Source organism: Hemicordylus capensis, chromosome 4 (genome assembly GCF_027244095.1).
Source record: "Hemicordylus capensis ecotype Gifberg chromosome 4, rHemCap1.1.pri, whole genome shotgun sequence".
Lineage (NCBI taxonomy): Eukaryota > Metazoa > Chordata > Lepidosauria > Squamata > Cordylidae > Hemicordylus > Hemicordylus capensis.
In genome coordinates this window covers 281,253,093-281,325,181 of record NC_069660.1, presented here as the reverse complement: position 1 = coordinate 281,325,181, position 72,089 = coordinate 281,253,093, and the positions used below count along the sequence as shown (strand labels likewise).

General features: G+C 42.5%; 2 long non-coding RNA genes across 2 annotated transcripts; one reads left to right on the top strand and one right to left on the bottom strand.

Moving 5' to 3' along the window:
* The first annotated feature begins 18,739 nt into the window (after positions 1-18,739).
* LOC128325321 (uncharacterized) lies at positions 18,740-35,783 on the top strand. The gene is made up of 4 exons (XR_008307377.1): positions 18,740-18,894; positions 26,504-26,610; positions 29,373-29,425; positions 35,009-35,783. It is a non-coding gene; the product is annotated as an uncharacterized LOC128325321 (long non-coding RNA).
* On the bottom strand, positions 24,518-33,682 carry LOC128325322 (uncharacterized). Its single transcript, XR_008307378.1, has 3 exons — positions 33,552-33,682; positions 31,291-31,381; positions 24,518-25,050 (listed from the first exon to the last, which is right to left on the bottom strand). It is a non-coding gene; the product is annotated as an uncharacterized LOC128325322 (long non-coding RNA).
* Positions 35,784-72,089: the final 36,306 nt, after the last annotated feature.

Sequence of the window (72,089 nt, the reverse complement as noted above, 5' to 3'; positions counted from 1 at the left end):
CAAGGCTTTCCTCTGTTTTTTTCAGTTTAACCAGCATTATTCTAAGGCAGGTAACCACCTTAGCCATCTCCTTCCACAGGCAGTCAAGACCAAAGAGTTCTTCTTCCATCTATGCCTATGTGTCAATCACTACAACTGTACCAAATCTGGTTCAGATCAGTTAGACAGTCCACAAGTTAGTCCAATTGCACCTCAAATGTTTACACGGTGGACAACATTATCACAGACTATGCCACTGAGGTGTCCCTGTGTGTCCCTTCAGCTGTAGCAAATTTGGTTCGAATTGGTTAGGCAGTCCACAAGTTAGCCCACTTGCACCTCAAACGTTTATACATCTACAATCTTGGATTGGTGTAGATGTAGTTTGGCCCTTAGAATGGGAAACTGGTAGGAGGAGGGGCAAGTAACCTTCCCCCCACTCACTGTTTTGTCACTTATAGGAACATAGGACTCTGTCTTATAGCAAGTCAAACCATTGGTCCATCTAGCTCAGTATTGTCTATGCTATACCCCAGAGACCAATCTGGCTGTCGCATTTTGAACTAACTGAAGTTTCAAAACTATGTACAAAGGTAGCCCTACATAGAGCACATTGCAGTAGTCCAGCCTGGAGGTTACCAGCTCGTGTACCACTGTTTTCCAGTCATTCTCCTCAACAAACAGGCAGAGTTGTTTAATCAATCACAGTTGGCAAAAAGTGCTCCTGGCCACAGCCTCAGCCTGAGGCACCAGGGTGAGACCCGGGTCCAAGAGCACTACCAAGCAAAGATCCTGTTCTTTCTGGGGGAGTGTAACCTACTCCAGAAAAGAAGGTATTATCCTGTCTTGCAGATTACAACTCCCCAACAATGAGTACCTCCATCTTGCTTGGATTCAGCTTCAGTTTATTATCCTTCATCCAGCCCATTACTGCCTGTAGGCAGGCATTTAAAGGGCTAATGTCATTTCCTGATATTTATGACAAGGAGAAATAGATTTGGGTGTCATCAGCATATTGATAACACCCAGCACCAAATCCTCACCCAGAGGTTTCATATAGATGTTAAAAAGCATTGGTAACAGAATGGAGCCCTGTGGGACTCCATATAGTAGCTCCTAGGGGTATGCACAGAACCGGCTAGCCCGGTTCAGTTTGGGTGCAAACTGCACCTGAACCTGACTGGGTCCAGCACCCCCTGAGGTCCAGCACCCCCTGACACCCCCCACGGTCCATTTTTATTTACCTGTTGCCCCTTCGGGGGGCTTCTAACAAGGCCACGGGGGCTCCGTAAAGGTTCCCCTCTCCCGCCACCTCTTAAATCACCGCCACGGCCTGTTTTAATAATCCTTTGTGGCCCATGGTGACCATTTTGGAGGCCGCCACCATGAATGCTCAAATGGCTCTTGCAAGGCCTGGCATGGCCTAGGGCCTCACAGGGACCATTTGCGCATGCGCGGCTGCCATTTTTTCCGGTGGCCATGACCAATCCTCCTGTATGTATTAGAAGCACAGGGCCATAAAGTATGTGTTGCTGAGTGGCACGTACACAGACGGCAGCCCCTCTAGTCACATCTATCATAAAGATGGCCGCTCACTGCCAAGAACTGCTAGAAACAACAAATGCACCCAGACAATCAACATTCCTTGGTAGGACAGCTCCTCTGTTCATTTTACCTTAGTAAAGACCAACATAGAAAATTTGGGCTACCCACGTTTGAGCAAGCTGTGTTGGAAGGATTCCTGTAGATCCACATGAGCATAAACAGCTGGCTTTACTGCCTTCTTCTACCTCCTTATTGATGGTCTTGTGAAGGGGCTAGTGTTTAGTTAGGTCCTTGGTTGTATTTAAATGTGCCACCCACTTCAAAATCTTTTATCTTTGGGCAGAAAATTCTGTGCAAATATTTCATTTTCAAAGACTTAACATGAGTTGCAAAGGGATTTTGTGTGCATCGTCATGAATACAGTGCATTTCTGGAGCTGAAATGCAGTTTGAGTTCCATGTGCTCATAAATTTTACATGGTATTTCTAAGCTGTGATCTTTGCTGCCCTGACTTATGTTAATCAGTGTGTTTGTTACCACACATCTTGAATATTGCATTTCTCTGGTGGCTGGCTTATCATCTTCTATAATTATTCTAAATCCCAATTAGTTCTGAACTCTTCTGCAGAGTTATTTACTTGCTTGTAGCAATGAGAAGACACACTACTCTCTTTCTTCCGCATCTTCTAGTCGATAAAAAAAATCATTTTCATGCAATTCTTCTTACTAGACTTATTTTTAAAAAAATCTTTCTCAAGATCAAGGAATCTGGCTTCATCGTGCACAAGTTACCAGCGAATAAGAAACACATTTATATTGGGAAACAATTTTTCATCACTTTGTCCTCAAAGCCACAATCTGCTTGCATACTGAACTAAACCCAGACTCATACTTCCCATGCCTAAGTAGTAGAAGCAGTCTATCTTCTCCAAATGATCCAAAGGCACAATGTTGCATGGAACAAGGACATAATATTGCTATGGAGTTCTTCCATGCCACATCACCTCTTTCATTTCTGTGTCACATCATTCTCTTTCAAAATTAATCTATATTCTCATCAGTTCTGCACCTCTTGATATTTTAACATATATAGTTTGCCTCAAAACATTTCACCAACTCTGAAAATATTGACCACAACCTAATGGAAAAGAGGTAATCACCAGAGTGGCAAAACATCTAACATAACTTCAAGACTACATAACCCATGATGTGGTGTGATGCCAAGCAAAACATTTATGCATACTAAAGGTGCAATCTACACGACATATATGGGCAGAAATCTCTGGAAATTTTAACTGAAAGGAGCTATTGATGATTGCGAATGAAGGGAAGCTCAAACTGATCCAGCCAAAATTTGAATGTGTAGACAGATTTTCTACATATTAAAGTTATAGCTTAATTAATGCTTAGGATTCAGAAGATGACAGAGTGAAATACCTCCTGTAGATTTGACTCATCACAACTGTGCACTTATGTTAGTGTATTTTACTGTGGCAGGGTGAGCATAGCAAGCACCAACAGGATTACTCTGCCCCCAAGTCAACTTTGCGTCCTCTAGAACAAAGATTCTCAACGTTGGGTCCCCAGATGTTGTTGGACTTCAACTCCCAAAATCCCCAGCCCCAGTGGCCTTTGGTTGAGGTTTATGGGAGTTGAAATCCAAGAACATCTGGGGGCCCAACGTTGAGAATCCCTGCTCTAGAACAATCCAAAGGAGCTGCGTGGTCAATCATATAAATCACAGTATATAATATGCTAATTTTTCTGCAGTATTTTCACTGCTTTTTAAGATCATGGAGAGAGGTCTGTTTCTGGGTGCCACCAGTTTGTCTGATGGCAACTTGGAGTGAGGCCTTCTCAGCAGCTGCCCCTAGGTTGTGGAATGCACTCCCAGTGGAAATAAGGTCTATCATCCCTTGAGGCGCTCAAGAGAGTCATAACGACCTACTTCTTTAGTTTTGCTTTTAATAGTATTTAAGTGGTTTAATGGTTTTTAATGAGCTTCATATTAATATTTTAAATAGTTTTATTATTTTACTGTGAACCGCCTTGAGCCATTTTTGGATGGGTAGTTGGAGTAGTAGTAGTAGTAATAATAATAATAATAAGTATTATTATTATTATACATAATTATTATTTCCGTGGCATCATAGAGGCCACAGAAATCACCATCAGCCAATTACAAAAAGCAGCTTTACTGGGAACAGCCTATATTCTGCGATGATATCTATAATAATAACAGCAACAATATTGATAATAAAATTCAGCCATCCCAGGTCCTTGGGAAGGACTCGATGTCTGGAAAAAACAAACCAGTCAATAACACCTGTCTGACAATAATAATAATAATAATAATGGTAATTTCCCATAATCTCTGTTTTAGAGAGATTTTGCTAAGGCAAAAAATGTCAGTAGGCACATTCTTATCCTAAGTATGTTAGGAGGGCTGTTTGCTTCCTAACGGGCCACATCCTTCACCCTTACTCTAAAACCACATCAACAAATCATTTATACTACCAGTTTCTGGACCTGGAAAATCACTGGATTTGAGAAATCAAGAGAAATATTTTTTAAACAAATTAACTAATTGTAGCTTGGGAATAATAATATTATTTTCACTGGGTGCATTTTGAAATCAAGATGTGGGAACAGAGATAGGTCTGTGTGTACCAAGAAGATGCACAAATCTGAGTTTGGAAATGTTCCCAGGACTTCCTCTGATGCTCTGCATACATCTCAAACTAGTGTCTTACAATTCCTACATTGGTTACTGAAGGCCTTTTATTTCATCCTTTCTACGGCAGGTACAAAAGGCAAGGATGGCTTTGTTTTAGAAATCGCAGTCACTATGATCACTATGGAACCTAAATAAATACAAAGGAAGTTTCTGCTTCAGAGTGTTTACAATACAGGATCAAACTGTGATTTATAAATCTTTTGAACAGAAAATCCAATGGTAAAGTGGAATAAGAGGTTTTAAATGTTATCCCACTTCTTTCTTGAAAAGACAGTGATTTCATGCAAGCTGTAGAGGTACTTAAAAGCTCTAATGCTTTTCTCTTTGTTACAGTACATTATGTTTTATTGCGGTTGTAAACTTAACAAAATGATAAAATAAAGGTAACGAATACACTACCATAAACTGTGTCTCATTCAGTGTTAATCAATAGACTCCCAGCATTGATTGATTGTGCAAATCGATGAATACATATCATTTCCATTACCAATCAATATTCCACTGTGTTCTCTTCTAATAGAGCTTATTTACTAAATAAAATATTAATACACATTTGCCGGTGATTATAATAAACCAAAGCCAAAATAAATACAGCCTATTCTCTATTTGATAGAGAAGTTAGCAGACGTCAACTTTAGTTTTTCCGGTTAAAATGATAAAATAAAACTTAAAGGAGACTAAAATCAGTATCTATTTTCCATCTTTAGACAAAAGAACCACAAGTGGTGGTGAATGCTACTGCATTTCAGGATGTCCTGAGCTCAGTGTTAATGTTATTGTTCTTCCTATTTTGAATTTCATATGGATGTGGACATCTGTACCATCTGAGTTCCCCTTTACCATTTTATTCTTGCTCCTATGATCAAACAAGGATCTCCAGTTCAAGAGTTTGTTGCTCTATGCTGATCAACATGTTCATATAGAAAGAATCTGTAGTCAGCAAACACAGTTTTGCTACAGCTTATAATGCTTCCATGAAATGCTTAACCCAGTAGTTAGAAATACATCGATGCTGTTGTTTTCCTGCTGGTGTGCCACATTTCCCCCCAACATTTCTGAAAGGACAAAAATTCAGCAAAGCAAATCCCATCCCACTTTCCTTTAAGCAGTTCCTACAAAAGTCGAGTTGGCAGTGAACATGCCACACATTTAGATGACAGGGTCCTTCCTTCTTCACGTAGGTAACTGTCAGTCAGACAGTGTGTGGGGTATGATCATTCCATCTGCACTGCTCAGATTGTCAGCTGCATTGTTTTGCACAGTGTGAGGTGGATTGTGAAAAACAACCAAGAAGGATGATTTTAAGTAATTGCTCTGACTTAGACTGATTACTACAGTAACAACAGTCAGTTATAGTTAAAGGACCAGTCCTGGCATATGGTGCACATTTGTAATTGGGGGCGGAGGAGAGAAAGGTAGAAAAAGGAAACAAGGAAAAAAGCTTTTTTAAATTGTTTATACTGCTTTATGATTGATAATGTCGGTATTTTCTTTTCCTTGGCTTACTTAAGGTAGTAAATAGCAAATAACACAGAACACAGAAAACATGAAGAAGCAAAGCAAAAACAACAATGCATTTCAGCTTCATTTTAAAACCACATATGTTTTTGTAATAATAGCCCACATTTTGGGTAGCAATTGTTCTGAATCTGGCTTTCATTTGAGTTTGGGTTTTAGGGCATTCTGTCTATAAAGGCTGTCGAATCCAAATTCCCTTATAGTTAAAAGCAAATATTTGAAAGTCCTAAATGTCTGTATACCAAGAACCTTTCCACACCTAGGGTGAGAAACATAATATTCTTCTGCACAAATACAATTTGAGAGAGGTTGCTTTTGAAAACGGGTGTTGGAATGTCTATCATATACTTTATTGAAAGTGGCTTGGCATACAGTATTTGGGGTTGGTTTGCATCTGTTATTTACACTGAAACCACTTTGGCACTTTACTGAATATTTTGAAAGCCTGTGTATCTTGAGGTTAACTAGCAACTAGGTTTCATTTTTTGTTGTGTTAAAATAAAATATAGAGGACCATTTTTTAAAAAAAAACAACCCACTAAATACAATAAAATTTGTTTTAAATCAGATACTAAATCTGTTTCCACTGATGTACAAATATTTCACTAAAGCAAAAAATGAAGTGTTTTATTTTGGTTTTTGGTTTTTGTCCGTGCTCTTAACCAATACCTTGAAGGAACATTTTCCCCCTTTACATTATAATTTCCACATTTAGCTGACAGCCAGCATTCTTTCTAATAATATGCTTGCATTGTTAAAGTACAATAGGATTTCGTTGATGCTGCACAAAATAGGGAACTCAACAGTATTTTCAATAAGTGTGTGTAGTGTAACATTTTTTTAAATACTGCAGTTCTTTCTGTCCATCAGTGGAAAATGTCTGAGATTAAAAGTATAGGGCAGAAGTGTCAAAGCAAACATGGATACGGAAAACGTAAACATGCTACACAGGAAAGTATTGTTATATGAACTGTTAAGCACATCATTTGTTCAATTCACCAATCCTGTTTTTTCTCCCCTTTTACTCATTACTTGACACAAGCAGGAACTTTTAGATTGATGGTACTCTATTTTTATGAAATCAAATTTCAATGATTGACTTTGATGGTGTTGTTTAAGCTGTTTGCTTCATATTGTGTTCCAAAACGGTGTTCTCATTGGGATACAAAATAGATCAATCATAAAATAAAAGACAGTTTCCAACTGTGAATGGGCACCGTGAGAATATTATTCCTGACACAATATAGAATGTGTATAGTTTTATTTATACTGCATCTGCCAAGGATGGGAGGAAATTATAGGGCTGAAATGTGTGCATAGTTTCAAGAACCACTAATATCCAACAAAATCTCAAATGTTCTTCTTAGACTGCTGTGACTTACATTTGGGTTTCAAGATCAGCTGTAAATCACAAATGTATCTTTGTACTGAATATCAAGAAATTCAGGACATAGTGTCTGCAATTTTCCCCTCTCGGATCTGGTGCCAATTGCTCCAGCAGTTAATCAATCTTATCAGGAATTAGCCCTGGAACCTGTTTGCAGCACAAAATCTTAGCATGTGCAGAACAAATTTCCCTCAATGCTAAATGGTCACAAACAAGCCACACATACATCAGAGATTAGAGAGAAGCACCTCAAAGCAGCTAGAAGCTACATGAATGTGGAAGCAGTACATGTACAGTATATCCTACCTGGATAGGGAATCACACGTATAAACAGGTGCAGTTTACAGGATTCCCCAGTTTTCTCCAGCAGTTACGGCTGTATGTGTGTAGCCTTCCAGAAGAAGCTGGAATCATGCCAAGCAGGTGTTTGGGTGGATTCAGATCTGTCAACCCACTCTCCATTAAGAGAGAGAGAGAGAGATGATCTTTGCAACTGCAGTTTCTTCTACAGGCTGTGCATGTTCAGCCCCCAGGTCTGCACACATCCAATATTGGATTGGGGCCACAGGCTTTCAGGGCAGAGGGTCAGTCTAGGAGCAATGCTAGAGTCTTGGCATTTCTCTTGTCAGAAATTAAGAACTGAATAGCTTCAAAGTAACAATAAAATATTTTACAACTGCAAGGTTTTAGTTTAACTGTAAAGAATTAAAATAGTTTTTAAAGGCTTATACACACACACACAGCAGCAGCAGCACTTTTAGGCAAATATAGTGAGACAATATTCCTTTCCTTACAGGCATTATCTACCACCCCCATGTGTAATTTCCACATCCATTCACTTTTGCATCCTGTTCTTCTGAAGCATAAAACTCCCATTTATGAAAACTTCTTGTTTCAGGCATTATGAAGCTGTACTGCATATAAATTACTTTTTCAGTGTGGCTTTGAATGGCACTGCTCAACTCATATTTAGAAGATTTTTTGGGTGGCATAAAGAATGGCAGCAAACTCCTCGAGTGGCCTGTTAGGAAGATGTAGATTTCCATGAGAGATAGTGAATTTCAGCAAGGGGAGAAAGGCTGGCAGTACGACTCTAAGGCCTGTTGTGCTAATAAAGACTGATATATTTTTTAAAGTGGCTGACATCCCAAGTAAAATTGCATGCACACTCAGGAGCATAGGGAGCTTGGCAGGGGCCAGGGGACAAAGTCCAACAGGTGGCTCCCCCACCTCTGGGTATTCCTTTACACGCACAAAGCACACATGGGCCAAAGCCACACCCCTGTGTCTGGTGTCAGATGCGGTGGGGGGGCGGCAGGGCAGGGCCAGGCCTGAGAACAGGACTGTCACAGCCCCAGCAGAGTTTCATTTCCCCTGTTAGTGGAATCAATGAAAGGGAGCTTCCCAGGGAAAGAAGTGATTCCACCAACCACTGACAGGAGGAATGAAACTCTGCTGGGCCTGGGACAACCCCGTTCTCAGCATTGACCCCACCTCCCCTTGCATCTGACATTAGATACAGGGGAGGGGCCAATGGCCAGGGGGAGAATCCATTCCCTTCCCAGAAACATGTCATTGACATGCTGGCTGGAGAGGAGAGGGGTATGCCTCTTACTCCCAGTTGGTGAGCACTTTGCTCGCTGTCTGGGAGAGGGCAAGGGGGCACCCAGGCCAAGGGGGAGCTTGGGAGGGCCCAGACCCTTGGGGCCTGTGGGCAATTGTCCCACCTTGATCAATAGTCAGTAGTCACTATGCCCCTGTGCACACTACCAAGGAGGGGCAAAAAAAGGTGCAGTCCACAGGAACATATTTTTGAGAGGCACAGTGGGCTGTAGAAGAAAGGGGAGAGAAATGAAAATCATCCCTCCCCTGTTGTCCTCTCATAACATTATTCTGGATGTCAGGCAGTCTTATTTTAAAAGCATTTGTTACGTTGATTTATCAGAATGTTATTATTAGCACCAATCAGATAGTCACAGAAGGAATTTGGATGTTTAGAAATGTCTACCTAATGCATAAACCCACATAATTGTTCAATCTAGGGAATCATACAGCATGTACAACAAGGGGAATGGTGAGAAAGAATAATTACCTGGTATTTAAAAGAAGAAGGGGTGACTGCCATTCCTGTTCAGGCCTAAATGGCATCCGTGTGTTTCGAGAACATAAAGGCCAGATTCAGAACAAGTGGAGATCCCATATGTGTGCAGAATTTGTGTGATTTGCTCCTTCATTTTCACAGAAGAATTTGTTCAGAATTATTTTATTATTATTATTTAAAATCTTTATACCTCGCCTCCCCAGTACACTACTGCTCGGGGGGGCCTCACAACATCAACAAACAGATACAACTAATAGTCAAACAATTTAAAAGACCAGGCTAAAACCACATTTAAAATTACAATTAATAATTAATTAAAAGTAATTACTATTATTACTAAAAAGCTAAAAACTGATAACTATAAAAACCTATCAGATATAAGCAGCCGATAAAACATTTAAAAGCCTCTTTTAAAATAAGTGTTTTTAATTGGGTTTAAAAAAAAAAACCCTGAGGGAGGGAGCATGGCGAAGCTCTTTAGGGAGGGCTTTCCAAACCCGAGGGAACACCACCAAAAAGGTTCTGTCTCTAGTCCCCACCAACCAGATCTCTGTTAGTGGCGGGGCCATGAGCAAGGCCTCAGATGCTGAGCAGGGGGCGGGGGGGCCTGGCAGGTTCATATGGATGAATGTGGTCCAACAGGTACCCTGGCCCTAAGCCATGTGGAACTTGGAAGGTCAAGACCAGCACCTTGAATCTAGCCCGGAAACTGTAACCAATGAAGCTTACACAGGATGGGTGTGACACTCATGAAGCGACTTGTGCCCACAAGCATCTTTGCAGCAGCACTGTAGACCTGATGAAGCTTCCGAATCATCTTCAAGGGTCGCCCCAGGTAGGCCACATTGCAGTAATCCAATCTGGATGTTACGAAAGCATGACTGAGGTGAGGTCAGACTGGTAAAAAGCACCTAAAAAAAGCACGTAGCTGGTAAAAAGCACCTCTGCACACTGCCACCACCTGTGCTTCCAAGGACAGCATAATGTCTTAAGTTGTCCAGGGCTCCATAGCAGATCCAATCTATACACCTGATCAGAACAGTGCATCAACAAACAGCACTTGGAGAGCTTTATTAATTATTGATCATTACTTATTATTATTATTTCTCTTTGTAAACCGCCCTGAACCATTTTTGGAAGGGCGGTATAGAAATTGAATTATTTATTATTATTATTATTACTACAGTGTACTATTGTTACATGATGTTTCAGTGTTCTCCCAAAAACATATACAGATGTGTATCATTCTTTTGGCAACAATTTTTCATTCTCCGCCTCAACCCTTGAATTATCCCAGGATATGAATAAATCAGTCTAAAATATATGCGATTAAATAGACTGTGTGTATCTCTCTGTTAAATGAATTCCATTCTATGCAGGGATCATAACAATGGGGGAAACTCTGCATACAGTTGTTGCAAGTTAAATCCCTGGTAACTGGCGTACTTTACCATTTTTGTTCTGTTACCTATTTAATAATGCATCTATGCATATTGCACCCCTATTATTAATAGTAAATGTACATTTCAACCTGTCAAGTTTTCTTAGCCCCACTTTTGCAAGTTTTTTTTTTAATAAATAAAAAATAGCAAAGGCATTTCCTAGGGCACATGCTGCCAGACACCCAGCATTTATCTTATCTCAGTTGATGACTTTCCTTTTATCCTGAAATGATTTGACAATGACTCTATGATTTCCTGTACAAATTACCCTTTGAAAGTGGCAGTGGCGCTTGGCAGCGATCTTCACTTAATTACTGAGTGGATTATTAGCATACGGCTTTTTTTTTTCACCCCTTCATTTCTTTATATCTCCTAGATTGCGCTGACAGTTCCCTTTCATTGCATGCTTTAACTCACTGAATACTAAACACTCTGCAGATTGCAATGGAGAAGGACCCACTCTACTCCACCCCCCTCCTAGTCTCTACTTTCCAACCCTCCTTGATGAGGAGGTAATTTGTAGGTCAGAAATCAATAGTGTATCTGGGAAGTACATTTGTGAGCTTCCCATGTTATAGACTGCCTAGAAATGAATATTTTACTGGTATTCCTGCATGCACGTCTTAAAAGAAAGCAAAATCTGAATCCCTTACTTTTAACCCTATTCTCCTGAAATTGCCCAGCCTCCTGCTTTGCCTTTTACTCATTATGTTGTCTTTCTGTGAGGTAGAAATTGTTCCATCTTCAAACTGATGTTCCTTGGTTTTCTCTTGACGAAAGACTCAAAGTGTGCTGTTCTTAAGCTTCCATCATACATAAATTATTTGTTGTTAACCACCACATGATAAATGAGAATGATAAATCACTAAGTATATCATATACTTGGATCATTCTGATTAGGATATATATGGTAGGATTTTGTCAGGACCGCAGCAGCAGCAAAGTCGAACAGGGCTACAGCTGGGACTCGGAGAGAGGAAGCCAGTCAGGGCTGAGGGATCAAACTCGTAGTCAGGTCAGGAACATGTCAGAGGTGGAGTTGAGCAGACAGACAGGAAGCAGGGATCAAACTGATAGCTTGAGGTGGGGAACATTCCAGAGGTCAAGCCAAGCAGAAAGTCAGGAATCAGGGATAGAGCCAGAACTGGGAGAACCAGGCACCCATTTGGGGCTCAGGGATCAAACCGATAGCCAGAGATCAAGAACATGCCAGAGGTCAAGCTGAGCAGACAGACAGGAATCAGGAGTCAAGCTGGTAGCTGAACATCAGGAAGTTGCCAGAGGTCAAGCTAAGCAGACAGATAAATGAAGCAAGCTTGAGCAAACACACCAGAGCAAAGAGATATTCATACTGAAGCAAAGCCTCCTTCAGACAGGAAGCGTCTTCCTGCTGTACAGGGGGATCTTATGGGGTTGATTTTATCGATGATCTCATGGGGAAGGGCTTGACTAGAGCCTATATGCTTAGAAATCTGCTGCAGAGCAGCAGCATGTAGAGCCTCAAGCAAGGTGGAGCATGATAGATTTTGGCATTGTCACACTCTCCTTTCTAGGTGGCACATTGCACCACTTGTTCTGAAAGTGTGTTTGACTGTATATTCATCTTTTTTGCTTTGGTGTGTGCTTATCTGTCTATGAAGCCTTTGGCACACTAGTTTTGCCCTCTTAGTGTAACTAAGCTCAAACACATGCAACTGAAACAGTAGTATATTCTTCCCCTGCTTACCCCACCTCCATTTCCCTTCCCTTCCTTGTGTGGATATCTAGATTGCAAGAGCCTTGGAGCAGTGGCCTATCTTCTCATTCTTTGTTAAACGCCATATATATAGATGTCTCTCTTTTTCTCTCTCCCCCCAACCCCTCCCCCCCTCTCTATACACACACACACACACACACACACACACACACACGGTCATGGTTATATCCTTCCTACAAAGAGTTTTGAGTGGTTCTCAACAGTCTTCCATCCAAGCAATCTACCAGTCAGAGCTGCTTTCTTTCAGCAGTGAAACTGAATCGGACCATTCTCTGGAGCACGTTCTTGTGGTGTTTCCTTCCACTTGTGAAGCATCTTCCCATCTAGGTCAGAATGGAACTGCTCTTCTGAGCTTCACACCAATTATGCCTGGACTTGGTCATGTAACTGCTCCACTTAAAACCTATTGAGAAAGGGGATTAAGGCTTTACCATTTTTCTCTTCCAGCTTTCTGGTGCTTTCTGGGAGACTTTTACAGACATTGGCTAACATGATGTGCAGTGCTACAGCTCCATAACACTGTGTCCCAGGGCTGCTGCAGACTTCTAAAGCAGCACTGACTCTCTTCAGAAGCAGTGATTGTGGAAGCAGCATTTCCACAGGTTTCCCATTGTTGTGAATTGGAAAATTTGCAGAAACATTGCTTCTAAACAGCATCAGAAGTCCAAAGCAGCCCCACATCACAGCATTACAGAGTTGTGATGCTGTAAATCATGTTAACCATCATACATATTTGCCCAGCTTCTTTTGGAGAAATGGGTTATAGTCTTCATTATTAAATTCAGACTCCTCATGTGAATTTGATTAGCTGTTATGATGGGTTACTAACTTCCATGTTTCATTGTAAAATATTTGCTTCTATAGCAATATAGAATAATACAATTTAGAGCAGGAAGGGAACTTGGAAGTCTTTTAGTTCAGCCCCCTATTCAAGTCCAGAAACTTCTACTGCACCCCTGACCAATGCTGGTTTTATAGCTGCTTCCCTTGTAAACATGAAACAATCGTATATTTGTTTAACTAAGCTTTATTCAGAAACAATTCCATTTTTCTCCTTCTCCTTTCCCTCCTTTTTACTCACTCTACTCCACCCCCTTACAGGATCAAACTGCTAATTAACAAAAACATAAAAGATCGCTAGACAGACTACAATACATCACTCCCCTTATAACAAACAGAACTGAATTCATTTAAATTTGGTGACAAAATCTTGAAGTCTTTTAGGTGGTCTCCTGTCACGCACACTTCCTGGAGTCTCTGGCAGAGGAGCAGTTAGTGATTTGTTTTCTGGTACAAAGAATTGTCTATCACTTTCATCAGCCTCATCTGTGAGGTCAGAACTGGAGGCAATATCAAATTCCTCTCCAGTTCCTCTTCTGAGATCAGATTCCCTTCCCTCTTTTCTCATAGTATGCATGTTTGAAAGTCTCAAAGTGTTCTGTTCCCCGCCCCCCATAATCCAATATGACAGAATCTCCCCCGATTTCAATTATTTGTTTGGGTCCAGAATATCAGGAACATCCCTTTCTCACTTGATAAGGCTGCCGTACTCCAACAAAGTCCCCCATCTGAAATGTTCACTGTTTTGCACCCTATTTCTGATCCACATACAATTTATATTTTTGTTACCCGATCACAAATCTCTACATTCTCAGTGTGAGATGGCATGGAAAGCCCTATCAGTTGTTGCCATTGGGTAAGTTTGGTGGTAGCTTTAGAATACAAAACCATCCAGCCTCTGTTGGAAAGCTTCTAGAAAAGGAGAGCCTACCCTTGCTAAAGGTGAACCTTTTCACTGTCAAAGAGCTCTTGGGAAATTCTCTCTAATATATAGTTTAAATCTGCTTCCTTGTAAATTCAACCCATTGATTGTAGTCCTGCCCTGAGGACCAACAGAAAACAAGTTTGCTCTTTCTTTGATGAACTTCAGATATTTGAAGATGGCTATCATGTCTCCTCTGAACATTTCCTTTTTAGCAGCTGTATCCTGCTCCTAGTCCATGTTAAACTTCTGATCCACTTAGACAACTAGATTATTTTCACATGTTCTGTTTCCAAATGAGGCCTCCCCCATCCTATACTTGTGTATTTTATTTTTCTAACCTAAATGTAGGACTTTACATTTGTCTCCATTGAACTACTTCTTGTTGGTTTTGATTCAATAATTTGATTCAAGCCTGATCATATTGATGAAAGGAGGAAGAAAGGGGTCACTCACTGAGGACATAATCCTTATCAACAGGAAATAATTTCCTGAACTAATTTTGGAAGGGTGGTATAAAAATTGAATTAATTTAATTAATTAATTAATAATAATAAGAAATAATAATAATAATTTGTTGATGAAGTGAAAGTGTAGGGGACCCTGGAAGAAAGTGAATAGGTCATCTTGAAATTCATGATATCACAGGAATAAAAACTGAAGTTGGACATGTTCAACTTTCCCTTGCTTTCAGGAAAGCTGGTTTTTTAATGAACTGAGAGAAGAATTAGACAAGATTTATGGCTAGAAATCCTAAAGAAGAAACAAGCTGAAGAAGGAGAAAAAAATATTGAGAAGTGAGATACTGATACACAGAAAATTCCCATAAGGGGAAAACATGAAAAGAACATCTGAAGAAACCAGTGTGACAGCACAAAGTACTCTCTGAGCAGCTGAGAAACCAAAAAAAAAAAAAAAGGACATGTCACATAGCCAAGGAAGGGGTCCATATAGCCAAGCAAGAGTGACAAATAATGGCCTGAACTTTTAGGGATGGTGTCAAGTAAGTTAAGACTTAGAATGAGCTGAGACTGGTGAGGGATACCAAAAAACAAAATGGGTTTTGAGATTTGCCCAAAACAAGACAACAGTCAAGGAGGCAATTGGCCTGTTGCTTGAAAAAGATGATTAAGTCGTAACATGTGGCAGAGAGAAGGCAGAGCTGTTTAATTCCTATTTTGCATCTGTCTTCTTCCCCAAAGGAAATGTGGCCCAAACAGAAAGAGTTGCAATAGTGAAGAAAGGAGGGAATCATATCACAAGACAATTAAACAGGCAGTAGCAGAAAATCCAGGTACTTAACACTCTAAATTTCCAAGGCCAAATGAATTACAACCCAGGGTACTGAAGGAACTTGCAAAGGTGATCACAAACCTGTTATCTGTAATTTTAAAGAACTTCTGGAAAATTGGTGATATGCCAAGAGACTGGAGATGAGCAAATATTCTCCCAGTCATTAAAAGGCTGGGTGTGTGTGTGTGTGTGGAGAGCAGGTACAGAATAGGAACCAGGAAACAAACTGGTCAGCTTGACATCCAGCATTTGACAACCAACATCCAAGATCTTGGAATTATTCAGCAGTGAGCCTGTGCACAGTTAGAAAAGAATGTGGCAATTACTAGAAGATAGAATTGATTTGTCAAGAACAAGTCATGCCAGACTTATCTTTATCTCCTTGTGAGGGTTTGGCCACAGCTGGCCTTCAGTCTAACCTTCCGCTGCTACCAAAAAGACTATTAAACCAGTGTAGCTTCTTAGGCTTACAGTCACTAAGCCCTCTGTCATGGGGGAAAACAGCATATCTTAATAGTGTGGTAAAAAGGGCAGGTAGACACGAGATGGGGCTAATATAACTGACAGAAACACCAAAAAATATATTAAGAACAAGAACAGGTTTCTTCTTGGTGATAAAAAGGTTGCAAAGATACCAAAAATAAAGAAGAAAGAAAGAAAGAAACCACACACAGTACAGGAACAGTGGATGAAACATTTAAATTGGCAGGAGTACAAAAAAACCCAAAATGCAAACAAGTAAAGTTGCTAGCTTTCTGTCACAAGGCCTAGCAGGCTGAAGCCTGCTTACTGAAGACCAGCTCCCTCAGTGCAAACATCCCTCACAGTTTCAGCCAAATCTTATACAGCTAGCATTCTAGCCTTCTGGCTCATACACCACTCAGCAACAAACACTCTAACAAAACTCTTCTCCCCACACAGAGCTGTACTACTGGCCCCCTTTTATTTGGTTCTGAAGGGATGTCTTGGCCAATGAGAGAGCTTGTTACCTCAGACCGCTATAACCCTTTTTTTCCACCAGGAGACAACCATTGGCAACCATTAGCAACACTTTATAACTTTCCCTCCAAAACTCTCTGCAGCTGACAATATTTTTGCCTCAGACAAGGCTGTTGCTACATTTAACCCCTGCAGAGCCTGGAGTGGACAAATAACAGGGCAAAACACAAATCACAACCCATAAAATAAAGTGGGGAGGGGTCATTCCTTCACACACCTCTTTTGTCTTATCTCCTCTTTTTAAAGATCATGGGAATGACAAGCACATTGTGCATCTGAATTTCAGCAAAGCATTTAAAAGAAGCCTTATTCATGTTTTTGTGTGAATGACTGCATTTGCATTAATTTTAAAAGTAGACCTGGATTCAGGCCCCTCAAATGCATGCTATGAACTGTATGGTACTGCTGTGCCTGTGTTCAATATAAAGTGTGAATAACTGTACATGTATACAGATCTGTAACTATGTACACTGAACACACACATATGACTGTTCAACATAATGTCTGAATAGGGCTAAAGTCTGCCATGATTTCCTTGTTGAAAAGGTAGTAAACTGTGGATTAGATTATAGACTGAATCCAGATAAGACAGAGGTACTTATCGTGCAGGGTCGGAACTCAGGAGATGATTTTGATCTGCCTGTTCTGGATGGGGTCACACTTCCCCAGAAGGAACAGGTACACAGTCTGGGGGTGCTTCTGGACACAAAACTCTCCCTGGTGTCCCAGGTTGAGGCAGTGGCCAGAGGTGCCTTTTATCAGCTTCAGCTGATATGCCAGCTGCATATCAGCTTGAGTTAATATTCTTGAGTTAAATGACCTCAGAAGAGTAGTACATCTGCTGGTCACCTCCAGACTACTGCAATGCGCTCTATATGGGGCTGCCTTAGTACGTAGTCCGGAAACTGCAGTTAGTCCAGAATGCGGCAGCCAGATTGGTCTCTGGGTCTTCTCGGAGAGACCATATTACTCCCACCTTAAAACATCTACACTGGCTGCCGTTAAGTTTCTGGGTAGAGTGTTTTGGTTATCCTCTCTAATAAAACGCTTGGTGTCCGTCCATGGACGGACACCAAGCGTGCCTTCGTGCCTGGCCTGTTCTGGGCATGCGCACAGCGCATGCCCAGAACAGAGCAAGTGACAAACGAACGCCAGGACCCGGCGGACATCTTGGGCGGCCAGAAGCGGCCTCCCCGAAGAAGCCGGGTATGCAGCGGAGGGGAGCACTGGCCGAGGTGGCGGCGGAGCCATGGCCGCGGCCTGGCCACGCCGCCGAAGCCGGGCGGGGGAAGGAGGCGGCGGGGGAAGCCGGCCGAGGTGATGGTGAAGCCGCCGCCGAGGCCTGGCGCCGCCGCCGAAGCCGGGCGGCTTGGGGCCCTTGCCTGGCCGGGGAGACCGGCCGCGGCATAGAGGCTGGCGGCGGCAGGAGGGGGAATGGCGGCCAGGGGGCCTGGAGCACTCACTAGCGCCCGTTATTCAACGGGCCTGCATTTACTAGTAACCTATAAAGCCCTAAACAGCTTGGGCCCTGGGTATTTAGGAGAACATTTTCTTCGCTATGAACCACACAGCCCATTGAGATCATCTGGAGAGGTTCGTCTGCAGTTGCCACTGGCTCATCTGGTGGCTACTGAGGGACAGGCCTTCTCCATTGCTGCCCCAATGCTTTGGAACACACTTCCTGCTTAAATAAGAGCCTCCCCATCTCTGACAATCCCCATCTTTTCAAAGGGCAGTCAAGACACATTTGTTCACCCAGGCTTTTAATTAGATACTGTTTTAATTGTGTTTTAACTTTTAAATTTTAATTGTTGAAATGTTTTAATCATTTATTGGCTGTTTTTATTGTCCTGTAAACCACCCCGAGAACTTGTGTTTTGGGTGGTATATAAATGTATTAAATAAATAAATAAATTATTGCAGGGAAATGCTTGACTAACAACAGAAGGTTGCCTGTTCAAATCCCTGCTGGTAATATAGGGCAGCAGCGATATAGGAAGATGCCAGGCGCGTAACAACGATAGGGCAAGGGGAGACAGTTGTCTGGGGGCCCCACTGCCTGGAGGGGCCCCCCAGAGGCACCTCACGTGACTCCCCATTGCCCCCTGCCCAGCCCCAAGGCCCCTCAGCCACTTGCCCTGTTCGCCGTCTCTCCTGCTTGTTCTCCTGGCCGGCAATCCAGGCGGCAGACAAGCTGCAAAGAGCTCCTTTTCTCCCGCCTCTCAGCTGATCGGCGGGTGGGCGGGGCTTCCACGGTGGTCTGGTGTAGGCCTCTGTGAAGCCTGAACTCCAGTAGGGCCCAAGCCAGCCAGGAAGGAGGAGGCAGCCAGAGTGGCCACCACTGCTCTCTGCAGCAGAAGACCCCCTGCTGCCAGGTAGAGTGTGAACTCCTTTTTGTGGTTACCTTCCCCACCCCCCCACCCGGATATATAGGGATCTGCTTGCCATAGGGCTTTGATATGGGGGGGAGGGACTGAGAAGTCTCTGAATATTTATTTTTAAACAGCTTGGAAAATTTGCTGGCTTAAAAAAACTATCTAAAAAGTCCTATAAGTGGCTTGTTTCATGGCAGAAAATTACAAAAACTTCTGGAAGAAACAGTATTATATTTATTTTATTCATTCATTTATAAATGCACTTATGTTCAAGTTGTTTTGCAACCCAGAAGGTCTGAGTGAGAACTGTGAAGCATGTCTTCTGCTTTTATTTTATTTTATTTTTCTTGTGTGTGAACTGCTCCCCAATAACTTGCAGGGACTTCAGGGTAAATCTGGCCAACATGTGAATGCAGCACCTCTATTCCAGAGGAGATGTGTGTTAAAGGGCTTTAAAAGCCTCCTGTGAAAAACCTCCTGCAATCAAACTTGACTGAATTTGTTCAGAATTCTGAGAAAACAAACATAGGTTCACCCTGCATGGTTGAAAGTCTCCTTTGCTAATCTGCAGCGAGGGGCCCATTTTAATCATTCATCTTTCTAGTGTGTTCTAGGCATTAAAAGTAAAACAAATGTATAGTACTCAATGTATATCACTGTATATTGTAACGTGTGCGTGTGTGTATTCAGTGAAATGTATTTCCAGACAGCATACTTATTTTGGAATATCAGACTTAAATCCTTGGGGGCCTGGGGTGTGCGGAGGCCCTGGACTTTGAGTGGGGGGGCCCCATTTTAAAATCTTGTCTCTGGGCCCACTCCAACCTTGCTACGCCCCTGGAAGATGCTGAAAGGCATAATCTCATACTGCGTGGGAGGAGGCAATGGTAAACCCCTCCTATACTGTACCAAAAGAAAACCACAGGGCTCTGCGGACTCCAGGAGTCGAAATCAACTTGACGGCACACTTTACTTACTTTAGACTCTCAACTGGTCAAGCAGGCATACCCAGTTGGTGCTCACCTCATTTCATCCTGGATGGAGGTATTGAGGGGAGTGTCACAGGTCTCTGCTCTGGCCCCTATACATGATTTGGATGATAGAATAGATACTTATCTCTATGAGAGATGTGACTAACTCTGTCTGGATTGGGGCAAGTGTCTTCTTAATTCACCTTCCCATTCAAGAATTTCATTTTTTGGTTAAGTGTTGTGAACTCACTGTAAAAATAGTCGATGAGCCACACTCTAGCTTTGATGTTTGTTTGCTGTGGTCACCCAATAAAGTACACTTTTATTTTCCACTGTGGGAATAAGGTATCATTTTTTAAAGTATACAAATGCACAAGATCATAACTAATTCAAAATATTAAAACTTTATTCCTGAACTACCTAGTCCTTTCTCAAATAGTAGTCTCTAAAGACATAAAATCTGATGCTTTCTCATTTAAAATTCCATTTTTTATCTACTATTCATGCGACAACAAAAATATACTTGTTCTTTGTTAGGCTCATATAATTATCTCTGTGTCAAACCTTTGGCAAGGAGTTCAGGGAAGTCTTTCTAACTGAGTGTTTAATAAGCAGTATCTTATATAAAGTTGCCATTTGTGTTGTTGTGGTTCTTAAACACTACATTAATAACATTTGAGATGTACTCAAAAGGTTCTAGTTACTAGCTGAGGTAAAAAATGTCTACAAGGGCAAATTGATCACTAAAGACATTTTGATACACATCTCATAGAAGGGGGCCTAGATTATTCTGTAACTGAACAATCCACTTTTCACCCAAGATCTGTCTTGCCCTGTCTTCATTAAATTCGAATATCGTGAAACAGGCCCTACACAGCCACAAGCTGTGCTGAACTATAGGTTTGTAAAGATGCAGCAAAAAATACTATCATAGGTCAAATTCCTAACTAGGATTGCATACAATATTCTCCACTTCCTTTTCAGTTTGAAGATAACAGGCAGGTCAAAGTATTTCAGTACAAGTATTTTTACTGAATATTTACCTTTTTTTGACCCTGTATGCCACCATTGTGTCCCTTGGTGGCAGCAGCGGCTGCTACTAGTGCATTAATACCATTCCCTCCCTGGTTTTTCTCCTTCCTCCATCAGGGATTAGTCACATGGGTCACCCGAACCAATCAGAGGTAATCTTTTATTGTTTTTCCATTCATTAGTGTTGGTCACCCTGCAAATATGCTTACTGAAGTATCAGAGATAAACCTCAAAAATGAAATAAATACAAATGCAAATCAAATGATATTACAGTGCTACACAGCCAATCAGATTTAGCTGCACGATTACATCATCAAAGGTAAGTGAGGGCAGCTGAGAAAAATCAAGCATTTTCACAAATTGTGTGAAAAGAGTGCCACAAATTGTGGGCATTACATATATTATTAACTGGGGTGTGTGTATGTCCGTTCCCACCAATTAGCACAAATACAGAAACCATGACTAATGAAACCTTGAGTCAATGGGAACTGCGGGGTTAGGTTCCTTGCTCTGAAAAGAATGCTAAAAAACCAGGAAGGGGGAGAAAAATAAGGGTAGAAAAGAATAGTACCTTGTTCTCCAGATCTCCAAGAATGCCCCCGAAATCCTCTTATTTTTCATTTTAAATCTTCTTCTTCTTCTTCGCCTTCTTCTTCTTCTTCTTCTTCTAGAATTACAAAAAATAGCCACAAAATGGCTCTGTGTTTCAAAATGGCGGCCGGAAATGATACCAGAAGTCATTTCTGGCCACTCAGGAACCATGGATAGATTAAAACTGCCTATATTTCATGCTGCAGATAAATAAACTGGGTGTCTACGACCCATCCGTGGAAACATGGAACTGCAATTCATGAAACTGCAGATAACGAGGGTATCTTGTATGAGGTTCCAGTTACAAATAGCCTTGATTATAATTATTATTTTCCCCAAAGGGATGCATGTTCAGTGCAGGATCTGTATGCTAGAACTTTGAGTTATGAAAGGAAATCGTTAAATACAACTGAAAGAGCTAAAAGCATATTATACAATAGCTTTGAAAGCCTAGTCCCAAGCTGAAGCTTTCCACAGAAAAGCTGTCTGCATGTTAACATTTTGGCTGGCTTGGCTTGAGCAGTAGCCCATTTCCATGGTCAGTAGCCCATTTCAGTTAAAAGCTCCAAATGTTTCTACTTATAGATACAATGTAGGGGTGCGCACAAATTGATTTTTTCATTTTGATTTGTACCTGAATTGAAACACCCCTGATTTGTTTGGGGTGTGAATTTGACCCCCCCCAAATCACCCCAGATTTGATTTGCACCCAAATTTTCTGAATCCAGATCAATTTGGATAAAAAAGGGTCCCAGGGCCAAACGAGTGGGGTAAGTAGTAATGCCCAATGGGTGGAAGCTACCACCCAAATTTCAAAGAAATCGGGTGAAGGAGTGATTTTTAAAGAATTTTTGGTCTTTACGCTTTTCCCCATAGGGAATAATGGGGATTTCAGCAACCTTATAGCTCCATGTGGGGGGGGGGGGGCACCAGGGTGGCCCAGAGCAGAGTGTGGTGGTTGGTAGTGCCCAATGCATGCAGGGAAGCTACCACCCATAATTCAAAGGAATTGGGCAAAGGGCTGATTTTTAAATGATTTTTGAAGTTTACGCATCTTTAAGCTTTTTCCCATAGGGAATAATGGGGATTTCAGCAGCCTTTGTTATAACTTCCCGGGGTGGGCAGAAATGGGGTTTCAGGGGCAGAAGAGTGAGTCAGATGGTAGGCCCCAATGGGTGCCTGCTACCATCCAGATTTCAAAGAAATTGGTAAAAGGGGTGATTTGTAAAGGATTTCTGAAGTTTGTGTGTCTTTAAGCTTTTCCCCCATAGGGAATAATGGGGATTTCAGCAGCCTCATAACTCCACTTGGAGGGCACCGGGGTGGCCCAGAGCGAGTGGTGGTATAGTGCACATAGGGTGGCAACCAACCCCAAACCTACAAGCCCATGGGATACTGGGTTTTGTTGTTTCTAAGGTGTTCTGAGAGTAGATTCTCTGGTAGCAAGTGAGAGTGGATTCATTGTTTGTCACTGAAAATTTGGACTAATGAGCTTCAAACTTTTTAGGGTAAAGTTGCATGGAAATATCTGAGGTCAGCATAAAAATAAAAAAGGATGGAGAAACAGCTAAACTACACTGGCAGAACAGAGGCACAGACCACCAGTTGAGAAAGAGACACTGGAAGGCTGGTAAAGTGAAGTTGTGCTGTTGAGTTGGTGCCGACTTCTGGCGACCACAGAGCCCTGTGGTTTTCTTTTGGTAGAATACAGGAGGGGTTTACCATTGCTTCCTCCCTCACAGTATGAGATGATACCTTTCAGCATCTTCCTATATCGCTGCTGCCTGATATAGGTGTTTCCCATAGTCTGGGAAACACACCAACGGGGATTCGAACCGGCAACCTCTTGCTCGCTAGGCAAATTATTTCCCTGTGAGAAAAGGGAGAATTAAGAGGGAATCTGGATGGTTTTGAAACTGAATAGTTTAAAAGCACCATTGTCAGGGAAAAGTTAGAAGAACAGAGGAAGAAGGGCACTAAGTGGGTAGAAGGTCCCAAAACCAATAAACAAGCCGGCTATAAAAGGAAGAAATATGAGTGTTCTGGGTAATTTCCAATTAAGCTGACCATCCACCCATATCAGTGAGATCTGATCAGATCTGAATCTGAGACCAGATAAGCAGCCTGGAAATCTATAACATTTATTGAAAACAGTGAAGTATTGGGAATGTCCTCTGATTAATAAATTGTAATCTTTTGCTTGCTTGGCTTCTTTGCTATGTAGACTTAAAATTAGTATTTGAAAACATATTTGATTCATTGTACAGCCACTTGCAAGTACCCTGCCTGAACCCACTGAGAAAGAAGTTCCTCAAGGAGGTCATGAAGTTCTGTTGAAGGGCATTTGCTTTTCCAATACAAGTCTTTTAGTGTGTTATTTGGAACAAGAACCTACTGTGGATGAATATTTATCTATCTATTTATTTAAAATACTGCTGCTCCAGCACACTGCTGCTTGGGGTGCCTTACAGCAAAAACACAATAAAACAATAAACAATAAAACAAACATAGAAAGAAGCCAGCAGCAAGTAGGTAGACAGTACTAAAACTGGAAACCTGATTAAAACCTATTTTGAAACACTTCTTTAAAAATAAGCATTTTCAGGTCCTGGGTGTCTTGCCCCATCAATAGAACATCCACATGTCTCAAAGGCTCCTCCAATTACCAACAGTTTCTTTTCAGCAATCCGATATTTCCACTCCACAGGTGTGGATTTAAAAGAGGTAGGACAGGTGCACCTGGTGGATGGAAGGGACCATGACTCCGCTCCCACGTTACATGTAGAAGGCGTACATAAAGAGAGCCTCGTGCCAAGTGGCTTTTAGATTTAATTTGTGACTGTCAAGATAAAAATTGGTAAGAAAATCATTTTAAAAGCATTCAGATACTGGAATTCAAATTATGATATTTTGCCAGGTTTTGAATTTGTATATTTCACACAAAAGGATTGCAATGGAATAGTCAATACTCAGCAAATGAACAGTGAACCTTATCTATTCTTTGTTAGATTGTAAACAAAACAGGACAAATAAAAGATTAAATTCTAGTAGGCAGGACAGTGAAATCTGAAACCAGTACAATTAGTGTTGCAAAAGATCAAGAATCATTCCATTTCTTCCGCTGTGTAATGTCAAAGTTTATTAGCTATAATTCATTATAGAAATGTGAACTTATAGGAGAGGATTTCCATCGTTTTTCTAATTCTGAGATCACACGCTTGACAATGTGCTTATAACAGCAGTAGAAGCAGGTGCAAGTGCTCAACTGGCAGCATCTTCACATGCTGTGCACCCAAGGCCAAAAAATAACACTCATTATAGGCCTTACCCTGTATCTGGGCACAGAGCTGTGGGGTTCCAGCTTCGAGACTATTATCAACCTCTCTTGTCTCTTCAAGGTCAGTGCCTATATAGAACATTAGGGCTTCTGCAGACAGTGATATTTCGGAGGCTGGACACAACTTCTTTATTATTATTTTTGCAGAGGAACATAACAGAAGGCAATGGGTGTTAGTGTTGTTAGATTACAGTCCTTTGATTCTGTTGATGCACATATGTCACCCTACAGAGTAAAAATAAATAAATCAGAAATAGATTGTGTTGCTGTTTTATTTCATAGATGCTTTTTGAACACTTTATTGAACTTGGAAAGGAGTTATTTGTGTATGTGGCTGCAGGAGCACAATTTCTGATTTCAGCAGGGGATTTCAGTGTGTGTATGAGGCTTGATTCTTTACCAGTCTGTACACAGGTAGAGTTATTCACATGTTATGTTGAACTCAAGTAGAGCAGCACTCTTCTATCTGGACCATGCACTTGAGGAGCCTGTACCCAGGTTGACTTTTAAAATGAATACAAGTGCAGTCATCCCCCCAAAAATGTACAGATGTACAGGCATCTATACACTCAAATGACATGATGTCTGAACAGGGCTACAGCCAACAGCCATTGCATGGCAGTCAACAGAGTGGAGGGGAATTCTTATCCTTACCTTCAGTTACTGAGAAGCAGCAACAGAAGCAAAGGGTAGTGCCGCCAGCATTGTGCAAGTGCACAGTTTTACTCGAGAGTTGCCTGCACCTGTACCAAAACAATTCTCCTGCCAGAAGCTGAAGTCATTCACACAGTCAAAATTAGTGTTCTACCCAGGTTTGGGAGCTGTGTGTGCTCCCAGTTTTCGGTTGTGTGGAAGCAAGGTAGGAGAAAACCTGGGTAGAAGTGATTGTGTGGAGGCAATGTAGAAGAAAACCTGGGTAGCCTTTCCTCCTACCTTGCTTCCACACAATCACTTCTACCCAGATTTTACTCTTATCTTGTTTCCACAAAACCAAAAATTGGGAGCACACAGAGCTCCCAAAGCTGGGTAGAACACTAATTTTGAATGTGTGAATGACCTCATTCTGTGCTTGCCTTAGCAAACTGCTTCACTGGCTATCAGTCATCCAATAGCTATTCTTGGATATATTCAAGGATGTGGGGTGGAGGGAGGATTTTAAGTACATTGTTGTGTTCTCTTTTTTATGCTTCATAGTGTGTCAGTAGCACAATCTTTTCTTTTTAAAGCCAGCTCTTTTTCTGGAGCAAAGGATGTGTGTCTTTGTACTGGATTGCTTATAGGAGTAAATAATTTGTTTATTAAGCTGCATATAAATAAGCTGCATTAAGTAGCCAGAGACATAGATGCTCCAAAGGAACAATCATGTGTTTTCTGAAACAGATAGCAGGAGCAGGGACATAGGTACTATTGAATAGGAGGGGGAAATGTCCCTGGACCCCTAAGGGAGGGGGGAGCACTGGCTGAATGACAGCTTGCTCTATGCTATCCCCCTCGCACCTCTCTGAAAAAGAAGGCAGGGCAGGGCCCATCTTCACTTTTTGTCCTTGCGGCCCACTCCAAGCTTGCTATACCCCTGAGCAGGAGGACTGCCTACTGCTAAATGGTGCCCCTCAAGAATGACAATTGAACTGAATAACATTTTAAAATTCTTAATTCCATCTATATTTATACTTTCCAGTAAACTTATGAGATCACCCGGCATTCCATGTGGCTGTGTGTGTGTCCCCCGCCCACCTCAACTTCACAACGCCTGGACCAATATGAACCAAATATGAACCAAATCAGGTACAGTTGTAGGGATACATAGGGATACCTCAATGGCATAGTTTGTGATGTCATCCACCCCGATTCAAGATGGCGGACCCATAAATTTTTGAGGCACAAGTGGGCTAACTTGTGAATCACCTAACCAATTTGAACCAAAGTTGCTACAGCTGTAGGGGCACATGGGAAAACCTCAATGGCATAGTCTGTGATTATGTCATCTACCCTAATACAATATGGCGTGCGTGCGAATGTTTGAGGCACAAGTGGGCTAACTTGTGAACTGCTTAACCCATTTGAACCAAATTTGCTACAGCTGTCATGACACAGTTGTAGTGAGTGACACACAGGGACACCTCAATGGCATAGTTTGTGATGATGTCATCTATCCCAGTCCAAGAAGACAGGCACATGAACATTTGAGGCCCAAGTGCACTAACTTGAGGACTGTCTAACTGATTTGAACCAATTTTGATACAATTGTAGTGAATGACACATAGGCACATCTCAATGGCATAATTTGTGATGATGTGATCCACCCCAATTCAAGATGGTGGACACATAAACATTTGAGGCGCAAGTGGGCTAACATATGAGTCACAAGTGGGCTAACTTGTGAACTGCTTAACTTGTTTGAACCAAATTTGCTACAGCTGTATGGGCACATACGGATGCCCAATGGTGTAGTTTTTGATGATGTCATCCACCCCAATCCAAGATGGCAGCCATGTGAACTTTTGAGGAGCAAGTGCACTAACTTGAGGACTGTCTAATTGATTTGAACCAAATTTGGTACAGTTGTAGTGAGTGACACACAGGGAAACTTCAATGGTGTAGTTTGTAATGATGTCATCCACTCCAATCCAAGATGGCAGACATATGAACATTTGAGGCTCAAGAAACTTAACTTGTGGACCTCGATTTGAACCAAATTTAGTTTAGTTGTAGAGATAGTGAAAGGAAAGTAGGGAGATTAGTTCTTACTAGAACAACTTGTGTTTTGTTTTTTTGTGAGCACAGGAGTAGTTCCTGTACAATGAACCATTCGTATAATGCAGTCATCTGAATGCCTAAATGCCCAGGGTCTGCAGATGGGCATTTGCACTAGTATAATCAGAGATGGACAAGAGCACATGCAAAACATCTCAGGGAGCAGGGCTGACTCTGGTCCATGCTTGACACCCCAGAGGGTTGTTGCTGCTAGTCAGAGTAGACAACGCTATGCTAGATGGGCCAGTAGTTGAACCTGGTATACGTCAGCTTCCTTTGTGCTAATAACTCAAAGTGTTGGCTAATGGCTACATAAGACATCTCTGCTTATAACGTACTTTTGGAACACTTTCCCCATTTATATTTGCCACCCACAAGCCAGTGAATTAGATTAAGCAGAGAAATAATAAACTTCACTGAGAGCACAATCTATTCAGTGTTTAGCACTTTTAAGTCCCATTTTTTTCAATGGGAAAGATTTATACATTCGTTTAAATCTCCTTTCAAAATTGATGGGGCTTTAAAGTATTTAAGTTGGACTCAATTATGCCTTAAAAAATAAATGCATTTTTAAAGCCTACTTTAAGTAAGCTTATGAGATCACCATGTGTCCGTGTGTGTGTCCGTGTGTGTGTGTGTCCATGGGCGTGTCCCCCACTATCAACTTGATTGATTGATTGATTTCTATACTGCCCTTCCAAAAGTGGCTCAGGGCAGTTTACACAAAAGGAATAATAAATAAACAAATAAGATGGCTCCCTGTCCCCGAAGGGCTCACAATCTAAAAAGAAACGTAAGATAGACACCAGCAACAGTCACTAGAGGTACTGTGCTGGGGGTGGATAGGGCCAGTTACTCTCCTCCTGCTCAATAAAGAGAATCACCACATTAAAAGGTGCCTCTTTGCCAAGTTAGCAGGAGTTCGCAACTTCACAATGCCTGGACCAATATGAACCAAATTGGGTACAGTTGTAGGGACACATAGGGACACCTCAATGGCGTAGTTTGTGATGATGTCATCCACCACAATTAAAGATGGCAGACGCGTAAACCTTTGAGGCACAAGTGGCCTAACTTGTAAACCACCTAATTGATTTGAACCAAATTTGTTACAGCTGTAGGGACACATAGGTACACCTCAATGGCATAGTTTGTAATTATGTCATCAGCCTCGATTCACATGAATGCTTGAGGCGCAAGTGGGCTAACGTGGACTGCCTAATTGATTTGGATCAAATTTGGTACAGTTGTAGTGAGTGACACACAGGGACACCTCCACAGTGTAGTTTGTGATGATGTCAGCCACCAGAATTCAAGGTGGCGAACGCATGAACGTTTGAGGCACAAGTGGGCTAACTTATGAACCACCTAACCGATTTGAACCAAATTTGCTACAGCTGTAGGGACACATTGGGATGGCTTAAGGCCGTAGCTCTCTTCTGGACTCCACAGGGCCATGCAGGCAATCAGAAAGGGCAACATCCCGACACTAACCAATTAGAACCAAATTTGCTACAGGTGTAGGGACACATAGGGATGGCTCAAGGGCATAGTTTGTAATGATGTCATCCACCCCGATTCAAGATGGTGGACACGTGAACGTTTAAGGCTGAAGTGGGCTAACTTGTGAGGATGATAATTATCAATTAAGCTTATAGTGAAAGGATAGTAAATAGATTAGTTCTTACCAGAACAACATGTTACATTTGCTGTATCAATGCACATGAAAAGTGAACTGGAAGTTTTGAAGCCAATGTTTTTATTGGCCTCTCATTTTTTTATTCATTTACCAGCACACAAAGGGATCAAGACAGCTTAAGGATTTGACAGCTCCACACAATATATAGTAAGTGAAAGCTCTATGTGGTTCTGCAAAATCTATCTGAATTTTACCTAAAATCAGTGTCATAAATGCAGGAAATTCCCTGCACCTAATAACCACAGAAAAACCATCATCCAGATGGCAAATCTAACACTGCCTGTCTTTTAAAAGTGAAAACTCAATCATGACCATGATCTCCTTGGAAAAGATTTCTCAAGGAACAGGACTGGACTATGTCAGCAGGGTTAAAATGGCTTTATCACTGGGTTTCACATTTGTCAGCATTCCAAGCAAGAACCAGATCATACTAAAAGATGGAAGTTACAAGTGGTTCTTCTATCACAAGCATGCAGATTTACTGGGAAGTAAATTCCATTAAATTCAATGAGATTTACTCCAAAGTAAGTGCATAGGATCGCAGTCTCAATCACACTTACAGGTGAAACTCAGAAAATTAGAATATCGTGCAAAAGTCCATTAATTTCAGTAATGCAAATTAAAAGGTGAAACTGATATATGAGACAGACGCATTACATGCAAAGCGAGATAAGTCAAGCCTTAATTTGTTATAATTGTGATGAGCATGGCGTACAGCTCATGAAAACCCCAAATCCACAATCTCAGAAAATTAGAATATTACATGGAACCAAGAAGACAAGGATTGAAGAATAGAACAATATCGGACCTCTGAAAAGTATAAGCATGCATATGTATTCAGTACTTGGTTTGGGCCCCTTTTGCAGCAATTACTGCCTCAATGCAGCGTGGCATGGATGCTATCAGCCTGTGGCACTGATGAGGTATTATGGAAGACCAGGATGCTTCATTAGCGGCCTTCAGCTCTTCTGCATTGTTTGGTCTCATGTCTCTCATCCTTCTCTTGGCAATGCCCCATAGATTCTCTATGGGGTCAGGTCAGGCGAGTTTGCTGGCCAATCAAGCACAGTACACTGTATACTTTTCGGAGGTCCGATATTGTTCTATTCTACAATCCTTGTCTTCTTGGTTCCATGTAATATTCTAATTTTCTGAGATTGTGGATTTGGGGTTTTCATGAGCTGTACGCCATGATCACCACAATTATAACAAATTAAGGCTTGACTTATCTCGCTTTGCATGTAATGTGTCTGTCTCATATATCAGTTTCACCTTTTAATTTGCATTACTGAAATTAATGGACTTTTGCACGATATTCTAATTTTCCGAGTTTCACCTGTATTGGCTACCTCCATCATATTCTTTTTGTAAGTTTCCCATGGGCATCTGACTAGACCTAGCCAGAGACAGGGTTCTGGGTTAGAAGGAATTTTTGTTCTGATCCAATAAGGGGCAATTCTTATGTTCTTACATTCTTAATCCATTTGATTAGAATGATGTTCCCAAGAATGGCCTATGCATGTAATGCAGTCAGTTACCTTTATTAAATAATATTTGAGATACTTGGAAGCTTAGCATAATAATTACTAAAATAGGAACTAACTAGTGGGCCAGGGCGCAGAGAATCTGTGCCTCTAGTTGGGCCCAGCCACACACACACACACACACACCCCAGAACGCTGGCATGCCCAGCTTTCTGGCGGGGTGACGGGCCACTCCCCCCCCCGCACCGTCCCCCTAGGCCAGACCGTCCCACCGCCACTGGCCAGGCTAGGCTGGCCCCCTGCTACTGCTTCATCCATGCGGCCAGGCCAGGGCCCGCCGCCGCAATCTCACCCCAGCAGGTGGGCCAGGGCCAGGCTGTCCCGCCGCCTCCTGGCTCCTCCTCCTGGCTGGCAGGGCTTTGCCTGCCAGCCACCCGCCCACCTCTTCGCCACCGCCATTATTTCTCCCTGCCGCCGCCTCACACCTCCTCCTCCTGGCCAGCGGGGCTTTACCTGCTGATCACCCACCTTTTCCAGCCAGCGGTCCTTTGCTTGCTGGCCCTCAGCCTCCTGGCCGCCACCATTATTTCTTTCCGCTTCAGTGCTGGAACTCTTGCCTCTTGGAGAATTAATAATATAGATAATAATTGGTCAATGAAATGTCTATGGACTGCAGACCTGGCTAAAAGTGGAGGGGTATGTCTAAGCTGTATATTTCCAAAGATACATGGGTTGGAATCTAAGACTTGTGCAATTATTTCCACATGCCCAAGGAGGCTTACTGGTCTTGTGGTAGCAAGTATGAATTGTCCCCTTTGCTAAGCAGGGTCTACCCTGGTTTGTATTTGAATGGGATACATGTGTGAGCACTGTAAGATATTCCCCTTAGGAAATGGGACCACTCTGGGAAGAGCATCTAGGTTTCAAGTTCCCTCCCTGACTTCTCCAAGATAGGGGTGAGAGAGATTCCTGCCTGCAACCTTGGAGAAGCCACTGCCAGTCTATGAAGACAATACTGAGCTAGATAGACCAAGGGTCTGACTCGGCATAAGGCCGTTTTTTATGTTCCTGTGAGTATGTGTTTCTCAAACGACATCCCCCAACTGGCAGGACAAATTCTTTTTTTTGAATCTGAGAGGACTTTCCAAGGCAGTTTGTGACATGCCTTGTGGGCTGTTCACAGGGAAGAAGTCACAATCCCACTGAGCATGGCCATGTCTTTGGGAATGCCTAAAAATCAGCTCTTTTGATTCCAACCAGGGGCATCATTAGCAGGTGGCCCATGGGAGATGGACCTCCAGCGTTGCTCAGAGCCTTGAATTTTGCCAGCCACCTCCCTCCTCCCTGACCTCTTCCAGCAATGGAGACACCTGCACCTAGCCTCTCCAGCACTCTGCTGCTTCCATCTTCATAGGTCCTGTATTATAATATTAGAGACTTCAAAACATGTACTTATTCTTGGGGTGCTTATGAATGACTTTATCAAAAGGGGCCTGGGTGCCCAGGGCCCAGATCTTTTAAGTACCTAGCAATGACCGATAGCCACCAGGTTCAGCTGATATGTTTTTGTAAGTTTGGGGCTGATTACAAGTTTAAGGGGAACTTGGCAGACTGGCCTCTCGTGAGCCCCTTCTGCCTGGGTAGGCTCTCCAAGAAGTGGAACATAGGAAGCTGCCATATACTGAGTCAGACCATTGGTCCATCTCGCTCAGTATTGTCTTCAAAGACTGGCAGTGGCTTCTCCAAGGTTGAAGGAAAACTTGGAGAAGAGAGGCAGGAATCTCTTGAGAGAGAGAGAGGCAGGAATCTCTCTCAGCCCTATCTTGGAGAAGCCAGGGAGGAACTTGGAACCTTCTGCTCTTCCCAGAGCGGCTCCATCCCCTGAGGGGAATATCTTACAGTGCTCACACTTCTAGTCTCTCTTTCATATGCAACCAGGGCAGACCCGGCTTAGCTAAGGGGACAAGTCATGCTTGCTGCCACAAGACCAGCTCCCTGGTGAGGGCATCTCCCCGTCTCTTCCCTTGAGTGGGGGACAGGTGAGGACAGGAGCAGGACTGCGCTTGGCTGGCAGTGTTGTGGCACAGGAACAGCAGCAACGGGTAGGTAGCCATGCTGTGCTCAGCCAGCAAGGGCACAGCTGCTGCACAGCTGCACTTCTTCTTCCTGCTTCTCATTACCTGCTCAAGTTTGAAAAGAGGAGAGAGAGAGGAAGAAGCAGTGAGGAGAGGAGAAGCCCTTTCCGTTCCGTGGTGTTGTGTAGCAGGGCTGCCATATGGAAAAGAGGACAGGTTTCCTGCACCCTTGAGAGATGCACAGAAGAGGGGGTGTCGGCAGGTGCAGTTTATTATGCAAGGGAACGAAAAGCCACAGCTGCTGACATTGCTTCTTCTGTTAAAAGTACAGGAGTCCATTCTTCTTTTCCGTATGGCAGCCCTGCTATGCAACGCCACGGAAAGGGGAGGGTCCCCCACCCACCCCATTGGCAGCCACAGGGGCTTCTAGGCCAGGGTTTCTTAACCTTGGGCCCCTAGATGTTGGACTACAACTCCCACAATCCCCAGCCACAAAGGCCATGTCTGAAGATTCTGGGAGTTGTAGTCCAACAACATCTGGGGGCCCAAGGTTAAGAAACCCTGTTCTAGGCCCTTGCTGGGTCCACTCTGTGACTCTGAGCCTGCATAAAATTCCTGTTCTGGTGTTACCGTTTGTTTCCTTTCGTACATTATTACAATTATCCATCTTTGAGACAACCCTTTTTATTATTAATATATTTTAATATTACCTACTTTGTTCTTCACCTATATTATTTCCCCATTTCACAAATGGAGAACAGAAATTGAGAAACAGACAGTGACTTAATGCTACTCAGTCACCCCAATCTAGTTATTCCTTTTGAAGGCCATCCCGGTGTATGGCCCTTTAAGTGAGCGAAAGGCGGGAGAAGGAGTTGCACATGCTCAGTGTGGTTTTCCTTGTTTTGTGGCTTCCAGTTTCCACTTCTGCCCTTGTGGCTGGTGAAGGTGCAGGCCTTAAGGGGCAGGCCTTAATCTAGTATACAGAGAATCTTGTGAGGAAGGGGGATGGCTTCTTGCAGGACAGCAATTTTAAACCTTTAGCATGTTGAATTGGATAAGATTAATATTAGCAGGTTTTTAAAAAGGATTATTATGATAGCTTTGCTTGTTTGAATCAGCAATCACGGTCCCTGGTAATTATACTATAGGAAGCTTAACTGTCCCTATCCAATCCCAGCACAGCATCCTTCCAGTGACTGTTGCTGGTGTCTGCTTTGTTTCCTTTTACACTGGGCCCTTTAGGAACACGAAACTATCTATCTATCTATCTATCTATCTATCTATCTATCTATCTATCTATCTATCTATCTATCTATCTATCTATAATCTCCATTTGAGTTTTGTGGGGGTTAAAAAGTGGTATATAAATTATCAACGTTGTCCAATGTAATTCTTAAAAATTGTTGTAGCATGTTTCCCTCTTCTTCTGTCTTGTGCTTTCTTGAGCTATTTGCCCCAATAATATACATGTTTCTGTAAACTTTAGCTTTGGGAACGCTTGCCAGAGACTGTTATCCTCTTAGTTGGCGACCAGTTTGGGCACAAGGAGTCTGGTACCATCTAAACTGATATTAAGAAACAAGGCTGATTCAAGTGTCCATTTTGTTCAGCTGATTCTGAATGTTTGTAGGAGAAAGTGTAAACTCAGGAATGCCTAAAAGAGTTGCTTTTATAAATCTGAATATGGATCATTTATTTTTTTTAAAAACCTTGCCACTGAGTCTTCTTTGCTGTTAGTTCCTAAATTTACCATGGCAGAAAAAGAGGTTACATGTGAGCACACAGGCCTTCCCTCCCAGCAGCAGGTAATTTTCTTTTGTATGATCTCGACCAACAAACCAAATTCCACAGCCCAACTAACAAGCCCCTTTTGTGAACTCAATTCTCGAGGGTTCAAATGGCTACATAATGGTCTGAACAACACAGTCTGGACTGCAGCCAAAGGTGTAATCGGAGGCATTATTATTATTAACTCAGCATCTGATGCAAACTTTAAGACAGAAATGAGTATTACAGAAAGGAAGAAGGGGCTGATCAAACATATTCACAGACTGCCCCAAAAGAGTTCAAGAAATAATGAATGATATAAAGAAAGTGCATGTTGTTTTTTCAAAGGACCAAAAACTAGGCTGGTTGAGGTTAACTCAATGTTATCTTTCTGATGGTAGGAAGAGGTTAATGCTACCTCTTGCCTGAACAGATGCAGCTCCACAGCAGGCTGTTCCCTGAGCAGGCCTTGCCATGAAGCTCAGCCAGCAGTAAAATGGAGCTGATCTCAGAGTCTGTTGGTATTTCTCAAAGGAGGTTATAAGAAGAGTGTGATCTGGCAGTATGACCTAATCCTGGACGCCAGAACATCCTGAGGGAAAAGAAGACTACAGATTCCTCCCCTCCTCCCCCTTTTTATGTATCCCTTAAAGATATATATTGGATGGATGCTTAGCATAGACTTCATTTGGAAAACTTGGCTTTGTAAAGTTTGGACCGTTGAAAATGTCATGCTAAATTCATAAAAATATCTTCCAAAGCCATTGCAACATCCACCTGCTAAACAGTTCAGTGTTTCTCTTTCACTTGCCTGTAGAACTGCCAGATTCCTATAGACTCTGACAACAGTATCTGAGCAGTAGATTTTCACAACTAGGTCCAGTCAGGGGAAGGATCAAGAGTGGTGTAAATTCCTGCCCATCTCCGTATGTGTGTTTCCATGCATAGATAATGTGGGATTGACGACATGGCCCACTCCACCGTTGTCCTTTATGTATTGTGCACTGTGAAATGAGGTATTCAGTGATGGAGTTGGTATGTATGAAGGATTGCTGTTTTTTCCATGTATTGTTTGTTTAAAAATGTGCATCTGAGTATTTTAATTGTAATTTTTGTTCTAATTGTGATGGCTTTCAGCTATAAACAATAAATTACTTCTCTACTCTGCTCCATAAAGCCCACCCAACATTTCTGAGGAATAGGAAACATTATATGACCTGAAGCAATAGTTACTGTAGGAGGGAAGAGGTTCTGAATGCCTGGTGATTAGTAGGGATGTGCATGGAACCGGCGACTGCCAGTCTGAAGGTGGGTGGGGGGTAGCTTTAAGGACTGGGGAGGGTGCTCTTACCCCCCCCCCCGTGTCCACATTTCCCCCACCTGCGCTGTATGCAAAATTGGTCCCGCGGGGCGGCAGCATACCTCCTTGCCTTCCAGGTGTGTTGCAGGCTGGAAGTGGCTGGAAATGCCTGGTGTGCATGCACACATGTGTGCGTTCGCCCGGTGTCCATGCATCACGTCCTCAGTTCCCCCCACACACACCTTTGAACCGGCGGAACTACCAGACTTTCGAATCAGTTTGGAGGTACGTAAAAGTGCCTCCGATCTGGTTCCATGCACATCTCTAGTAATTAGGCAACCCAGATGCAGAAACCAGAAGATCCAGCAAACACCACAGATGGATTCCAGATATTACTGTAGATCAGGGGTATACAACAGGGCTGGAATCAACTATGACTTGGCGTGTGCGGCCAAGGTCAGTTTTCAGTGCATTAATTATTACATTAAAATCAGTTATTAAAAATATTTGTTAAAGCAAGTATGGCTTGTGGATCCCCACCCCACAATCAGGAGACCCACAATTTTAACCAAGGACAGTGGCCAGAAAATAGGCCCTATCTCTGCTCAATCAGTGGGGAACTTGGAGTTCATGCCAGCCTCAAACAAATGCCAAGTCCTCGTCTCTAAAAGCAATCACTGTTGCTTTTAGTCTGCAGTCCTAGGCATGCTTAGTTGGGAGTAAGCCTCACTGGGTACATCATGGGACATATTTCTGAGTAAACATGCATAGGATGGCACTGTAAAGCAGTTTCTGGATAGAACAGAGCTGGCCTCTGTTGGAGAAGAGGGGGGAAGAACGAAAGAGTGACCTGACTTTCTTGAGTGTGCTTTGCCTGTGCCCACCTGATACTGCTGCCACTGCGATTCCAAACTGCTCCATCCATTGCCACTGCTGCTGGTGAAGCAGCAGCAACTTTCTCACTCACTCATCAATCCATTGCTACCACATGCATCTCAAGCAGTAATGAACAGATGGGCAAATAAACAGTGCACACACCCACTAGGGCTGTGCACATTTGCAAATGTAAGGATAGGGTCCTACCTTATCTGACCCAACCCCACAAATGTTGATCTGGGGTCCTTTGGACCCTTGAGAATGTCAGGATCAGAATCAAGGTCGAGTTTCTTTCCAACCATCCAATTAATTTTTAAAAGCAAGTGGGAAATACTCATCATGAAACCTGGAAGAAAAGTAACATAACAAAAGAGAATCTAAGAGAAAGTGATGTCGCATCAGAGAATCTCAGAGGGAAATCAGGAAATCTGCTGCTTTTAAAATGTGAGTTTAAAATGGGCTAAAAATCCACTTTTTAAAAAAGGAGATAAATGCATGGGCAGGCAGGGAGAGGGCAGAAGATGGGGATTTTTTTGTCAGCCATGATCATGAAAAAAGAGTAGACTCCCACCTCCATTTGGAGCTTCAGAATGCTCCGATTTCCCCCAATCGGGGTTGGAGAAGTCCAAACCAAAATTGGTTTCCCAAGTTTGGATTGGGAACTTCTCCAACCCCATCTGAAATGTCCCATATTGGGCCATTTCCAAACTTCCTTACCCAACATTGCACCCCCAACAAAAAGTGCTGCTAGAGGAGGCTGCGCATTTGTACTCATGGGCAGGAATCTCTTGGACCAGAGAGGTGTTTACAGTACAAGGCTCCAAGTTCTTACCTTTGGGCCAGCAAAAAAAGTCCGTGCAAGCCATATCTGGCCCCTGGCTCTTATGTTGTGCAGGCCTGCTGTAGATGGAAGTGCTGAGCCAAGGAGTTTGAGAGGGGCATTTGGGCAGCAGGGGGCAGAGCAGTGCCAGTGGAAGCTCTGAGAGCAATACTGTTCTGTTTCAAAACAGATGTCGTGACTGAACAGGATCTGAAACTTAATGTTATTTCTAATCACGATGGTTTCTTTCCAAGATATGAGCCGTCTTGGCACTAAGGATGCTGCTGATGCTAGTGTTTTACCATTGTACCACTACATCAGTGATATTAGGATCCTTGGTCCTGCAGTTATGGATAGAGCTGTAGGACTGTGCTTTGTGTTGCCACTCTCCCATTCTTCCACCACTTGCCCAACTCTGTTCATGTCATGTCTGACTTGAGCAAGGCTTTGCGTTGTGCAGATGCATCACAGAGTTGCACTGGGTGAATGTGTAGACTGAGCTGATGCACCAATGGAATACCACTTTATCCTTTGATTTGTACATAAGACCTCTGTTGACTCTATCAAACTACTGCTTATGGATCTGGGTAAATTTTAAATGTGGTCTTAGGGTGGGGAGTCTCCATATCACACCGGACAACAGAGATGGAACTAAATCTGAACAGGGCATACTCTTTTGCTATTTATCCTGAAAAAAGATGCACTTGTACACTTAAATAATAAGAAATAATGCCAAGACTAAGAATCAAATTGCAGGGGTGTACAATTCAATTCAAACTCAAATTGATTTGAGTCAGATTGGGGACAATTCACAGATTTGACCTCAAATCAAATCACCCTCAAAACAGAGGGCCTGATTTGGGGTCAAAGTGAATCACCCCCGATTAGACTAGAATCGATTCAGGTGATTCAAATGCCATTTTGATGCCTGTTTTTCTGGAAAAACAGGTCGCAAAATGGCACCTTTTCCCACTGGGAAAACCTGGTACACCAGTCCTCTGAAGTGCACTGACTCACTAAGTCTGGAGCAGATTGCTGGTCTACACACCGACCCTAATTGGTAGACCAGCTCTCCCAGAAAAAAGTGCCATTTTGAGGTCCATTTTTCCAGCAAAAAACAATTTGGATGATTCAAGGGTGATTCGTCGAGACAGCCAGCCAAGCCAGCTGTTTTTGATTAATCAATTTGATGGTTCTGCTATTCAATTGGACCTCAAATTGAACTGCAGAATTTGATTTGTGCACACCCCCATTATCTACATCGCTCCCATTATTTTGATGCTTTCTCATCCAAAACAAATCTTTCACTTGTGGATTGTAAAGCAGGTGAGACATTTTGGAAGACTTCAAGTTTTAAGATAAATTGCACTAAATCAGTGCCACAGAGACAGAGCTACAAACCTGTCAAAGGAAGATCAAAAGCAATTATGACCTCCCTATAGATCTGAATGGGCTCATTATTCATGGAGGTACCTGCAATAAATACACTGGACCAGCCACTCCAGACAGGTTGTTAGAATTTAATTGCCTTCATTATCTTGATGGTTTCAAAAGGTGGGGCATATGATTATTTCATGAATGTACATGAGGCATATTTGTTTGTTTCACTGTCAGTGCAGGTTGTGCTCAATATTTAGTGTGAAACCTGGGCTCAGTGTAGCCAATGGAGAAAATTTACACTACATTCAGCAGGGTCCAGGATTTTATTCTTCTCATGAAATTGCTTGTCAATTTCAACAGAAGCATTGTCAAAGAGAGTAAGTGGTTTGGGGGCTAGTTGCTGAAAGACAATTGGTTTGATCCTAAGCCAGCAATCCACAAATTTAGGCTTAGCTCACTAGCCAGCCATTACTTGTGGTCACCACCAATTCCCTCTCTTGCCTCAGGTCCTTTGCTGACACACACAGGCAGAGGATTTAGGAGAAAGTGGGTCTTCTGCCATTTGCACTGAGATCTGGAGACTGCAAGAAATGGTAGGAGCCCTCTCCTACATCTCAGAAAGGCTTCCTTCTCAAAATGGCAGTGGCAATGAGACCTCTAGGGAGGAGATCTATGTGGTGTTGAGTGTTCTGCTTGCCAGAAGGCTGGGGGCACTCACCACAGGCAAGGTGACAAGTGGATTTGTAGGCATCTGTCCTAAGCCTTGCAAAAGCCAAATACAGTGTTCAAATTCACATTTCATGCTTAACAGAAACTAATGTTCAATACAGATAAGATGATGATGCTGGAAGGAGATTTGGCTTGTTCTTGAGGAAGACAAGAACAGGGGTGTGAGGGGAGCAAAGAGGACAAACCACCCCAGGGCCCCACAAGGCTCAGGACCCCCAATATGCCCTTCCTGTTATCTACTGACCATATTTTGAGGGTGTGGGAGGAAGCCCCTAAGACTGTGTTGAACCCGGGGTTACCTCACAGTGGCCTCACTCCCTCTTATGCAGCAGATTCACAGATTGGGGTGCGTTTAGATCCAGCTTTGTTTCTTGCCAGAAGCACCCTTCACTAGGTTCAGTTGCTGTGCTGCTGGAGAGAGAAAGTTCTAGCCACCACTAACTATACCTAGTGTTCAGCAGCCAAACAGTACTGAAGGATCTTGAACATTGGCTTGTTAGTTACACTGAGCAGGGCCATCGAGAGCTGGTTTGGCCCCCGGTGAAAAATCCACACACACACCCATTTTTGGCAACCCTAGACGGGCCCCCTTCCAGACCGCTGGGCCTCTGTAATTTGTACCGGCTCCCCGCCCCCCTCTCTTCAGCCCTGACGCTGAGGCACACCTGAAGGAGCTGACCTTTGAACTTTTAAAGTGCCTAGATGGCTCCTCCCATTATGTTTAGAACTTTGAGCCTTGCCCTACATGCTTTTGTCATTAGATAAGAATGACTAGGAACAAGACCTTCTTCATAGCCATGTGCTTCTTACGGAATTCTCTCCCTATGGAAGCCCAGAAGCATCAGGCCTGGTCTCTCAGGTTTTCCCTAATCTTCTAAAAACCTCTTCTGTTCTGCCAGACTTTAGGGACTATGAGTATTACATAAAGAAGATTTCTTGCTGCTTGTTGATGTGTCATTTCAAATTTATGTTGCTGCTTTGTGTTGTCTTATTGTTATGGTTACTTTAATTGTGAACTGTCTGAGAACCTATTGTAGGCCAAAAGTTTGGTTGCTCCCAGAGAAACAAACAATAAAAAATAAAAAAATCATGGGGTGTAGATCCATTTCAATTACACTACCACAATTTACCCCAAGCTATTTTCACTCTTCTCTTCTATACTGTTATGATGAAGACACATTTGTATTATTTTCCCCACACTATAAAGTGATCAAACCTATCCTCAAGCCAGCACCATCCTCAGCAGTGTTTGACTTCTTACTGTTGTGTGTGTAGCATGTATATGTGCAAATAGCATGTAAGAGATCCTCTATCACACCCCAAAATCCAGAACCCCTACCCGAATAGGGGGATGAGGTAGAAAGCTCAGGGGGTGAGACAGGGTGGCAACAACCTAAGACTCAGTCCCTGAGTAACCCTTTGCCACTGGACACACACACCATGCACAAGAGAACCAGGGGAACCTGAGCTAGCATCCTCACTGTCACCTAAGGACACAGCCTTGCCTTAGTCCTCCAATTTGAAGAAATCATTTAAGAACCTACCAAGGTTTAGCAGAGACTTGCTAGCATCACCAAAGCCAGCACTTAGAAATTGGGCATGGCCTCTTTAAGAAGCAGAACCTTCCCCAGGAAAGGGGCAGGGCCAATTCACCTTGCCTAGGCAGCAGCTATAAAAACCAGCAATCTGATGCAACAAATCACTGGAGCAACATTCTTCTGAGTTGGGTTTCCCAGCTCTTGTTTTTGATGCTTGGCACTGACTGAAGTTCTGGCCCTGGCCCTCAGAGCTGTCCAACATCTGGTGTTCTCTTTGATCCAAACCTTGGTGGAGACCCTAGCTCAGCCTGCAAAGGATAACCTCATTATTTACTTGGTGTATACATCAAAAGCTCATATTCATTTAAACCTGAATATTGGTTCTGCAAATGCACTGCTAATGAGATCCCTGCAGTCAATCAAGTTGTGGTTACACTAGCCTTTATTTTTGTGGGTTGTTATTGACAGGTGATTATTGAGTGAACTGCTTGAATGAAGAAAACAGTGTATGCCACTATTCAGAGGCTCTGTTCCTGTTTGAATTGGTCTTGTTTGTCCATTCTTGTTGTTCACTGCTCTGAAACAGCCATGTGAATAGGTTTCTTTTCATACCAGTATCAGCAGAATGCCTTTTTTTGAATATTTCAAATATCTATATCCATGTCCTAATGATTATTTTTGTCTGAACGAATGTTTTCCATATCTACCTTGATAATTTGATGTTCTTTTCTAGCCTGTATTTGGAAGTTTCCATCCATTCAAGGTACAAACACAGCCTAGGCATAGGTGAACCAGGGGTCATCCCATGAAATTGATTGCCAAGAAATTTAGGTCCAACAAATGGAAGTACTTTTTCACACAATGCATAATCAACTTGTGGAATTATCTGCCAAAGATGTGGTATTGGCTTCTAGTTTGGATGGCTTTAAGAGGGGTTTTGGATAACTTCATGGAGGAGAAGTGTATCAACGGCTACTAGTCTGAGGGCTATAGTCCACCTCCAGCCTCAGGCTGAGAAGACTAATTAGGCCGCTGTAGCCTGCCTTGTGTGAATCCAAATAAAAACTGCCTCTTCAAACTCTTCTCTCTTTTTTAAATTGTATTCAGACACCAAGGAAGGCTTTATATCTCACAGGAAGTGTTTGGATGGGATATTAGTGAGTTCAGAATATCCCTCCTCTCAAAGCACTCATGTATGGCAGAAAGCATCCGTGTGTGGCATTCATGTATGGCATACATTCATATATGATGGGCCTTTCAATGAAAAGGGAGTCTGTGCATGCCTTCCATATGCCCATCCAGCTCTGTGCAATGCCAGTGGTTCCATTCTCAGTGCATAAGTAACTTCCCTCATGCAAACAAAAAGGGCTGGATGGGAATATCAAGACATACATATATAGACCGCCCCCATGATACCATAGCTTGGTGGTAGAGCATCTGCTTGCATATGAGGTTCTAGATTCAATCCCTGACCTTGGCCTAGACAACAGTGACCTAGATGGACCAATGGTCTGATCGAGGCAGCTACATAAGAAACATAAGAACAGCCCTGCAGGTTCAGGCCCAAGGCCCACCTAATCCAGCATCCTGTTTCGCACAGTGGCCCACCAGATGCCGCTGGAAGCCACAGACAGGAGTTGAGGGTGTGCCCTCTCACCTGCCATTACTCCCCTGAAACTGGTACTCAGAGGCATCCTGCCTTTGAGGCTGGAGGTGGCCCACAGCCCTCTGACTAGTAGCCATTGATAGACCTCTCCTCCATGAAGTCATCCAAACCCCTCTTAAAGCCATCCAGGTTGTTGGCTGTCACCACATCCTGTGGCAGAAAGTTCCACAAGTGGATCACATGTTGTATGAAAAAGTACTTCCGTTTGTTGGTCCTAGACCTCCTGTCAATCAATTTCATGGAGTGACCCCTGGTTCTAGTGTTGTGTGAGAGGGAGAAGAATCTCTCTCTCTCCACTTTCTCCACACCATGCATGATTTTATAGACCTCTATCATGTCTCCCCGCAGTCGTCTTTTTTCTAAACTAAAAAGCCCCAGGTATTGTAGTCTTGCCTCATAAGAAAGGTGCTCTAGGCCCCGGATCATCTTGGTTGCCCTCTTCTGTACCTTCTCCAGTTCAACAATGTCCTTTTTAAGATGTGGTGACCAGAACTGTATGCAGTACTCCAAGTGTGGTCGCACCATAGTTTTGTATAAGGGCATTATAATGTTAGCCGTTTTATTTTCAATCCCCTTTCTAATTATCCCTAGCATTGAATTTGCCTTCCTATGTTCCTGTTATGCCCAGGTACTTTGCCTGCATGTGTGCTCAGATGTGCATGGGAAGGAGAGACAGGACTCTACTGAGCACTTTGAGAATCCTCCACATGCAGGCACTGCACAGTGGTGAGACTTGATCATGCCTCTCATTTCTGAGAATAGCCCATGGATTGAAAACTTGAATGCATTATTCTAGGGTTAATGAAGACCCATGGATTAGAGAAATAATCTAATAGAGCAGGTTGTAGAGACTGTGGAATAGTGTGGGAGCCTGGGTATTCATTTTGGGATACGAAGAAGAAAGCACTCAAACCAGACAATCAGTGGGATGGAGTGATGATAGCCATTTCATATACTACATTTTAATCCATGTTGCCAGGTTTTGTAGGCTACCTTGAGCCTTCTATGAGATGGAATAGAAAGCTTTTCAACAAATTGGTAAGGGGTGCACAGAACTAAAGATGAAGTGTCTTTGTTCTGTTCTGGTTTTCATCCTTTTGCTGGTCTGAAGCAGCAAATGGCAAGGTGTCCTCTGCGTCCCTCAAGCCAGACTGCCAAGGTGGTTTGGGGAGGTTCTGCATCAGTGCCTCACATTGGTATCGCTGCTGGCAACTAAAGCCAGCAATTTGGCAGAAGCTGATAGTTTTCTGCCTTGGCTGAGGTTGTGCTGAAGGACAAGAATGAAAAAATAACAGCTGTGCCTTCCAAGGGTTAATCCGTCCTGTGGAGCCCAGCAGGTTAAGCCTTGACAAGGTGTTGTTGTTCCTCTCTCTGCTGATGAGAGCAGGTTAAAGTGCCTTATGAGCCTATAGAAATTTGCCTATATGAGCACTTAAGTATGACAAAAGGGACAAAGTAGGGACAAGTGCAGATCTATTTTACAGACCGTCCTTTATTCTATGAAAAAGAAGAGAAGCATTATTTAATGCATTTTGGTATTCATGATGCTGAAATGTATGTGTGTATTTATGTTTCATGCTTACATGTATATATATGCATGTGTGTTATATAAATCTATATAATATTCACATGTGTAAGTTATGTAAATTATGTTATAATATTTACATTATTTAAATTGGAATATTTATTTATTCATTCATTCATTTAAAAGCACACATATATAGACACAGACAACAGGTGCCAAACTAATACGGATGGCTAAATGTTATAGCAAAGAATGTGACATTCATAATCAAACCAAACTTTTTCTATAGCTTGGATCAATTCTGGTATTTATAACTAGCCTAGGTTAGAAACAACAGAATGCCACTCAGAATGTTTCCATCTCGGAAATTTCAGTTTTCAGCTTTTATTATTGATTTGATTGGGCTAGAAAAGGTATGTGTTTGGTTAGGCCATCTTCTTGGCATGTTTATCTGTCTGTAGCATATTATCTCCCTGGAATATTGAGATATTGGAATGAAATTTGGCATACCTGTTCAGGACACAATTCTACATTTCAAGCTGAAACACCAGCCTGACCATTATACCTGTTTCCAAGGTGGAGTGGGGAGAAACATGTATTATGGATCATATCCAAAGAACTGTAAGCAGAAGGAAAGTAAACATCAGTATTGTTCTGCATACAATTAAGAATTCACACAGTGCTATAATAGGTAGGTCCTTTAACAGTTTGTTTCTTTATTTTAATTTACCAATTAACTAAAATTGTAAATTACAATAAATTTACAGTTTATTTTTAAAAATTGTATCCTGCCTTTCCCCTCAAAAATGGTGTACAAGGTAACCAATAGTTGAATAGTTGAATAAAACTATTAATGAAAACTAAATCTAACCATTCTAACACAGCAGTTATCAAACCATTAATAACTATTAGTAATAGCTGAATAAAAAATATTAATGAAAACTTAATCTAACCATTCTAACACAGCAGTTATCAAATCAACTAGCTACACAGAGACGGAGCTAACAAAAACTAGAAGACTTGCTGAATCAAACAACATGTTTTCAAATTCCACTGGAAATGATGGAGTCAATCAAACCTCCCATGGTAGGAGATTCCACTTTCTGGAAGCAGTTCTCACACAAGTGCAATAGATTGCATAAGCTGTGGCAAAAGCAGAAAGCAGCTATGCATTTAGTCTCCCCCCCCCTTTTTTTTTTTTAACAAAACACTAGCACAGGAGTTCCCAACCTTGGGTCCCCAGATGTTGTTGGACTACAACTTCCATCATCCCCTGCCACCATGGCTGAAGGCCATGGAAATTATAGAGTCATAATCCAACAACATATGTGGCCCCAAGATTGGCATATCTCAGTCTTCAGTCTTTGGTGGTTCAGACATATTGAAAAATTATGTCTATGATTTGGATGTCTCAGTCTTCAAAGGAAGAGATTGCATTACAATGAGTGGGCTCAAAACAGGAAATTCTGCTCATGGAAGAAGTCTTCTGCTTATACAGAAGGGCAATTTTATACCTCATGCTAGAGCAGAGGTATAAAACAGCCCTTCTGTATAAGCAGAAGCAGGCAGAGGTGCACCTTAGTAATTTTGGAGCCTGGACCTAAAGGCCTGGAAGTCCAGGGGTAAGAGCGCCTGTGGAAGCAGGGGTGTAGCTAGGGGAGAGGAGGCCCGTGTTCACCCCGGTAGCCCCTTGGAGAGAGGGAGATAATGAAGAAAATAGGGAGGGGTGGAGCTGGAGGGCACTCAGGAGCTGGGGGCCCCGGGTTATTTGAACCCATCCACTCAATTATAGCTACACCCCTGAGCAGAAGACTTCTTTCATGAGCAGAAGTGCACCTTTTGAACCCACCCAATGTAATGCAATCTCTTCCTTTGAAGACTGAGCTATCCAAATGAAATCTGTATACAAATTGGATACAGTTTTACATTCCATGCTCCATAACTCCAGTTTGGCTCCCACACCCATTTTCAAGCAGGGGGAGGCAAAGATACAAAATTCATGTTAATGATTTGTGTTGACACTTTTAGATCCTTCCTTTCTTCTATCCATCATGGAACTCAAGACAAGTTGCACGGGGTTCCCGGACAAAAACCTATTCAGGCACTGGCCAGACCTTAACCTGTTAGCTTCAGGAAGGTGGCTGTATCATGTACTCTCTCTGACCATGACCTGGTTGTTTTAATGTGATATCTCTCAACAGAAGCTTCTTGAATGCTAAGCTTTAATTTAAAGAGCAAAATGTTAGGAAATTTGGGGGTTGTGAGAAATAGCGCTCTTGGATTAATTTTTAATCTCCCCTCAACAGCACTTTGGCCATACTATTAAGACTGAAGTAGGAGTATATTCAGTGGCTTTACAAGCTCACTGCAAAACCTTTAATTGCTTGCTGAAGCTTTGCTCTGTTGATCAGGCTGGGCATGCATATCTATCTCATCTTGAACTAGAGCAGAAAATTGATATATTGAAGGATTCTTGGCAGGCAAAGATAAATAAACTTTTATGCTGGTTTACAAAGCCTCCAAAAGCAACACCAACAACGATAAAATCTAATGGTGCATTTGTTTAATAAAGGGTTTGGTTTTTTAAAAAAGCTTTTGACATACCAAGAAGTTGTAATACATATGGATGGGAATAACCTGCCTTTGCTGCTAGTATTTTTAATTTAGAAAATTTCTGAATAAGATATGCCAAACCAGGAAAATGTTATACCCTCTAAATAATTTTAAATAATGTTTAATAAGTATTAATTATTAATTAAAATCACCTCCTAGAGATGTACATATCAGGTGGTATTAAAATACGATGACAGATAGATAGAATATCAAACAAGATTTCCAAAAAAAAAATCTGATGAAAAATTGACGAGGGGGGATGAGATACATGATAAATTGGGAGGAGAAATATCACAAGGTCTAGAACTATTGATAGAATAATAGATCTGTATTTTTCCATGGTCTAGTCTGACAAACAGCTATAAAAGCATATAGCAATGCTATTTATTGCCTTTGAGATGGGCTATGATCTATGGCAGGGTTTCTTAGCCTTGGGCCCCCAGGTGTTGTTGGACTACAACTCCTAGAATCCCCAGCCACAAAGGCCATGTCTGGGAGTCGTAGTCCAACAACACCTGGGGGCCCAAGGTTAAGAAACCCTGATCTATGGAATGTACAGTGGGCCGGGCTGGAAATGCTTCAATAGGAAAGGAGAGTTTTTGATTTATATAGTGGTGGCGATGTTTGGTGGGTCAGACATTTTGGAAAATGGTGACTATGAGTTCATTAGGTTTTGGTTTAAGGGCCCTGAGTCTAGAACAGATTTCAGAAAACACTGGCCGACATGCCATGCAGTGGAACATCAGCATAAGGGACCAGCAGGGGCTGCTGCAGAATGGCTTGAAACTACTTTGGTGTGGTGTTGCCTGGGAGCCATGCAGCAAACGGCTTTTCTGCATAGCTGCCTGGGAGCGGTTTTAAGTCATTTTGCAGCAACTCATCACACTACACCAGGGGTTCATAGCCGTGGTACTCCAGATGTGTCTGGACTACAACTCCCATAATCCCTAGCCACAATAATGGTAGCTGGAGATGATGGGGATTGTAGTTCAGCAACTTCTGGAGTACCGCAGCAATGGGAACCCCTGCACTACATAATCAGAGCTGCCTTTCAAGTTGTGCAGCAACCCTGGCAGGCCCCCTCCCTAACATGATGTTCTGCTACGTGGAACTCACCAAACCCAGTTGAGCATCCAGAACTATTGCCATGCTACCAGTTGCTCCTTCCTCCTACCTTTGCAGCTGTTATGTTGACCTTATCCAAGCCCAGCACAGCATCCCTGCACTGGCTGTTGCTGGTGTCTATTTCTTTTTAGACTGTGAGCCCTTTGGGGACAGTGATCTCCCCCTTAAACCACTTTGGGAACCCTTGTTGAAAAGTGGTATACAAATATTTATAGCAGTAATAATTGATATTAAGTCCTAGCTTTCCAGGGAAGCCCAGCCACCACGAGTCATTTCAAGGTTATTCATAGATGGCACTGTAAAAAGGTAAAGCGTGCTGTCAAGTCGATTTCAATTCCTGGCACCCACAGAGCCCTGTGGGTTTTTTGATAGACTATAGGAGGGGTTTACCATTGCCTCCTCCCATGCAGTGAGAGATGATGCCTTTCAGCATCTTCCTACATCGCAGCCGCCCGATATAGTACCATGTACATGGGGGGAAATCCCCATTAATCTCAGTTGTCATGATCTGGGGGCCTGGGGCATGAGGAAGAGGTAGTCATGATATTATTTGGGACCACATCTATTTAGAAATGTATAAGTAAATCCAGCATCTGGGCTCCCTGGAGGAAGAGTGGGATATAAATGTAATAAATAAATAAATAAATGCACCCACAAGAAGATTAGAAAAGAGCTGATCTTGTGGCAGTGAGCATGAATGGTTGCTTTTGCTAAGCAGGTTTCACCTCAATTTGCATTTGGATGGGTGACCACATCTGAGCTGTATTTCAATAGGACTGCAGCTCAGTGGTAGAGCATCTGCTTTGCACTGCAAAAAGTCTCAGGATCACTCCTTGGCATCTCCAGGTAAGGCTGGGAGAGATTCCTGCCTGAAATCTTGGAGAGATGCTGCCAATCAGTGTAGACAATACTGAGCTAGATGGACCAATGATCTGACTCAGTATAAAGTAAAATATTGGAGGATACACGGACCATAGAAACAAACCATATACGTGAAGAAATGTATATGCACAGTGCCATTTCTTCATGTATATGGTCTGACTCAGTATAAGGCAGCTTCCTATGTTCCTGTAAGTTGGAGAGTTATTTGTAGATATATTTTTTCTAATTTTCCCCCCTTTAAATTTCTCAGATATTCTTCCTAGATTCTTTTAGTTTCCCTCGAAATGTCAGTGTAAACAAAACTGGTGGTGAGATGGGGATGTGTGGATCTTTTGCTAGTCTTACTGACACTTTATTTATTTATTTAACTTCCCTTGAAATTCCTCAGGTGAAACACCTGAACAGAAACCCCCAAATTTGACAGCTATTCCTTAATAAGGTCTCTGTCTGTTTTGTTCATGTAAGCTCAGAAAATGATAACAGTAAACAACTTTTCTAGTTTCTAAGGTGGAAAAGATGGTTGCCCTACCCTCCAGGTAGGGCAACCAAGATGATCAGGGGCCTAGAGCACCTTCCTTATGAGGCAAGGCTACAACACCTAGGACTATTTAGTTTAGAAAAAAGAGAACTGCAGGGAGACATGATAGAGGTCTATAAAATCATGCATGGTGTGGAGAAAATTGATAGAGAGAAATTCTTCTCCCTCTCACCATAACACTAGAACCAGGGGTCATCCCATGAATTGATTGCCAGGAAATTTAGGACAGACAAATGGAAGTACTTTTTCACACAACATATAATCCACTTGTGGAATTCTCTGCCACAAGATGTGGTGACAGCCAACAACCTGGATGGCTTTAAGAGGGGTTTGGATAACTTCATGGAGGAGAGGTCTATCAATGGCTACTAGTCAGAGGGATATAGGCCACCTCCAACCTCAGAAGCAGGATGCCTCTCTGAATACCAGTTGCAGGGGAGCAATAGCAAGAGAGAGGGTGTGCCCTCACCTCTTGCCTGAAGGCTTCCAGCGGCATCTGGTGGGCCACTGTGCGAAACAGGATGCTGGACTAGATGGGCCTCGGGCCTGGTCCAGCAGGGCTGTTCTTATGTTCTTAAAGATAGGCCTGGAGACATCTGGCCAATGTCTGGTGAAATATTACAGCCAGAGAAGCGACAAATGCAACCCACTGGCCGCTCCTGCAACCAGAAGACTGAGAGGGAAGGGGAATTTCCTTTCAAAACCTCAGGGGAGGCTGAGGTGAAGGGAAGCTGACAACTGGGCTTGTGGTAGCAAGCATGAATTGTCATCTTTTCTATGCAGGGTTTGCCTTGGTTTTCATTTGGATGGGTGACTACATGTGAGTGTTATCTGCAGTACAATATTCCTCTCAGGAGATAGGGCCACAGCTCAGTGCTAGAGCCTCTATTTGTATGCAGAAGGTCCTGGGTTTAATCTGTGACATCTCCAGGTAGGGTTGGGAGACACTCCTGCTTGTAACCTTGGAGACCCACTGCCAGTCAGTGTAGACAATACTGAGACAGATGGGCCCATGTTCTTAGGTTCCACTTCCAATGTCAGCGACATGCAAATGCACAGATGCTGACTGGCTAGGAATTTTCACAGATGTCATCAGGCCACAGCCATGCGGAGAGAGGGGCAAGCAGCCAGCCAGCAACCACATGTTCGTGCAGTGCTAACTGAGGTATCTCTGCCTCCACCACTGCCTCCCGTCCATTTTTGGTAAAGATGGAAAGTCTCTTCTCCCACTCAGTCGCCCCACAATGGGTCCTGGTGGTAAACCACCCCACCAACCACCACTGTGCACAGATGGAATTATTTAGCTTTTCTAAGCACTGTATTTCGGTTTCCTGTGTCTGACTAAATGTACATTTTTTAGAAGGAGAACAGAATCAGAAATCTGGCTCTATGTGGAACAGAGGAAGCTGCCATATACTGAGTCAGACCATCAGTCCCTCTAGCTCAGTATTGTCTACACAGACTGGCAGGGGCTTTTCCAAGGTGGCAGGCAGGAATCCCTCTCAGTCTCAGCCCTTTCTTGGAGATGCCATGGAGGGAACTTGGAACCTTCTGCTCTTCCCAGAGCAGCTCCATCCCCTGAGGGGAATATCTTACAGTGCTCACATTTCTAGTCTCCCATTCATATGCAACCAGGGCGGGCCTTGCTTAGCTAAGGGGATAAGTTATGCTTGCTACCACAAGACCAGCTCTCCTCTTCTATCTTCTATCAGACCTTCATGAATGTTACATTGGAGGCAGTAAGTCAGTTGCTGGCCTTGTGTATTTAACTTGTCATGCCCTTTAAAAAGCTGCATAAATAAAATAAAATGACTCATCATTATCCCCTAAATGCTTTTGTTATACTGGTGTGCTTTATTGCAGTCAAGGTAATAGAATGTGAGGCATTAATGGAATGGCATGACAAGTGAGGAAAGTTACTACAGATATATTATAACGAGAGAGAGAGAGTTTGAATCTATGAGGAAAGTCCCCCCCACCGCTTTGCTACCTTCCCACCTCCCACTCCCCCATCTTGATTCATATAGTACTATGGGGATAAATGTTCAAAATCAGCCCAGCAGGGAATAAGGCATAAAAATGCCATTAACATGAATAGAAAATGTGTGTGTAACTCCTTAGTGACAACTGTCTTGGTTGTGTCAAAATCATGCAATTTGTATTGACCTAGTTGAATTTCTTCCCCTCAGCATCTGAAACTTACCCAATTTCCTGCAGGAATGTGTCTGTGCAGTTTTAGTCTAGTTTACTCATTAATGCTTCAATCGTTTCTACCACAAAGGGAAAGACACATGAAAGTGAAAATGTACCTTTTTTTCACAGCAGGGAGCCTTCATAATGAAAACCTGGCAAGCACACCTGAGGAGAACAGTAAAGCTTCCACAATTTACATATGAGGGTTGTACAGCTTTTCTTCCTCACCAAAAAAATTATAAAAAATGTTGCAATACAAAGCAGAATAAAGATGAAATGTCAGTCATATTGAAGCCAAGGTTACCATCAGGACATTAATTTGTGTCTTAGGTTTACAAAACAGAGAGGATACAAATATTCTGTTTACAGTATTTTAGCATATGTCTATCCAATAAATATAGCAACTAATATGGCTGCTGAGATATGTTTTCATGAAATTTAGGTGAGAAATGCAAGTTGATCCCAAAAGAGTAGAGTACATTGGCAGCCCGGCCAAAGTAGAGTTAACGTGATGTATTAGTTATAGTGTTGGCCCAGGCCTAGGAAGACTTGAATTCAAATCACCACTTATTAAATGGGGATTAAAATGTCATAAAGGGCCAGTACAAGCAACACATGCCTTGTCCATGGGAATTAGAAAGGGGATGCTCTGAAAGCCTGCCTGTCATTCCATCCTTTTTGGACATCCTGAGGTCCTTCCACCATTTCACAAGCTTGGAAGCTGTTCATCCGAATGGCAGCTCTACACATGCTCCAGATATTAAATAGACATGCACTGGAAGGATGTGAGGATGTCTGTGGACGCAGTCACAACAGGCACATTCTCGGCACGTCCCCTTTCCAATTGCATAGGCAGGGAATCAATCTATCATCCATGCTGGCCCAATATTGGGCAGAGGAAGGTGGCATATTTAAGGCCATCAATTTATTTAATACCCTTATATTCTACTTTTCTTCCATGACAGAAGTCATGGGGTGGAGAGCTGGTCTTGTGGTAGCAAGCATGAATTGTCTTCTTTGCTAAGCAGAGTCTACCCAGGTTTGCATTTGAATGAGAGACTGCATGTGAGTACTGTAAGATATTCCCCTTAGGGGATGAGGCCACTCTGGGAAGAGCATCTGCATGCGTGCATGCAGAAGGTTCCAAGTTCCCTCACTGGCATTTCCGGATAGGGGCTGGAGGGACTTCTGTAACCTTGGAGAAGCCACTGCATGTCTGTGTAGATAATACTGAGCTAGATGGACCAATGGTCCAACTGGGTATATGGCAGCTTCCAGTGTTCCTAAGGTGACATATATATGGTTTCCTAGCAGTCTTCCAACCAGGCACCAACCAGACCTAGGCCTCCTTAGCTGCTGCAAGGTTGTTGTGTTGTCTGCACAAACACCATGCACTGAGCCACTATTAAAAGGCAACAAATTGCCAATTATTAAGTTGATTGTTCTATTTTTTTCAATTTCTCACACTTTCATTTGTTCAATTGGTTGATTACCCAACCTTAGATATTCTCAGTCCATTTAGATAAATGAGGTTTTATTTTATTTATGTTGTTTGTCACATTTGTTATACTTAGTGTAATCCATTATTCTTGGCCAGCATCTCTCCCCCCCCCCCACCGCCCCACTGTGGGGAAGGGGAAAATTGATAGTGATAGTTGGTTGCATATAATATATGTTGAGGTCCAGAAACTGAATTTACTGAGATATAGAAACATTCATAATGAGGTAGAGGTTGATAAAACAGACAGCTGGGATCTGGATTCATCCATATTTTAATAATACTAGCTGACATACTGTGCAGTCCACTGTCTATCCAAGCGAGATGCACTCATGCTGTTGTGTTCTACTCAAAAGCGCTCCACTGCTTCTTGCAAGCATGCAGAGCCTCTGTGGAGCCTAAGGATAGTGTTATTATCACTCCAGGAACAAAGCTCCTGTGATTCCTAATGTGAGCTGCATCGCTGGAGCAATGACACTATCCTTAGGCGCCTTGGAGGCTCTGTGCTTTCAAGGAAGGGTGAAGTGCTTTTGAATGGAATGCAGCAGCATGGCGGCGTGTCACTGAGATGGACAGTGGACTGTGCAGTATGTCATTCATTATCATAAAAGTAGTTTACAGATTCACAAAGATAAAGGCAATCATGACTTTGAGTGTTAGGGACTTGCATTTTCAAACTCTGGGGGCACTCTTTCCCAAGGAGAAAGAGAATGGAATTTTTGCCCTATTTTTTTGTACAGCTCCTCTCTGACATCTGTTATGGTCTTAGAATCTTGCTTGTGTTTCTATTACAATTCAGTTGTCTTCCTCATTGCCTCAGGGCAGAGTTAATATAATCAGACTCAGCTGAACGGTTTGATGTGGAATACACTTCATTCATGACCTCAAAGGAAAAGGTCAGCATCTCAGTCACTAAAATAAGTTAACACAACCCACTAGTTTAATCAGCCTAATTGCATTTCACATTATGATAATCACTTTCATTGAACAGTGTTTAATTTCTATTTTTATTCAAATCTGTGTTGGTCCTTTTCCTTATTTTTGCCATGAGCATCAAATAACATGATCAAGGAGCAACCCTCTCTTCCCTCCCCCAAAATATACATAATTTCTAAGAAGCAAAGCACATTTCAAAATATTATCTAATTTTCCCCCTCTTGGGGGTAGAACAGAAATGATAACTTGCAAAAGCTAAAAGGTGTTGTTCCTGTGTGGTAAGATGATGGAGCTTCATTTGCATATGTAGACATCTATATTCTTCTTATTACATCACAGATGGCCTAAAATTTGTCTGGCTCAAGGTTGTCCTTTGATTGGTATTCAAGTGGAGTGGTTGAGTGTGTGCTCTCTAATCCCTGCAACACATGGTAATTTTTTCATTCTCTCCCATGCTCCACCTGTTCCATGGTCCAGTGGAGGACTGCAAATCCTATCAGGGGAACACAGCACTGCTATAAGCCCATTTCCCTGGCTCCAGTCCATCACATGTGCACTCAGGCTGCAGAGTGCCAAGCCAGCTGCAGCCAAACGATCATGTTATCAGATGACGGATTGCTTCATATCAGGTGTTTAAACTGATGAGCTGCCCCATCTGGTAAATGATTCGGGATGTCTGGCCCGCTTGATGAATTAGAAAGTGACAATGCCAATCAGTGTGACCCCTGCAGCTTCCCTGCTGCCATAGTCACCACAATCAAGAATATCCCACCAATTTACTTCTGCAGCCTTGTCTCACTCTAGTGAGAACGGGCCCATTTTCATTAAATTACTTCTGAATTCTATCCATAAACTATTCCCTTTATTTAAAACTTCATACAACAAGAGCCTTGCACAGAACTCCCATGCAATTCCTGCAGCTGATGCAGCATTACATCATTTTATCTCTTTAATATTTCTTTCAGATCAAGGAAGAATGGTTATATTATTAATATAATCATGAGGCAGGTTCTAAATGAAGGAGGGAGTGGTTCCAGCTCAATTGCAGGAAAATATTATTTGACCACTCCTAAAGAAACCTACTCTGGACCCAGAGGATACAGGCCTGTGGCCAATATTCCCTTCCTGGGCAAGGTGCTTGAGCTTGTAGTGGCTGACCAGCTCCAGACACTCTTGGAGGAAACAGGCTACCTAGATCAATTTGACTCAGGCTTCAGGCCAGGCTTTGGAACATAAACTGCTTTGGTTACCCTGTGCGATGTCCTGTGAAGGGAGTGCAACCCTGTTAATTCTCTTGGATCTCTCAGTGGCTTTCAGTACGATTGACCATGGTATCCTTTTGGATAGCCTGACCAAGTTGGGTGTGGGAGGCACTGCTTGCAGGTGGTTCCGCTCCTACCTTGAGGCCTGTTCCCAAAAGGTGGTGCTGGGGGATTACTGCTCAACTCCTTGGCAGTCATGCTTTGGGGTTCTGTAGGGTTCCTTTCTTTCCCCTATGCTGTTTAACATCTACATGAAACCGCTGGGAGAGGTCATCAGGAGATTTGGCCTGCAGTGTCACCAGTATGCGGATGACACTCAGTTGCATCCCTCCTTCTCGGTTGCTGCAAGATAAGGACATCTCATTGGGTTATCCCTCTCAGGAGCTCCAAGGCAAGACAGAATTTAATTGGTTAAAAGTAAGCCACGCCTACCCGAGCCCGAGGGGGATAACTCCTCTCCAGTTCTCTCTGTCCTTCAGCAGTTTCTTTTTCTCTCCTGAACCCTTAGCGTTTTTTCCACTCCTTTGCCTCACCTTTTCTCCTTTCACTCTAAACTCGGTTCCTTCTTGTATTTTCACTATATATATATATTTTAAAAATCTTTTCTTCCTGTTTTCTATTCCCTTCTCCCCCCCGCCCTTGCCTCCGCTCCCCCCTCCGTTTATGGAGCAGGCTGTCGGAAGCAGAAGAATAGTTCTGGTGCCTCGGGGAACCACTCAACGGAACTTCGGGCCTGGCTGCTCTCAGCCCCTGCTCAGCCCGTTTCCTGCCCAGCAAGTCCCGCTGGCAGCAACTACGGCTGCCGAACAGACGCTGGAGCATCCCTCAGCCACACCGCCAGCAGCCGTCTCAGCCGCTCCCGAGCCGCCCAATAGACCCGCTGCCGCGGCACAGGCAGTATTTTCAGCCGCAATCCAGCCGCCTGAACTCCCTGCCGCTAGCGCGTGGGAATTGGCCACTTCACTGCCTCCTTCGCCCCACGCTGTGGAGATCGCTGCGCGTCTCCTGCCCTCGGGCTGCGAGACGCATGTGGCAGCGGCCCGCAGAAAAGCTGGCATTGAGCTTCCCAGCGAGCAGGTCGGAGCACTTTTTATCGGCTTCGTCTGATATGCCTTTACCTGGACAGAGATAGCTTGGCCACAGTTACTCATGTTCTGGTAATCTCTTGCTTAGATTATTGCAATGCATTGTACATGGGGCTGCCTTTGAAAATGTCCTGGAAACTGCAACTGGTACAAAATAGGGCTACAAGATTATTAACTCAGACTGGATATTTTGAGCATATTACACCAGTGCTTGACTAGCTGCACTGGCTCCCAGTTCATTTCTGGGCCCAATTCAAAGTGGTGGTTTCAACCTTTAAAGCCCTAAATGGCTTGAGATCAGGTTACCTGAGAGAGCACCTTGTACCATAAGTTCCAACCTGGACTTTAAGATCTTCTTCGGAGGCTCTCTTCGAAGTAGCCACCCACCTCAAACAAAGTGAGGTGGGTAGCTACTAGGGGGAGGGTCTTTTCAATGGTTGCACCCCAGTTATGGAATAGCCTCCCCAGTGAGGTTCACCTGGCTTCATCACTTTGTTCTTTTAGATGCCAGGTAAAGACCTTTTTGTTCACTTAGGCCTTTTAAGTGTTGATTTTTAAATTTGATTTTAACTGATTTTTAAAAGAGTTTTAAAATTGCTTTGTATTGTATTTTGTATTTTCTTTTCCCCTTTTGGTCTATTATGATTTAATGTCTTGTGTGTTTTTATGGGATGTTTTAATCTTGTGTTGTGAGCCGCCCAGAGAACAATTTGTTATGGGGCAGCCAACAAATAAATTATTTATTATCATTACTATTATTATTATTAGCTTAACCAGCACAGAGCATCTGCATGCTAGCACTTGATTGCTCCCCTCACCCCCTGCCACAACCCCCCTCACCTCAGAGGTCTATCCACCCTCAGTTGAGCTGCAGTCCTGCTCCTCCTCCTCCATCTGGTTGCTTCCATCCCTCTCACCCTTCTTTGTCATGGCTGCAGTGTTGCTGGCACCTATTGCCCCTGGTGGCGCAGTGGATGAGCTCCTGGTGGCGCAGTGGTAAAACTGCTGCCCTGTAACCAGAAGGTTACAAGTTTGATCCTGACCAGGGGCTCAAGGTTGACTCAGCCTTCCATCCTTCCGAGGTTGGTAAAATGAGTACCCAGAATGTTGGGGGCAATATGCTAAATCATTGTAAACCGCTTAGAGAGCTTCAGCTATAAAGCGGTATATAAATGTAAGTGCTATTGCTATTGTCCAAGCTGCAGCCCCCTATCCCCAGAGACCTCCTCACCCGAGCCACGCTCCTGCTCCTCCCCACAGGAGTAGCAGCAGTGGTGGTTGACCGGGCCCTTCCTCACTGTTGCCACTGCCATGGCCACTCGTTCCCTTCAGGCCTCTGACGGGTCCAGGCCAGGCGCGGGCCGTGAATGCGCCTCCGGGGGGGGCAGCGGGCAGCTTCTTTAAGTGTAAACGGAGCCGGTGCTCCATGCCGCCCAGCAGCCCCCGCAGCGGCGGCTGCTGGGCGGCATGGAGCACTGGCTCCGTTTACACTTAAAGAAGCCACCTGCCGCCTCCCTGGAGGCGTGTTCATGGCCCGCACCTGGTCCAGGCCCGTCCCTTACCTGCCTGCCTCCCTCTGTCAAATGCCTCGGTAGCCCCAAACAGCAGCAGTGGTTGACTGGGCCCTTCCTTGCTGCCAATAGGTGCCACCATGGCCACTCGTTCCCCTCAGGCCACCTATCCTTCTTTCTCTCTTCTGCTCCCTTCTTTTTCTCTCTTTCTTTTTCCTCCACTAGCTGTTCCCCTGTGTCTTTCTTCTGTTCTCTTCTTTTTTTCTTTTTCTCTCTCTCCCTTCTTGAGTTAACAGATCTTGTTCATCTTGTTTCCTCATCTAATTCACACAATGGCAGCCTCCTTTTCCTGAAGGGGCTCTTCCCTCCCTCTCAACCCCTCTCTTCACAGACCCCTGCCCTCTATCTATCTATCTATCTATCTATCTATCTATCTATCTATCTATTCCTCTCTTCTACAATCAAGAACATCTTCCAACCAGTAACAGTTGCATTCCAACTGTCCTTAACCATCACAGCCTCCTCTTCCATATCTGCATATAGAATCCCCACTGCCCAATCAACACAGTGCCACAGGCTCCTCCTCCCTATCTGCATATAGAATCCCCACTGCCCAATCACCACAGTGCCACAGGTGCCTCCTCCCTATCTGCATATGGAATCCCCACTGCCCATTCACCATGATGCTTCTGCTCGTGAACTCTTGTGAGAGCTGCCACACACAGGATTAGCCATGGGTACGCCTTAGAGAATTATATCCTTTCAACCAAAAAACAGTTCTCAAAATGGTTTACATATGAAAAGAATAATAAGGAAAAGATGGTTCCCTGGCCCCCAAAAGCTCAAACACAAGATAGACACCAGCAACAGCCACTGGAGTGATGCTGTACTGCAGATGAATCAATGATGATAATCAATGATGATCTGTCTTTTGTGGAACCTTTTTAATTATTAATTGATTAAACTCAAGATGGCACTTGTATTGGGACACTGCAGTTTTAAGGATCTTCAATATAATAGTTTTTTTCTTTTCCAGCATAAAAACATCCCATGTGAGGAGGCACCACCTAAAATCTTTTATGCTGTAAACTTGCATAGTTAAGCTGCTTAAATCCCATTGAAGTCAGTTGCCCTGATCCAGAGAATGCTACTCACATTTAAGTCCCATTGAATTCTTGAGACCTATGGTAATTGTGACTACATAATCCTATTGATTTCAATGGAACTTAAGTATAACTAGCCTTCTCTGGATTAAGACCAATGGAAGTTAAACAACCTGAGCTCAAAATTGTAACCTTTATTAATTCATTCTTTATAAATTATGCAATGTATCCATTAATGGTTTAACCCAGCAGTTCTCAAACTTTCGTCCCCAGATGTTGTTGGGCTACAACCCCATCATCCCCAGCCACAATCACAAAAGACCATTGTGGCCAGGGATGGTGGGAGTTCTAGTCCAACAACAACTGGGGACCCAAGTTTGAGAACCCCTAGATTAGCCAGTAAATGCTTTGAGCCATTTTTTTTCTTTTTACAGAATGTCTGCAGAAAAGTAACGGATGGAGCATATCCAAGTAGTCTTCCAGTCCATAAAACATCCCCTAATCCCCACACCATCCTCACTGGAATGAATGGAGGCTGCATATTAACATGCTTGATGCATTCATCCCCATAATGCAAGATGCTAAATGAGTGGTACAGGCCCATATTCAGCTGTTACTATTTGGAAGCTGAGATTGAATGATGGGGAAACAGCATCAGTGCAGTAGTGCGAAGTGACAGTGCAGAAGTCCTGAAGAATCTGCCTCCTACCCATCCCATGTGCTGTACTTAATAATCAATATCTCTATTTCAGTCTTTGACCACCATAAGGTAGAAGGAACATAGAAGCTAAAAAGTTAACAACTATGATATTATTAACAGTAAGCTTTGTGCCTAAAGGTAAATAATAACTATAGAGTGAAAAAGAGTGTTGTATTCTATCCAGTATCTTTTATGTTTTATTGTTTAGAAGTTTGTCCCAGTGGGGATCCTGTAGAGAATGAGGTGGGTGGAGTCAGAAAAGAAAAGGGAAGGAAACAAGAAGGAGAATATGGAGTTGTTGCTGAATAAACTCGTAGTTAAATCTATATAAGATTTCTTTGTGTTTGTAAGAGAGGCAGCTATAAAACAGGGGTGATAGCAAAAGAACTATAAAATTGCCTTAAAGCTAAAATGTGTGAAAATCTACAAAAAGATATGAGATTAGAACAATGATTATTACCTACAATAAAAATAATATAAACTATAATAAAAGTATAAAGTATAGTAAAAGAGTGATGCACTTTTAAACAAACAAGCAAACAAACAAACTGTAATAAGAGGACTACTTTAATTCATATGTAGTGCCAGCATTGTCTCTCAGAATCCCTTGAAGCTGGTGCTGTGCTATTTTGTCCATCCTAATTATGAAGCACTTTGCAGGGGAGGGGGGACTTTAGTCAAACACAGTGAATAAATTCAAACAAAAGAGACAGTCTAATGAGGATGACAGCACTGCAGGTACACTTCTGATTGGGTGTCATTTCATTCTGCTTGTTGCAAAATTGCTGAGGATTTGGGGGATTACAGAGATAAAACATACACTATATAGTGTTCTAACTACCACAAAGTGGCCATTTGGAAGTATTTGAATCATTCCAGACATAATAAGCAGACATCAACTGCTACTACACAGTCTATACACCTCTGCCTTCTCATTAATGTGTTAGCTTTTCATGCTTTCCAGGGATATATTTATTTATTTATTTATTTATTTATTACATTTATAAACCGCCCCATCCAGAGGCTCTGGGCAGTGTACAACAACTTTTAAAAAGACATAAAAACACACAATTCAAAACACAGTGCTAAAAACCATATAAAAACAATTCAAAAACAATTAAAACCATTTAAAACCAATTCTTGGTTAAATGAGCTAACTAATATATCAGAGATGTTAGATGGATTGAGGATTTGCTTAATTTTTTCTTGACAGTGATGTGCATGTATTGCATAAAATACAATAATTTAGAATCTTAAATGGAATGTGCAGGTCATGATGATGCACGTTAGAAAGACCCTGATGTGCATACACACACTTTCCCTCTGCTACGCATATACTCTTGTCTTCTGTTGTACTTTGCTTGCCTACTTCTGCTTCAGTGGCACCTCCCTCTTCTTCACACAAAACAAAACAAATAAGTCATTATTTGGTAAAGATTTGTTTTTAACTAAACACATGCACAGAATTCCCTATATTTGCAAAATTACAGTAACTTAAATATATAACTAAATCTAGAAGCAAGTATTCTTTCAATAAATAATAAATGTTCTCCAGTTGTCATTAAATCTGTTACATTTTTGTCCATTTTCTTTCATTTTTACACACTGTGTTTAACCATCAAAGTGTAGTAATGTAATTTACATTGTCATTCTTCTGTCATTTAGTATCTGCTTTACCATCCAACATTTAGCATAAACAGTCCTTGCAACAGTTATTATATTTGGACAAATTGTCTGGATGTTATTAGCATTTGGAATATTCATAATTTAGAATGGTGGAATGCTGTTTGACCTATCAATTACAGTATACAGGCACGACCATGCCTGTATAAGAGGACAGTAGTTCATAATATCTCTTAGGTAATGTTTCATAGAAGTCAATTAAAATATTAACACTTCTGGCAGCTCTAGGTATTATACATTGCAGTTATTTATCCAAGAAATTACCAGTGCATGGGTAGCAGTTCAAATTGCTCCCTAAAGTTGTTATTTCAGGATGTGCTGAATGTTCTGCGGGTAGAAGATAGACAGATAGATAGATAGATAGACAGACCTTATTACAGTCTTTGACCACAACAGAAGCAAGAAGGTGGGGGCCGCACAAAATCAGGTCCATACAATAATATCGCAACAATAACTTTATGAATATACAGTTGTATAATAGTTTAGGAGATTGCTCATTAGATGCTGTCGTATATTCATTGCTATTTCACAAAACCTACCCACATTATGAGTAATCCCTATAAAAATTACAGTATAATAAAACATGACCCACATCCTCTATGGCCTGTGTACTACATGGACAGTAACGTTCAGAATAAGGAATCCCACCATATCTACCATATAATACTGCTGAGGTCAAAACGTCAAAGTGGGCCAGTGCAAATGCTCTACGATATTTGGAAGTTATTAGGGCTTGACAATGATCAGCTGGCTTGGTGCTAAAAGCATGTCTCCATGATTTAAGTCATTTGGGGGCCTTGCTTATCTCCTGTTGCCATTCCATATCCAATATTCTTTTCTTTACAGCCTTTTTTGCTTGTTTGTAACCCATGGATTGCAGCACTTCTTGAAGAAACTATCTTCAAGTATCAGTGGGGCCAGACCCATTGTTGAGAATACAACCTTCAGCCAATAGTTAAGGGTAGTAATCCACACTCGAGTTTCCACTTGCATGACTCTCCACGGGTAGAATGTTCTACCTTGGAACGAGCTGTTGCGTGCTCGGAACAGAATGACACATGTGCAGAGGCCAGAAGAGTTCCATTTTGGAATCCAAAATGGCACTTGGAATGGAGTCAATCTGCCAGGACAACTGGTTTGCTTGATTGTTCTGACGGAACTATCTGCAGATTTTGTATTCTGTTCCAAGCTCGGAACGGAACACAAAATTCATTTTGTGCACATCCCTATTGTTATTAGCTAGCTGTAGAAGGGAAAGCATACAAACAGGAATTGTGCCCATAGGTTTTTGTCTTCGCAGCTAATAATACCTTAAAGTGGGGGGGGGATTTATGTTGGGAAATCAGCACAGGAGGAGAGGATCAGATCTCCTTCCCTATCACCCCAATCACCCCAAATTGGGGGCTCTACAGCTACTTTTTCTGAGAAGGAAACAATGTTAGGAGTTGTAACAGAATCCACATCACATCTAGTTTGGCACTGGCAGGCAGCTGGGCCATAGGTAGTGGTTGCTAGGGGGGACAAGTCCAAGGCTGGGACTAGGAGCACCAGGAACACACCCATGGTCATGCCGGAGCTGAGAGCCCAGAACGCACCAAAAGTCAAGCCAAGTAAGCAGACAGAAGCCAGAGGGTTGTGCAGGTAGTCAGGAACAAGCCAGCAGGTCATGCCAAGCAGACAGAAGAAGCAACAAGGGAAACTTGATACTGAGGCAAGGACTGCCTCTTATACTTCCTGCTGCAGGAAAAGGCCAATGAGTAATTCCCTGGGGTGGGGCTTGTCCAGGGCTTCAGAGGTCTAGGAGTCTGCAGTAATGTAGCAGGCTGCCACAAGGGCCAGTAATATGCAGGGCCTCAGGGCAGGCAGAGCATGACAGGCACTCACAAGAAAGTCTAATATGCGCGATGTCATTAATAAATGTAGCATTTATGTTGCACGTTAAGCATGGATTTGACACAATTTTTGAAATTCTTTTCATACACCTGAACTCACCAAAAGATTTGCTGGCTTTATTTATTATTTATGCATCTCTATATCACCCAGCATAAGCATCTCAGGGCAGTTTAAATAATATTAGGGTGAAAGATGGCGCCTTGTTGACTTTCTTGTGTGGATATCTCTCTTATTTTATCAAGTAAGTAATGTTATCTTACCGCTTAACCATATATCTGAAATTGCCATATTTTTTCTGGCAGGATTCCTGAACTTTTAGCAGTTCCATATTGTACAGAAATTCAGTAGGTGAAGTTTTTCCAGGCATGGAAAAGGTTGATCAGCTACATTTCTGAATTGCTTGTACAGTATGTGTTAAAGCTTTGGAACACACTCTCTGCTGAAATAAGAGCTTCCTCATCTCTGACAACTTTTAAAAAGTCTTTAAAGATGCACCTATTTACTCAGGCTTTTAATAACAGTTTTAACATCGTTTTAAAATGTTTTAAATTTTAAATTGTTGCAATGTTTTAACTTTTACTATATCATTTATTTTGTTTTAACTAAGTTTTAAGTTTTCTGTTGTCATTTATTTTAATTAATGTTTTAACTTCTTGGTTTTTTGCTTGTTGTAACCCACCCAGAGATGAGAGTTGTGGGCAGTATAGAAATACGTCAAATAAATAAATAGTAAATAAAATAATTAATAAATGAAGGTACTGGAGCTCTGCTAGAAAGATTGTGGCAGCCAAACATATACCATATATTATGACTGACATCAATTGATAAAAGAAAACATTGATTTTTAATCGTCTTCCTTCTTAGGGAGTATAGTTTAATCTGCATTATAAATTCCCAAGCTGCTTAATGAAGTGGGCAGAGCTACCATTGTGTCAGTATGAAGCCAGAGAATTCACAAAAGATAAAATATATGGATTTCTGGAAGGTCTGTATCTAGTATAACAAAAATATCTCTAAGTTCTATACTTGTTTCTGTGGCCATCATATTTCCATATTTTTAGGACTGTACCTTTTGTTTCTAATAGGTGCTGCTTCTGTGCAGCCTAATACAGAAATATAGCAAGCATGATGCTTATTCTAGCATAGGAAGATAACTAGTGGAGAAAGCTCTTCCTGCATAATTATTGTGTGGCCCAGCTCCTATTGAAGGCCCATGTACAGAGCTGCCTGGGAAAAAAGATGGCAAGCCTATTGGGACAAGGATGGAATGACCTGCACATTTAATACAAGCTCCTTCCTTCCTAGATTGATCTGATCATATATTCTGCTTTTCACTTTTGTCTAGGAGAGAAAATAGATGATATGGACTTGATGTAGGATTGTGTGCCTGCTCAGAGCTGTCACTGGTTTGATCAGGACTGACTCCTGGTTACCTAGGGAGTTGCAAAATGAGGTTATGTAAACTCAGTTCAAATAGAAACAAAAAATGAGATGCAATATAGACTCGCCTTAAAAAGTGACTTGCATGCATAACGTAAAAGCATAAATGACTTCACCAAGATTTATTGATTCATGTCAAGGCATCATTACTTTTCAAAGTGTGAAAAATGATCATATATTTATGACCTGCCGACTGAAGCTGTTTGGTGAATTAGCAAAAGCTCTGGAGAGGAGCAGCCTAATTGCATTATCATAGAATCAGAGATGGTTGTCAATTTGCCCCCATTTAGCTTTTCTCCTTTAGTTTGTTAAAATGAAGGTGCCATACGTTGGTTGAATTTGCTAATACCCTGATGAATGAGGTATTTTCCCAATAGGCTCACTACCAGTATAAACAGTGAATTAGGGATGATAGGTCATCAATCATATCTCCTTCAAACAGATCCTTGCCCTCAGAATCCTCGTTACATATTAAGAGACCTTTAAAAGTTATCACAGAGAATCCACTGATGAAAAGAATTAGACTAGCCTTAATTCACTGTTTCACTGCCGCAATGATCTATTAGTGGCAATTCTTGCATAAGGGAGGAAGATTTCAAGGTATGATATTGGTATTAAAACCTGTCTTTCTTCATTATAGGTTTTGATATCTTTTTGTCTTTGCATATTATTTCAGCAGTGCTTTCGTGTAATATCTCTCTGCCACTTTAGTTGATTGAGTTTTGACAGATGCTGCTCTTATATTTAAACCAATATGCTTATGGAACATGGTAAAGTTTCAGAAGTTCAAAGCTTGCTTATGGTTGTAGTTAAATCATCACGCTGATTTCTTTGTCAGTTTGACCATTCATAGGACTGTTCTTTGAACTGCAGTTCTGTTAATAAATATTTGATAAAGATCAATATAATTATATTAATATACCTAGATGGACAGCATAATGTAACAGAAGACTGAGCATATGAATAAAAAGCGTAGAAGCCTTGTTGAGAAGTATAAGCAGATATTAAAACTTGTATCAGTTTAAAACTCTTAATTAGCAATTCACAAATGGAAAATTAATCAGCAGCTTGGAAATACGTGCAGGGTGGGTTTTCTCTGGGTTGAAGGCTGCACTGACCATCAGTTAAATTCTCTTGAATTGCGTTCTGATAAATTGAGTGGTAGGGTAATATGACCTGATTTTTGGAAGAGGAAAAACAAGAAACAGAAGCAGAATACATGTTTTAAAGTACCTACATTTATTCAGCCACTGTATTCTTGAATTTCTTACTTGGGCTTAGTTGCTCATATACATTGAGGCCATTCACACAATCAAAAACTGTGTTCTACCCAGGTTTGGGAGCTGTGTGTGTTTCCAATTTTCGGTTGTGTGTAAGTAAGGTAGGAGGAAATCCTCAGTAGAAGTGATAGAGTGGAAGCAAGATAGGAGGAAAAGCTATCCAGGTTTTCCTCTTACCTTGCCAACCAAAAACTGGGAGCACACACAGTTCCCAAACCTGGGTAGAACACAGTTTTTGATTTTGTGAATGAACCCATTGTCTGCCAACCTCTTCTACTTGTTTGAATAGTCTTAGAGGGGAAAGAGCAGCACAAGATCTTCTGCAGATAAGGCAAAGCATGGAACTGTGCAAGCAGAGACACAAATTTCACTCTCATATATGTGACTTCAAACTATTGTAATTCAATTTATTTTATATTTATGGCAAATGTTGCTATTCTACCCCAAATTGCCCTGATTGCAGTGTGAACTATGGGGGAATGGGTGGATCAATCAAACAAGAACACTTCGTCATGTCATCTGTGTAGAATGGATGTCATCTAGGAAATCAAGATTGCTTTCCCCCACTTCCTTTTTATACCACCCCATAATTTATTTAGCAGCGAGAGAGTAACTGACCCTATGCACCCCCAGCACAGTACCTCCAGTGACTGTTGCTGGTGTCTATCTTATGTTTCTTTTAGATTGTGAGCCCTTTGGGGACAGGGATCCATCTTATTTATTTATTCTTTCTCTGTGTAAACCGCCCTAAGCCATTTTTAGAAGGGTGGTATAGAAATCGAATTATTATTTCTTGTTTACACAGTCAGACAGGTGTTATTGACTGGTTTGTTTTATCCAGACATCGAGTCCTTCCCAAGGACCTGGGATGGCTGAATTTTATTGTCAATGTTGTTGCTGTTGTTATAGATATCGTCGCAGAATATAGGCTGTTCCCAGTAAAGCTGCTTTTTGTAATTGGCTGATGGTGATTTCTGTGGCCCCTATGGTGTTGAGGTGCTCTTCAAGGTCTTTTGGAACTGCACCCAGGGTGCCAGTTAACACTGGGATTATTTTTCTGCCACAGCCTTTCAATTTCAATTTGTAGATCTTTGTATTTGGTGATTTTTTCTATTTCTTTTTCTTCTATTCTGCTATCCCCTGGTATTGCTATGTCGATTATTTTGACTTGTTTCTTTTTCTTCTCGACTACAGTTATATCTGGTGTATTGTGTGGCAGATGTTTGTCTGTCTGTAGTCAGAAGTCCCATAATATTTTTACATCTTCATTTTCTTCAACTTTTTCAATTTTATGGTCCCACCAATTCTTGGCTACAGGTAGCTTGTATTTTTTGCAGATGTTCCAGTGTATCATCCCTGCTACCTTGTCATGCCTTTGTTTGTAGTCAGTCTGTGCGATCTTTTTACAACAGCTGATTAGGTGGTCCACTGTTTCATCTGCTTCTTTACAAAGGCGGCACGTGCTTTTCTTTGTGGATTTTTCGACTTTTGCTCTTATTGCATTTGTTCTTAGTGCCTGTTCTTGTGCAGCCAGTATTAAACCCTCTGTTTCTTTCTTCAAGTTGCCATTCTTAAGCCATTGTCAGGTCTTGGTGATGTCTGATTTTCCACTTATATTGTGCAAATATTGACCATGCAGGGGCTTATTTTTCCATTTTTCTGCTCGGTTCTTGACTTGTTCTTTCTTGTAGGCCTGCTTTCTTTCATTGGTGTTGAATAGTTTTGCATTATTGACCATTTGAAGTGCATCTTCTTCACTGTCCTTGATATATTCTTCAAGGCCTCTTTTCTCCTCCTCTACTGTTTGATGGACTTGCAGCATTCCTCTTCCACCTGAGCTGCGAGGGAGGTATAGCCTATCGTTGTTGTTGTTTGTTGTTGTTGTTTGTTGTTGTCATCCCTGGGCAGTTCACAATCTAAAAACACAACAATTAAAATATTAACACAGTTAAAACAGTTTAAAATACAGATTAAAAACTCTAAAAACTTTAAAACTATAAACCAAAAGCCTGACGAAAGGTTTTCAGGTCCTTCTTAAAACCATCCAGAGAAAGGGAGGCTCTAATTTCATTAGGAAGCTTGTCTCAAAGTCCCAGGACAATCCTAGAAAAGGCCCATCAAGCCAGTGGCAACTGCGATCAGACCTCCCCAGATGATCTTAATAGGTGGTGGGGTTCATGAAGAAGGCAGCATTGTCTTCTTGTCTACTTCTCAGGAATAATTAATTAATTAATTAATAATTAATAAACAACTGTATTTGTTAGCCACCCCATAACAAATTGTTCTCTGGGCTTCCCATTTTGATCTTTTTTGAAAATGTCATGTACCTCAGTGTTGTTTCCTAGTACTATCAAGAGACAAAAGACCACAGAGAAATCCCAATATGCTATGACAAATTCTAAATATATTGATCTGTACTGCTTTAACGGCACGTCCACATGAGTTTATGTCACTTCCATGTAATCTTACAACATGTGCCCAAGGGTGGCTCATTGCCATGGCATCTTTTGTGGCCTGCCAGATGCCTGATACACCCTATTTTCCTAAGTTTACTGGACCAGTTGCTTGAGTGATGGGAAGGAATGGAAAGACAAAACTGTGCATGTGTAAGACTATATCATATCTATCATGGTTATGGGCTACAGAATGAGAGGTGATGGGGTCTCCTGTATCTAGAGTTGCATTTTATGATTTGGTTTCGTTGTTGTTTATTCAGTGGACTCTAAAGAGAAGCTCAGAGCTGTGCCATAAGGTAAGAGGCAGATAGATCCTGGCAAGAAGGAGAAACCTGTCTGCACAGGGTCATGAGTCCACAGGGCAGTAGCACAACTTCACCATTTGCATCAGGGGTGTCGTAAGGCTGAAGTGGGCACTAAGACAAGAAGTGAAGATGAATGAGCCTCTGGGCTTGCTGTCTTTGCTGCAGGAGAACTATATGGACATAGTGAAAAACAAAATATTCTCAGCATGCCCTTTCTCTTGCTGCTACGCAAATAATAGCAAACACTCCCCACACTCTGATCAGGAACCCGAAGCCTGCCAGAGAGGAGAGATCAAAGAGCCAGCTTCTCTCATGGACCCAGGGACATTTGTCCTCCACCACCACCCTTGGCCCCTGACTTGCAGCAATGCAGTTCGTAGCATCTGAAGGCCACTTTGGGCTCAACTCTATGCTGTCTGCAGTTCGACTGTCCTACTTTGATGGCATTTTGCAGGATCAAGGGAAAGGTTATGGGCTGGCCTGGAATACACTGCTGTGAAATTGGGGCCAGTGGTGAGGTTGCAAAGAGTGGGGAATGTATTATTATATTGTTGTTGGAAAACATAAACTGCAATGGGCTATTTCTAACTTAACAATGGGTGGCTTTGTTTTCATCAGCTTATAGTACTGCATCTTTTTGTCATTTGGCTATATAATCTTTTTCTTTTGTAAGATAATCACAGGTAATTAACTTTGTAATGGCTCTTGTCCTGCTAGATGGCTAATTGCCTGTCTGAGATTCACATATCCTGTAGCTTTTTCAAGAAAGGAAGATCAGGGCACAGCAATTTTTTGTTCTTTGGGGAGCGGGGGTTGGGGTTGTTGGGTTTTTTTTGTTTTTTTGTTTTTGCAAAAACCTGGCTAAATTTGAAACACTATTAATACTCGTAAATAAGCTATATCAAAACTAATTGGTAAGACCAGGCAGCTTTTATTGTAATGAAGAACAGGTGTAAGCTTTACACCAAAACAATACAGAAACATACCAAGCATGGGTGTAACTTCCATTGGACAAGGTGGGACAGTTGCACCTGAGCCCACATGGTTTGAGAGACCCCCAAGGGCAGTCTCCCTTTGTCCATGAGTCGCTGTTGCCCCTGCTGCGCTCACTGCTACTTCCTATCTTTGCCGCCGGGGGAGCAGCAGTGGTGGGCAGGCTCCCCCCTGTGCTGAAATAATGCCCCCTTCATTTGTGAGACCCCATATTAATTACCTCTGGGGTGGGGGGCCTTGCCGCTGCCGCTCCATCACCCCACCATCTCTACTTCACATCTTCGCCGCCAGGAGGGCTTCTCCCTGGCTTTCCCCCGCTCCACTACCAGCCAGCACGTGGGCTTCCCTTCCTCCGAACAGCGTGCCTGTGCTATTTGAGTATGGAGACGGTCGCATACCGCCACAGCACGCAACGGTCTTCGTACTCAAACAGCACAGAAGCGTTGCTCAGAAGAAGGGAAGCCCACGTGCCGGCCAGTAGTGGAGTGGGGGAAGCCAGGGAGAAGCCCTCCTGGAGGCGAAGATGTGAAGTAGTGATGGTGGGGTGATGGTGCAGCAGCAGCGAGGCCCCCCCCAGGTAATTAATGGGGGGCTCACAGATGAAGGCAGTGTGGTTTCAATACTGGGGGCCCCCTTGCCTAACTTTGTCCCCTGGCCACCAGGAACTTCACTACACCCCTGGCACCAAGCCCATTCTTTGATATGAAACTAAATATTTGGTATGTCGGGGAACCTAGAATGCCATTTCTCTGCTCTAAAGCAGAGGGGAAGAGGATGCAATTTGCAGGGGAGAAGTGGTGGGTAGGGTTATTGAACCCATCTGGGTCTCTTGCTTTTTCCTACCCAGCTAGGTGTCCAAGAAAAGAAGCAAGCTGGAATCCCCGACCTGTGTGTGCTGCTGATCATCTAACTTTACTCAGAGAGGACCATTTTGTTTTTGTTAAGCCTGTCATTCAGAAAGACTGGATGGAATGTTGCCATACTTGGTTGGTGGGGACCAGGGAAAGGCCAAAGAATGAATCCCCTTTGGAGACAATTTCACTGGGGATATTTTCTCATAATTCATAGATCCTTGCCATTTATGTCAGCAGTGAATTACCAGCTGTTTTCTTATTTGTATATCTGTAACAAACAATATTATATATTGTAATCTCATCTAATTCAGTCACCTTTCAACTAAGATTCTTTAACTGGATTGTGAGCCTTTTGGGACAGGAACATTATTTATTCATCCATCCATCCATCCATCCATTCATCTATGTAAACCACTTTGAGAACTTTTGTTGAAAAGCAGTGTATAAGTATTCAGAGTCATAGTAAAGTAACAGTTCCATTAACATGGCAGTTCAGTATGGTTCCCCCCACCTTTGACGTGCTCTTACAAAGTAGCAACATAAATGCACATGAGTGATTTTTCCCAACTACAAGCTAGCTTTATCCTGTACCAGAGGCTGAGGGGACCTAGGATCAACCAATGTATAGCTATGAACGGATATTGTCAATGTAAGGCTGAGAGGATCAAAGCCATTGGAAGACATTTTGTTGCCCCAAGAGATTGCACTAGAGCCACTTCACCCCATGATCTTTTGCAACATCACAAAGAATATTGGGAGTAGAACCCTTGGGTTGCTCTTCTCACCTGCTTCAATAGGGCTCCAAAAATTATTGTTGTTGTTACCTATGTGCGCATTTGTCCTGCCAATGATCTTAAAGGACATTTTATAAATGTTTCTAGGCACCATGTGAATCCCTTTAGAATCTCAAGCATCTACAGGTATCCCTCTTTTTCAAGGACAAAAGTCTATTCCATGTAATGTTATACTGCTCTCTGTTATAGGAACCAGGGCCGAACTGGGATCACTGAGAGGGCAGTGGAATGTATGTGGGTAGGGCACCAGGTTTTGAGCAGCATGGGTACTTAAGGGTAGGCGTATTCACTGCTGCCAAGTGCAGCAGGGTGCAGGGGCGCCCCGTGGGTGGGGTGCACTGGGAATATGCCCTGATGCCCTGTGGGCCAGTCTGAGCCTGATAGGACCATAGGAAGCTGGCATATACTTAGTCAGACCATAGGTCCATCTAGCTCAGCATTGTCTACACAGATGGCAGTGGCTTCTCCAAGGTTGCAGGCAGGAATCTCTCTTAGCCCTATCTT